At 44.2% G+C, this 72,089-nt stretch overlaps 1 protein-coding gene across 3 annotated transcripts; it reads right to left on the reverse strand.

Annotated features, from left to right (window-relative positions):
* Positions 1-15,571: 15,571 nt before the first annotated feature.
* Positions 15,572-56,791, reverse strand: Xrcc2 (X-ray repair cross complementing 2). Of its 3 annotated transcripts, XM_085836528.1 has the most exons (4): positions 56,655-56,791; positions 49,627-49,708; positions 43,623-44,279; positions 15,572-15,646 (listed from the first exon to the last, which is right to left on the reverse strand). In XM_085836528.1, exons 1-4 carry the CDS (start codon positions 56,691-56,693, stop codon positions 15,597-15,599), a joined length of 828 nt encoding a protein of 275 aa, XP_085692654.1. In that variant the 5' UTR covers positions 56,694-56,791; the 3' UTR covers positions 15,572-15,596. The 3 variants fall into 3 exon arrangements, with proteins under 3 accessions (XP_085692654.1, XP_021019334.1, XP_085692655.1); XM_021163675.3 differs by lacking the exon at positions 15,572-15,646 and having other exon boundaries at positions 40,878-44,279; XM_085836529.1 differs by lacking the exons at positions 15,572-15,646; positions 49,627-49,708 and having other exon boundaries at positions 40,878-44,279; positions 56,655-56,776.
* Between the last annotated feature and the right edge of the window lie 15,298 nt (positions 56,792-72,089).

A 72,089-nucleotide genomic window follows, 5' to 3' on the forward strand; every position in this document is an offset into this window, starting at 1 on the left:
AAAAAGCAAGATTAGGACTTGTGCTGTACTTTAGTTGGTAGAGTATTTGCCTAGGATGCATGAAGTCCTGGGTTCGATGCCCAGCACTGCTGTAACCACATGCCTGTAACCTCAGAATGTGGGAGGCAAGAAGAAGTTCCAGGTTGTTTGGGGCAGCCTGGGATACTTGAGACCCTGTTTCAAAAAAACGAAGCAAAACAAAACGAACACGATCCAGTCAATTCACTTCTCCCATGCTAATGCACACCACCAACTCCTTTCCAGCTACCAAAGGCTTGGCAGTCGAGAGGTCCCCTGAGCGTGACCCCTGGGCCTCATTCATGCATCTCCAGTCAGCCACAAGCCTCCAACACTCTCCTGTGACAGTTCTAACTGTGGCCTTCAAGAGCTTGTTCAAACAAAGTTGTGCAAACGCTTAGCCTCTGCACATCCTCTGTTTATAAGGAAGATGGTTCTCTGTGGATTTGTGGGGCTGGAGAGATGGCTCAGTGGCTAAGAGCACTTGCTACTCTTGCAGAAGACCAAAGTTTGGTTCTTGGCACCCATGCCAGGTGGCTCAAAACTACTTGTAACTCTAGCTCCAGGGGATTCAATGTCCTTGTCTAGTTTCTAGAGGCACCCACACATACTAGCACATGCACCCTCTTGCAATGCATATAAATTAAAAAAAAAACATTCTAAAGAAATTAACTCATTCACTCCCTAAATTCCTTCATGACTTTTTTCTTGTTTATTTTTTATTTTGAAAATTATATTTACATATTTGTGTGGAGAGCCGTGCCGCGAGCAATCGCCATTATAAGATGGTGCCGGCCTCCGCTGTGCCTAACTAGTAAACAAACCTTGTACGCAGGTGCAAGAGTGAACTCACGCCTAGTCACTGCCCATCTCGGGGGCGTAGTAATGGGGTGATGGGCGAGCAACGAATCAGGAGCTGACATGCCACATCAGGTGCTGAAACGCCATGGCTGAGGGCTATATAAGCAACGCCATTTTCCGGGGTTGGGGTCTTCCCTCCTGAAGAAGCAATAAAGCTTTTTGCTGCAGAAGAATCCGTTTGTCCGAGTGTGTTCTTGCCAGCAAGAACGATAGCTCGGGACAAATTTGTGTGTAGTGACAATTTGGGAGTTTTGGTTTCTTTGAGAAACACAGAAATATTATGGGAATATGCTTTTATTTTAATCCCAGGTATGGGATATGGGACTGCTTCAAATTGTCCACAGTAGCTGACTATGATTTGCCTCGTGCTCTAGCAGGGGTGTGATTTTTGCCAATTGCAGATGGTTATTGTGATTGTGTGACATTTAAAATTCTGAGGACTTTCAGAGGTTCTATAAATGCTAGGGCCCCAAGAGGTGTGTGGGTTGTTGGTTGGTTGTTGTTGGTCAAAGTTTGTTAAGTAATTATGTGCAAAGAAGAAATTAGATATCTTGACAGCAAAGATCCTCTGATGAACTTGATGGCCCTAATCAGAAGGAAGTAGTCTGCTGATGACACCATCTCCTTTCCCTTTATCCCTCTTCCTCTCCGTGTGTGTGTGTGTGTGTGAGAGAGAGATTGTCTATGTGGTTATGGGCCATACAGTCTTAGTTTGGGTTTTATTGCTGTGGAGACACAACATGACCATAGCAGTTCTTATAAGGGAAAAGGCTTCATTGGGGCTGGCTCTCAGAGGTTTAGTCCTTTATCTTTGTGTCTGGAACCATGGTGGCATGCAGGCAGGCATAATGCTGTAGGAGCTGAGAGGTCTACATCTGGATCCGCAGGCAGCAGTGCCTCCAACTAGGCCACCCTCCTAATAGTGCCACTCCCTATGGGCCAAGCATTCACACATATGAGTCTAGGGGCCATTCCTACTCAAACCACCACACATGGTATAGATGAGGGGCTCAGAGGGCAACTCATAGGGGTTGTGTCTACTTCTGCCATGTGGGTTCTGGGGTTGTCGGGGAGCACCTCTATCCACTGAGCTGCCTCAGCAGCCTTGGATTTTTATTCTACTTTTTTTATTTTTTTGCTTTGATGAGGCAACCCTGTTTCATCTATAATAAGACTTGAGGAGGGGCTATAAAATTTCTCCAGTGTCTTTGAGTTGGGTCCAACCATTGAATTCTGTGTGGATCTTGACTGATAGGGTTGTGCTTATGTAATGGTAACAAGCAAACATCTCTGTTTGGTTAACTGGGTTTTCTACCTTTTCCTCACAGGATGTGCCGTGCTTACAGCCTACATCCTGTGCTGTAGTAGCTCACCTACGATTTCTCATGTCTTTTTATTTTTTTTAAAGATTTATTTTTATTTATTTTATGTATATGAGTACACTGTAGCTACTAGCTGTTTTCAGACACACCAGAAGAGGGCATCGGATCCCATTACCTATGGTTGTGAGCCACCATGGGAATTGAACTCAGGACCTTTGGAAAAGCAGTCAGTGCTCTTAACCACTGAGCCATCTTACCAGCCCAATTTCTCATGTCTTAATGTTACTTAACTTGATTTTTCAAGTCCCCGATTCCGAATCAATATATTGTACCATCCTGCTAACTCCAGTCGCCCTTACCTCCTTGTTTTATCTGCATGTAGTTTTTCTTTTTCCTGGGCCTTTACTTTTTCATTTATCCCTCAGGCTTTATTGCCCTGGTTGGAACATATCATACCTTGTTGAGTAGCAGCATTGATAGCACACAGCCTTGCCTTGATCCTAATCTCAGGGGAAGGAATTTCTGAGTTATGTCTGATGTTAACTTGTGCACAACACATGTTTGAGATGGTTTGTGTCGCCTAGGCTGGCCCTGAGTTCCTGATCCTTCTGTGTCTGTGTCTTACGGGTGTGTGCCCAATTCTATTCCATAGGCTTATTGCCTATGGCTCATGCAAAGCAAAAATATCAAGATACTACTCCTTTCTTCTCTTACTTTGGCTAATAGTCCAATGTGAATGTTCTGTGTCATTTTCTGGTAAAACTGAATGAGCTGGTTTGAATTTAAGTTTTCTTCCCCACTGACAAAGAGATAATCAGCATCATAAATTAAGATCATGGGCTCTAGGTGAGACTGAGATACTATGTTCTATATAGGGACTGTGAAATGGACCACAGAGACAGGTGTGTGGACAGCCCCAAGCTAGGACCATGGACATGTTGCTCTGTGCTACTTGGAGAGGGTTTTAGAATGCTTCTGAAAGTCCCAGGTCAGGCTGAAGACAGTGCTGCTGGTAGAGGAGAGCAGCATACCTGTGCTCCATCACTCAGGAGACAGAGATGGGATGTGAAGTTGACCCATGCTCCATCACTCAGGAGACAGAGATGGGATGTGAAGTTGACCCATGCTCCATCACTCAGGAGACAGAGATGGGATGTGAAGTTGAAAGTCATTTTTGGCTACACAGGGCGTTTGAGGTCAGCCTGAGCTAGAGAACCTGTTCCCACAAAGTGTGAGGCTCACATTTCCTTGCAGTCATGCTTTCCCGGGCCAGATGACTCTGCACAATCCTCCATCTACACTCTTATACTATCTGGGTTCTCATAACATCTCACGCAGGCCCAAGCTCCAGGGTAGCCCTCAGCTTCTGGAAGTGGGGCTGGGCTCTATGCTTGCTGAAGGATTCTCATGAGTGCATTCCATAGTATGGCAAGTTATTGTTCAGTGGACAAACAGGTGTGTGTGGGTAGATGGCAGTAGGCATCACTTTTTTTATACTGAAATCAAAGACTGAATTTATGGTATAGTCTCTGGGTTTTTAAAATCATATTGATTTGTGTAGGGAGGGAAGATGTGCCGTAGAGCATGTGGGGAAATCAGGGGACAATCTGCAGGAATCCGTTCTTTACTTGTCTGTGTGTGCTCCAGGGACTGAACTCAGATAGCCAGGCTTGTCAGCAAGTACCCTTTCCTGCTGAGCCATCTTGCCAGCCTACAATCTGTTCTTTCAATGGCTGACATCACATAGACATTCTCTTAATCTTCACGAGCTAGTTTTTTTTAGATTTAAAGTCACAGTATATTCTCTTTTAATCTAATGTTTAACAAATACTATATCATGGAAGAAAGTTATTGGTATATAATGCATTTCACTTTGTCTGTGAATCAATCAATTGATGCAGTCATCCGTGCATACAAATTTTCTGTGTAGGATAAACTACCCAAGTTACTGAAATGAGGTCTAAGATACAGTCATGTCCCTAAGGACACTATGGAGATACTTCTGCTAGGGTCGGGGGTGTTGCGGGAAAACACTTTGAATAGTCTTTGTTAGCCATTGCTGGAGGAACTGCTAATTAATTAATTAATTAATTAGCAATGAGCAAATGGCACCCAGTGAGGAAGTGTGGCTTAGCTTCCAAATGCTAATTATTGGTCCCTTTATGGAACTGAGACATGTAGGGCAGACTGTGGCAGGATCCCAGATGAGCTGGCACCCAGACATGAAGAGAAGGCTGCAGTTCTCATTTGTACCAGCTCGAATGCCAGCTTTTATCTAGTGAGATTAATTAGAACTTTGAGAAGTACAAGTACGAGCCATAAAATATTAACATTCATGTCACTGGTAATGCGTAAGTGTCCTGAAATAGCTCAGGGCCATTTTAGGGTATGGCTACTTTGACTGGTAGGAAAGGTTTGGTTTTCTGCTCTTTCAAGGGAAAGTTCTCCTGTGGCCTGCTCACTGGCTTGGAGATTCATCAGTTGCTGCCACCTTTCAGCTGGCCTTGCCTAAGTGGAACCACAGCCATGACTCTGCAGAGGCAAGATGCTGCTGGTTGGTCCTCCCTTCACGTCACTTTACTTCAATGAACCTGAGAGCTGAGCGCTTCCTGGACTGGTTCACTGCCTTGTGACTCTGCACGTGTTTTTTCCAGACATTCCTTGCTGTTCCATGCACTCGCGCGCGCGCGCGCGCGCGCGCGCGCACACACACAGGAAAATGCAAACCCAGTGAAGGATACACCGAAGAGCGATAGCATAGGATAGGACAGAAATAAAAAGCTCAAACTATAGAGGTTTATGGGCACTTTTAAACACATGGGCAGGGCAGGGAGGTCACAGCATTTTTAAGGCACCAGAGATGCCAAAGCCAGACCAGCTCCTGTTGTAAGGATCCATGATTCGCAGAAGAATGACACCCCAGACTCACATAGGATATAAATGCAGAGTGATTTATTCTGCAGAAGTCCAGCATGCTGGGGTCTCCCATTACCAAGATAGAGAGACCCTGAAGTTCACAGGTTCAATTTAAAGCTCCTTAGGGGAATCCCGAGGTAGGTGGGCTTTGTCTTACTCTATCACAAAGGACATTCCGTTACTGGGGCATGGGGGCCAGCAGGAAACTGCTGACCCATTGTCCTTGCTTCAGGCCAGGTGGTAGGGCATTTTCTGACTGGCTGCTCAAAGCCAAGCCTGTATTTTTAGGTCTAGTCTCCTTAACTGTTAATTTGAAGCCTGTCATGGAATCAGCCTAGCCTTCTCACTATGTTTGCTGTGGATGCAGGACAGCCCAGTCCTAGGTCAGGTTAGCAGAGGGATGAAAAGGCAGAAACTCACAGCTGCTTGAAATGAAGTTAGTGATCTCACAAACATGTGCCAAATGTTTATGACAAACAGTTTTCAGTTGTTTATTTGAGATGGGGGTCTCATACAACCCAGGATAGCTTCAAATTTGCTACTACCCCAAATTAGCCAGCAGCCCGAACCTCCTCCTCTATCTCCTGAGTTCTAGGCATAGAGGCAGATTAGCATTTTATATAGATTATCTTCCAGCCGTTGATCATTAAATATGGAGCTTGGACACCTCCATTAGCCCAAAGGACTGCTATTACTTCTGCTCAGTAACTGGACTGCTGAACACTGGGGTGCCTGGGTCCAGCCAGCCCTTCCCACGAGCCAACCCAGCTAGCAGGAGTCTATGTGGGGTCTGAAGCTGTGGAGCACTGGGTTTCTTTTAGGACTGAGGATATCAAGTTTCCTGCGTGCGGCCCATGCTTTTGAGCATGCGCAGAGTCCCTACTTGTTTTTTTTTTTTTTGTTTGTTTGTTTGTTTTTTTTTTTAAATGTGTTATAGTCTCAGAGATGAGCAGGAGGGAACTGCAGTAAGGAAAAGTACTTAAGTATGCTCAAAGAACCTAAGTGTAAAACAAACAAACAAAAACAAACGTAGTCTAATTTCAGAGATAGGCAGGTGGGAACAGCAGTAAAGTGCTGAAGCTTTGCTCAGCCCCGAATGTAGTTCAGATGCGGAAGATCTATCTCGGGATGATCTCTCAGCAAATGGGGTCCCTTTCTTCTTACACTAATTTGGATAGGCTCCCCGAGTGTCCTGCTGATGGTCAGAGAACATTCTCAGCAAGCAGATCCACTCACTAACGAAGGAGAGAGGATGAATCAATGCAGTCTCACGGACAAAGCCTGGGCCTGGAACTCAGTGCAGAGCGCCAGTCACTCTCCAGCCGTACTGCTAGGACAGCCGAGCCGGGGGCCCCACAGCTGTGTGGTCATGTGGACCGTCTGCCTGAGCTGGACTGCGTTTCGCTGCGCTGCTTTCCTTCCTCAGCTCCTTCCTGGAGATCAGATACACCTGAGAAGGAGCAGCTCAGGGGAGGAACGGCTTATTTTGGCTCAGGGTCAGAGGATGCAGACCCCTGTGGTGGGCAGGACAAAGGGAAGAGTGGCCTCCAGCTGCTGCCCCAGAGCGAGGCAGCTGGCCACAACGCTTCTGTAGGCAGGAGGGGGAGGGGGGCTACTTACTAGTGCTCTGCTCGTTGTTTTTCCTGCTCTTTTGTATTTACCCTGAGACCCCAGCCTACAGGAAGATGCTGCACACTTTGGAGGTGGGTCTTCTTCATTAACCCTCTCTGGAAGCCCTCTCCCAGAAGTGTGCCTCCTATGTGATTCCAGTCAGGTTGACAGCGAAGGTGAGCCATCACCACTGTCTTTCTTGGTTCTCTCATTTAAGTAATTCCTTAGGCAAGAAGATGGGAAATAAACGGACCGCTGTTCCGGAAACGTGAAGGACTGGGGGAAACATTTTCCTAGTGGCTTGGCTCCCTGCAAGCCCCACACGGGTGGGTGTGGGGTCCTTAAGGGTGCACGTAAGACGTTTGGGCCATTACCTGGCTCCTTCTCGGGTCTCCTTTCTCTCCCACAGCTTGCCGCAGAGCTATAATGAAGTGGCCAGGGTCCTTGAGGCACAGGCATCTCCTCACTGCATGGCTTCCTTAGAACAGAGTCAATTACTGGCCTTTATTCCATTCTGTCTTTACAAATTAGCTGTGAGGTAATGCGTCTTTGGGGTGGGGGAGAGAGTCCCCACACGGGGAGACTGATGGAGAGCAGAAAACATAAGTCAACACCTAGTTATGGCACAGATGGAAACTTGAAGACTTACTGTGTGCTCAGCAGCTCGGAGGATTCAGGTGCTGTCTTAGTTAGGGTTTCTATTCCTGCACAAACATCATGACCAAGAAGCAGTTGGGGAGGAAAGGGTTTATTCGGCTTACACTTCCATACTGCTGTTCATCACCAAGGAAGCCAGGACTGGAACTCAAGCAGGTCAAAAAGCAGGAGCTGATGCAGAGGCCATGGAGGGATGTTCCTTACTGGCTTGCTTCCCCTGGCTTGCTCAGCCTGCTTTCTTATAGAACCCAAGACTCCAGCCCAGAGATGGTACCACTCACAAGAGGCCCTCCTCCTTGATCACTAATTGAAAAAAATGCTTTACAGATGGATCTCATGGAGGCATTTCCCCAACTGAAGCCTCCTTTCTCTGTGATAACTCCAGCCTGTGCCAAGTTGACACTCAAAACCAGCCAGTACAGGTGCATACTTTTTTGTTTAAGATTTATTAATTTTATATATATGAGTGCACTGTTGTGTCTTCAGACACACCAGAAGAGGGCATCAGATCTCATTACAGATGGTTTTGAGCCACCATGTGGTTGCTGGGAATTGAACTCAGGACCTCTGGAAGAGCAGACGGTGCTCTTAACCACTGAGCCATCTCTCCAGCCCCAGGTGCATACTTCTAATCCCAGGATTTGGGCTGTGGAGGCAAAGAAGATCAAGAGCATCCCTTCACTACACAATGAACTTGAGGACAGCCTGGGTTCCAGAAGACCATGGCACAAAGGTAAACTAAACAAACATGAGGCTAAGGAGTGGCTTTGGATAGGAGCACATGTTCTTGCAGAGGAGACTCAGGGTTTGACTTCTATGGGCACCAAATGCATGTGATAAAAAATTCATACCCCACACACAGGGCAAAGAGCATACACTAGGTATGATGACATACATCTGTAATCCCAGCACTTGAGAAGGATCAGACATTTGGGGTATGAGGCTGGAGAGATGGCTCAGTGGTTAAGAGCACTGGTTGCTCTTCCCAAGGACTGGAGTTCAATTCCCAGCAGCTACAGAACAGCTCAGAACTGTTTGCAACTTCAGCTCCTGGGGATCTAACACCCTCACACACAGAGACATACACATAAAACACCGATGCATATAAAATAAATAAATCATTTTTAAAAAAAGAAGTTCAAGGTCAACATTGACTATATAACAACCTGCAGGCTAGCCTGGGCTACTTGAGACCTTGCTTTAAAAAAACAAACTAACTAAAAGTATTCTTTCTACTCCCATAAAGTTTTCATAGGAGTTTTAGAGGTAAGGCAGGGGCAGGGAAGCAATGGTGGCCATTGGCAGAGGGGAGTGAAGGCTAAGAAGTGGCTCTGGGTAGACAAAGACCTGTGCCCTTGAGACAGGAAATGAAAAGCTGGGGGTGTGTGTGTCTGAGTCTGCAGGTACTATACCCACAAACACTCAGAAAATGAGCTCAGGCCTGTAGTTCCAGCCACAAGGGAGGCAGAAGCGGGAGGACCTGTGCTAAGGTTGTCTGACCTACACAGTGAGCTCTATACATAGCTATATAGCAAGTCCCAGTCTCAAAAAACGTGCAAACACCAGCCAAAAAAACCTCAACCCAGAAAAAGAAAACTATAGACCTCCCTCTTCTTATTTTTCCTGAACAAGGCTGCACAGCAACTACTTATGTATTTGCCATATGAAGTTGAGTATTGCCCTTGCATGATCTGTAAAGAATTGTGTATGGGTTCTTTGAATCTGTAAATTGCCTTTGGTAAGATGGCCATTTTTACTGTTAGTCCTACTGATACATGAGCATAGGAGATCTTTCCATCTTCTGATATCTTCTTCAATTTCTTTTTTCAGAGACTTGAAGTTTTTAATCATACAAGTTTTTTACTTGCTTAGAGTTAGTTACCCCAAAATATTTAAGGCTATTGTGAGGGGTGCTTTTTTTAATCCTTCTCAGCCTGTTTGTCATTTGTGTATAGGAGGGCTACAGATTTTTTTTTGAGGTAATCTTGTATCCAAACACTTCAAATAAGTGTTTATCAGCTGTAGGAGTTCTCTGGTAGAATTTTGGGGATCATTTATGTATACCATCATATCATCTACAAATAATGATACATTGACTTCTTCCTTCCCAATCTGTGGCTCCTTGATCCCCTTTAGTTGTGCTATTGCTCTGGCTAGGACTTCAAGTACTATGTTGAGTAGACATGGAGAGGGTGGACAGTCTTATCTTGTTCTCAATTTTAGTGAAATTACTTTGAGTTTCTTTCCATTTAATTTGATGTTGGCTATGGGCTTGCTGTAAACTGCCTCCTACTGTAAATTGCCATGTCCAGCCTTGCAGGCTATGAGGGTCAGCACCAGTCTTATTTTATCTTGTAATAACATGGACATCCCTGGGAGGCCTGCTCTTCGTTTGTTTACTTGGTTTTGAAGGGAAGAGGAGGAGGACGGGGAGGAGTGGAGGGGAGGGAAACTGAGGTTGGGATGTAATGTATGAGTGAAGAATAAAAGTTAAAAAAATTTACTTAGCTAGGCAGTAGTGGCGCATGCCTTTAATCCCGGCACTAAGGAGCCAGAGGCAGGCAGATCTCTGACCTCAGGCCAGCCTGTTTTATAGAGTGAGTTCCAGGACAGCCAGAAATACATAGAGAAACTATCTCAAACAAACAAACAAACAAACAAAATTATTTATGTAATGTTTATATTCTGTTAACCATTTTCTGTATTCTAGGGATGATTTAAAGCATACAGGAGTGGGGCGGTAAGATGGCTCAGTAAGTAAAGATGCTTGTCACCAAGCCTGGCATCCGGAGCTCAGTCCCCAGGTCCCACATGGAGGAAGGAGAGAAGTCACTCCTAAAAGCTGTCTATGACTACTGTGTTACCAGCCCCCACACCATAAATAAAGGAATAGAATACATTTACGTATACAGGAAGATGAGCATGAGTGACTTACAGACTCTCAGGATCTGTGTGAGGGACATGAGATCCTAGATTCTGATAACCTGGTGTGTGTGTGTGTATTGGGGGTTGTCCTAGAACAACAACCTGATGAAGCAACTGAGGGACCGTGACCCCTTGTGGGATGCTGATCCCCACTTGAATGTAATACAAATTCATGGTCTCTTTAAGCTCCCATGGGACTGAGAACTGTGTGACAGCCCCAGGGAACTGCTGTTATGCTAGCAGAGCCAAGTGAAAAAGGCTCCAAAGCTTCAAAGGCTGCTGTGGAGTGGGGTCAACACTGAAGGTGCAGGTCTTCTCTAGGCCCAACAATTCAGCTTCAGAGAAACAGCTCTGCTGAGACACTCATTCCAGACACAAGCCCATAGGGCTCAGCGTGGGGCTGTGGGCATCTGTTGGTTGCTTGTTTAGCTTTCTGTTAAACAGGGTCTCACTATGTATGTGGCCTAGGCTGTCCTGAAATTCCCTTTGTAGATCAGGCGGTCCTAAAACTCAGAGCTCCATTTGCTTGTGTCTCCTGAGTGCTGGGATTAAAAGTGTTCAACACTTGGCTTGTTTGATTTGGGGGGGGGGCGTGCAGATTCCCACTGTAGACCTGAGACCAGCCTACAATGCTTTATGTAGATACCTCCGGCCTCAAACCCATGATCCTCCTGTCTCAGTTTCCTGAGTGCTGGGATTGCTTGTCCCTTGTTCGGAGGTCGTCAGGGGACCCCTGATCCTATAGAACAGAAAGGAGAGGGCATTTGTTTTGCCTTTCCAAACATGAAGTGTAGATAATTATTTACTGGAGAATCATAGCCAATGCACCACTATCAGATAATTAAGAAGTCAGTTCAGCACCTTTGGAGAATCCCACCAGACCCCCCCCCCCCCACCCCCCAAGAGAAAGGTCATGGAGCACACAGGCGCCCTCCCCTCCTGAAGGGAGAGGCAGATTACATTGGGGGGGGCATCAACCATAGGCCACCTGTGGGTGGGGGAGGTCCTCGACACATTCCACAGGGCGGGCCTACTGACAAGGGAAGTCCTTGCCACCTCATTCCCTAAAGACCAATCAGTTTAAAAGTCACACTGTTCTCTAAGGGTCCACTGGAGACCTCATACAGTTGTGATTGTCATTTTTGGTTTATCTCATCAAACATACTTAAGATGGCAAGACCAGAGCAGAAGAACAGACAGACAGACCAACCCATTCCTTAGTATAACCATTTATTTAAAAGCAATAATTCAGATTGCATATGAGCTAACAACTGGGCTTTTAATAGCTGACTTATCTTCAAATTAATGTAATTTTGGTGGTTTGTTCTTTCTGAACATCTTTGTTTCAGCAGCCTTCAGTTTTGTGCATTAACTTTTTAAAAAGTTTGGTAAAGATCTTTGTTTCTCAAACATCTTTGTAAAACGGAACTTTCTGTAACTTCAGAGGTTTTCCAGTTCCTTCCCATTGTCTTCAGAGGAAAGTATCTTTTGAGCTTCATTAAATGTACTGCTTATATTCTGGATAATTCCATATTTGATCTTGTCTAGGATGCACAAGAATTCTTCCTGTCAATGTACTCATAGAAAGTGATCATATTTATGTGAGTAAATTCAGGGGATTTAGGGAACAGCTTACATGAGCTTTAGTGAAAAATCATTATGTATGTTTTCTTTATATCATAAGATTCTAAGAAAAATTACCAAGTGAAAGGAAAAGCACAATAGTGAATTTGCATAAAACATCCAAATAAAAGGTTAAAAATATGTTAATGATGAAAAAAAAAAGTCACACTGTTCTGCCAATCACATTGAGCTTAATGGCTGCTGCTCTGAAAACTGTATAAAAACTCACTGAACAGGGGTTGCTGCCTCTCCTTCTGGTGCAGGGCAGTCTCAGCATGTTGGAGCAATAAATTCCTCTTGCTTTTGCATTGGTTCCCAGTTCCGAGTTGTTCACTTGGGGGTCCCCGGTAAGATAAGGCTCATTAGAGTCCTACAATACCACAGCTCCAAGCAAAGCTACCACTCTTGCGGTGACTCTTGGTATCTGCTCAAACCATGTGGTGAAATGCCAGAGGGAACCTTACAGCAGACACACCAGGATCAGTGTTAACATCACTAAGTCAGGCACTGATTTATTTTGTGCCTCTAAAGAGCCCAAAGCAGCTCACAGCACCACATACAAAGTATCTCCCAGAACAGAGCCCCAGACCCTGCTCTTGAGTGGTGCTTCAGCTTATTTATCCCTTGCTGTGGTTCCCTGTTTGCTACCTCCCAGACTGGTGGTGGAAGCCACTGAAGGCCACTGGGAAGATGGGTTCAAGAGAGGTGGCTGGATTAAAGTTATTAGAAAGGGACTTCCATGAATGAACCCCAGGGGCTTATAGAAGACAGACCAGAGGGCACACATACAAACACACACACACACACACACACACACACATACACACATATGCACAAAATGTGTGCACATGCAACAGACACATACTTGTCGTACATACACATTCACACACACACACACACACACACACACACACACACACACACATCCTTTAATGCCCTAGGTCACTCTGGTACTGACAGCCACAAGGCTATCAATTGTGAGCTCTGAACCTTTGAGTAGAACCATAAGCGTAAACAAACCTCTCTCTTTAATAATGTACCCAGCCAGCGGCACTATTTTATTAGTGACAGCAAATTAAGTAAGAGAGAAAATTCGTGCCAAGGAGTGGGGCTGCCACTCTAACAGTACCTGCAAACCTGAAGTGGCTGTCCTCCCCACTCGGTCTGTGGGAAGGCTCCTCTGTACATGGCACAGGCTCTTTACCTAAGCCCATCTAGGGCTGGAGCCCCTTGTTCTCTGATGCAGTTCCAACCCACAGTGCTGGTGGGGGAGGGCAGTGGGGTCTGCAGGAATCTGGTCTTGCAGGGGAGCACAGGAAAGAAAGAGCTCGAGGCTGTGGTGGCTCCCACCATGGTTTTACGAGGACATCTTACTGTGGTGTTGGAGCCTGTAAGGAGCCGAGAGACAGAGAGAGAGAGAGAGAGAGAGAGAGAGAGAGAGAGAGAGAGAGAGAGAGAGAGAGAGAGAGAGAGAGAGAGAGAGAGAACATTGGCATAACAGCCATGAGGACCCACAGAGCTGCAGGAGCCAGGCTTCATGATATCATACCTATCCACTGCTTCAGAGAATGTAGGGCTGGGGACTTTTAAGATTTCCAGTTGGAGGGGCTGGAGAGATGGTTCAGAGGTTAAGAGCATTGATTGCTCTTCCAGAGGTTCTGAGTTCAATTCCTAGCAACCACATGGTGGCTCACAACCATCTGTAATGAGATCTGATGCCCTCTTCTGGTGTGTCCGAAAACAGCAACAGTGCACTCATCATATATATCAAATAAATAAATGAAATCTTCTTTAAAAAGTAAAGAAAAAAAAAAATTCCAGTCTGTCACGCTGGGTTTTAGTCTTGCTTAGGACTGATTGCTTCTGCCTGCTTTAGCTTTCTCTCTGCCACGGGAATGCTTGCCCTGTCTCGGTCCCACCACTGCTCTATGGAAGAAGAGAACTTGGTTTCAATTTTGTGAGAAGTCTCAGCTGGGAAGACCCTATCTTAACGCTCAGAGGACACTTTGGACTTGGATTTTGAGTGACATGGAAGGAGTTGGGACTTGGTGACCATGGAATGCTTCCTGTTCTGTGAGGTGAGCATGAGCCTTGTGGGAGGAAGAGGCTGTGATTTCATTTTGTCGGTGAAGAGCTCAAGTTTGGGGAGCTCGGTCCTCAGCGAGGGGAACTGGGAGAGGGTGGGACCCTTTAAGAGGTGAGGCCCCGTGGACTGCTTTCAGGTGGTTGGGATGTTGTCCTTGGAAATGATTAAGTAGTTCCCTTGCAATCTGTAACTTACAAATGGATTCCTAGTTCTTATGAGAGTTGTCCTAGGAAGAGCAAGACTGGCCCTGGCCCTTCTTCACTGTGGCTTTCTGTCTGGCCATAGGATCACTTCCTCTTGTATGTGCTTTCTTGCAATGTCATCTCCCATGGGGTGACACAGCTGGGGGGGGGGGTCCCTGTCAAAGCTAGTGTTCAGCACTTGTCTTAGTCAGGGTTTCTATTCCTACACACACACACACACACACACACACGCCCCCCCACCCAAAAAAAAAAACCCCACAAAAACCAATCAGGACCAAGAAACAAGTTGTGGAGGAAAGGGTTTATTCAGCTTACACTTCCACACTGCTGTTCATCACCAAGGAAGCCAGGACTGGAACTCAAGCAGGTCAGGAAGCAGGAGCTGACGCAGAGGCCATGGAGGGATGTTCTTTACTGTGCCTCCACTGGCTTGCTCAGCCTGCTCTCTTATAGAACCTAGGACTACCAGCCAAGGGATGGCCTCACCCACAAGAGGACCTTCCCCTTTGATCGCTAATTGAGAAAATGCCTTACAGCTGGATCTCGTGGAGGCACTTCCCCAACTGAAGCTTCTTTCTCTGTGAAAACTCCAGCCTGTGTCAAGTTGACACAAAATCAGCCAGTACAGCACTGTTAGGCCCCAAGACCAGAAGCTAAACAAACACAAACCTGTGTTTTTTTAATAAGTTGCCCAGCCTCAGGTACTTCAGTGTGGTGACAGTCCGTCTTATTCAAATATGAAGATGAAGGAACACACAAAGGAAGACTGTGAAGCTAGACTTCAATAGAATGAGCACTTTTCCACACAGACTAAAACTAGCAGGAGCTTGGTTAGATCCTGATGCAAACCAACAAAAATAAAAATGAGTGTAGCACAAGCATTGCGGTTATACTTTTAAAAATATCGTGAACCATATGCACTAAAAAGAACTTCTAAGTAAAATAGCATTGTCTAGGATTTGCGTGGACACTTTCAAGGCAGAGGTGTGTGCAGTGGCTCTGAGAGCAAAGACATCCGCTGCCCGACGGCTTGAGACTGACTCCCAAACACCACAGAGTAGAAAGACACCCGGCCTTCAAGTTGTTCTCTGACCTCCATAAGCATATACCTCTCACCACACATGTGCTGGGGCATGTACACCCCTCATACATGCCAAAATAAACAAGAACATATATGCTGGAGATCTGTAAAGCTCAGTGGGCAGTGCTTGCCATGTCTGTGTGTGACTACTGGTTTTCACCCCCCACCCCAGAACCCACAGAAGTGCCAGGTTGGCATGGCATGGCAGCCTGCCTGTGACTCCATCGATGGTTCAGAAGATGGACACGGGATCCCAGGAGCAAGGTGGCTGGCTAGAGTAAGAGCCATTGAGCTTAGTAGGGTTCAAGTGAGAGACGCTGCCTCCAGAAGTGACACGAAAGAGCTACTGAAATAAAAAAAAAATGTTAAGATCTTTCACTAAAACAACAACAACAACAAAACCTACAACAGATAAGTTGGAGGTGTCAGCAGTAGAATGGCTGTCGGGTATTTACAAGGTCCTGGGTTTACTCTTTGGCTGAGGGGGTGGGGAAAGGAATACAGGGGCTGCTTTTTCAGGAGTGAATAGCTTAGTTCATAAGATTGAGGACCTGAGTTCAAATCCCCAACATTCATATAAAAGCCAGGCATGGGGCTAGGTAAGGTGGTGAACTCTTTTAGTCCAGTGCTGTGGAGGAAGAGGCAGGTGATCTGAGTTCAAGGCCTACATAGAGAGTTCCAGGCCAGCCAGGGACACAGTGAGAGAGACCTTGTCTCAAACAAACAAACAAAACAACAAATCAAAATCCAAAACCTAGCCAGGCAGTGGTAGCACACACTTGTAATCCCAGCACTTGGGAGGCAGAGGCAGGGATTTCTGTGAGTTCGCAGGTCAGCCTGGTCTACAGAGCGAGTTCCAGGGCAGCCAGAGTTACACGGAGAAACCCTGTCTTAAAAATTCAACAACAACAGCAACAACAACACAAAACCTAAACGAGTAGGCATAGAAGTAAGCGCCTGTTACCCCAGCACACAGGTAGCGACAGGGGCACCAGGGCTCGCTGGCCTGGCAGCTCTGGTTCATTAGGAGACCCTGTCGCAAAAAGAAAAAAAGAAGAAAAGGAGGTGCAGGAGATTGGAGGAAAGGCTTGTACGTGCACAGCACCCACACAAACACACACGGCTCTCTCTCTCTCTCTCTCTCTCTCTCTCTCTCTCTCTCACACACACACACACACACACACATGGCTCTCTCTCTCTCTCTCACACACACACACACTCACACACGGCTCTCTCTCTCACACACACACACACACACTCACACACACACACACTCACACACACTCACACACACACACTCACACACACAAACACACACACTCACACACACACGGCTCTCTCACACACACACACTCACACACACACACACACACTCACACACACACGGCTCTCTCTCTCACACACACACACTCACACACACACACACACTCACACACACACACGGCTCTCTCTCTCTCACACACACACTCACACACACTCACACACACACACACACACACACACACACACACACACACACACGGAGATGGGAAGAAGAGTGTGTGGAGAATGAGATCAATAACTCATTGTAACTATTGCAGTTATTTGAAGTTTTGAGAATCTCCGTCATGTAACTTTTCCCTAATCTTGTTTTGGTTTTCTGTGAAGTGTTCCCGATCTCAGGGGGGCAGGGTGGTGTATGTCTCTTTTCATCATGGAGAGTCACACACTTGGAGGAATTCTGTTAGGTCAAGTCTAGGCGAGGCCTGGGAAGCTGGGGGTTAACATTTTGTCCCTGGGAGCTGGGCTTTCCCACAGCTGCCAGCAATTAGGCTAGCTGGCAGCCTCCTAGGAAAATCCTGCTGCCTGATTAGGACTAATTGCTAGCCAGCATCTAAGTCCCCAATCGATAGAGATGGAAATCCATTAGGGAAAGCCTGGGCAGGCAGTGAGGCTGCCTCCTGAGAGTGTGTGGAGGATTCATGCACCAGTTAACTAGGCTCCTACATGGCACGATTCCAGCTGCACCCACCCTGCCAGCTTTGCTGGAAACCAAACTGTGTAACACTCTCGAGGTTCCCCTTTCGTCTCCCCGATTAGGGCTTGAATAAAGAAGCCTGTTTTTGCCCCCAAATGACACAGTGACCTGCCTTCCCTTAGCCCACTTAGTTTAACATTTTATGTGTTTATTTTTGGTATTTTTGTCATATGTCTGTGCAGAGGCCAAAAGAGGGCATCAGATTCCCTGGGACTGGAGTTATAGACAGTTGTGAGCCATCATGTGGGTGCTGGAAACGACCTGGGTCCTCTGGAAGAGTAGCCAGTGCTCTTAACTGCTGAGCCATCTCTCCAGCTCCTGTTCCTTTACAGAGTTTTTGTCCTTAAACTTGCAGTAATCCTTTTGCCTCAGCTCCTGAGTGCTGGAATGTGGCAGGGAGAAAGATGGCACAGCAGTACCATACCCCTCCCCCTCCTGAGACAGGGCCTTGTGGAGCCCAGGCTGGCCTTGAACTCTTGATCTTCCTGTCCCAGCCTATATACTAGAGTTACAGGTGTGTACCACCATACCCAGCCTCATTAAACGTAATTTTTGCCAGCACTCGGGAGGCAGAGGCAGGCGGATTTCTGAGTTCGAGGACAACCTGGCCTACAGAGTGAGTTCCCAGACAGCCAGGGCGACACAGAGAAACCCTGTCTCAAAACAAACAAACAAACAAACAAACAAACAAACAAAACCAAAAACATGTAATTTTTGTTAAAATGTTTGTTAATGTGTACTTACCCCAAGTTAGTACTGTCCAATTTGGACTTGTAATGCCCTGAAGGTGTTGCAGGGACCTCCCTGGACTCCCTGGAGGGCTGTCCCTGGTTGTGACTGGAAGGTGTGTGGGAGAGAGCTCCTACCCATCCTACCACCTTCTGGCTGAGCTGGACTGAGGATGTGCAAGTGGAAGCAAAGTGACAAACCTCAGGAAGCCCTCAGGAGAAAAACTTGCCAGCAACTCAATTCCTCCCTCCTTCTAGCTGTAGTTTGAATATTAAAGGTTCCCCATGGACCAGTGTGTTTGAAATGCCTGTTTCCAGTCTGTGCCACTGTTTTTTTGTTTTTTTTTTTTTTGGGGGGGTGCTTTTAGAACTTTGAGAAGGTAGAGCCTGTCACATATAACAACAGCAACAACAACAATACAAAACCTAAACAAGTAGGCATAGAAGTAAGCGCTGTAACCCCAGCACACAGGTAGCGACAGGGGCTAAGTGCTAGCCAGATTTCCAGGCTGCTTCGCCAGTGCTGCGTGGTGCCTGCACTGTGCCTTCCTCATTGTGGTGGATGGGACCCCCTTTAACCACGAGCCACAGTCCGCTTTCCTCTTGTCAGCTACTTCTTCATGTCATTGGCCAAGTCTAGAAACCAGCACTGCTCTTTTCACCCTGCCACTTCCTACATTTTCCTTCTCATCTGCTTCCAACGTGAATTTCCTGCAAACAAGGTGTAACTCTTTTATTTCCCCAGCGGAACCCTGGGACTGGCGGAGCAGCAACAGCAAAGGTGCCCGGTACCTGAAAGGTAATTGTTCCATCTTTATCTGTGCTCTTTATCTGAGACTCAAAGCTGACAGTTTATAGTCCATCCTGGAGGGAAGTCAAGGCAGGAGCTCATGGACAGGCCATAGAGGAGGACCGGCTTGCCTTCTATGGCTTGCTCAGCCTGCGTTCATACACAAACCAAGGCCACCGAGTTCTCCACACCAATCATGAAAATGCCATGCACACTTGCCCACAGGCCAGTGTGGTAGAGACATTTCCTCAACTGAGGCTCCCTCTTCTCAGATGACCCCAGCTTGTGTCAAGGTGACAGACAACCATCCAGGACAGAAGCCAAGGCAGGAACCTGGAGGCAGAGAGCACAGAGGACTCTGCTTACTGGCTTGCTCTCCCTGCTTGCTCAGCTACTGTTCTCATCCAGAGCCGGCCCACCAAGCCCACCCCCCCCCTCAGATAGCAATTAAGAAAATGCCCTACAGACATGCACACAGGCCTTATGGAAGTGCACCTCTGCTAGGCCTTCCCTGACATGGGCACAGGCCTTCCCTTCCTGGGAGGATCTAGGCTTGAGTGGTGAAGGAAAATCAAGTGGGTGGCACAGGATGGACTGCTTAGACTTACTATGTCTACTCTTGTGCTTTAGTTTCACACAGTTAGTGTGGGCGAATCCTGAACACCCAGAACCTCAGAGTTCAGAAACCATGGACCTCGCTTTACAGGAAGCCCCTGCATCTCAGAGCTCTGGCAGTGCGGCAGGGTGACTCAGGGGGCTGAAGGGCTCCTAGCCTTTCACTTTCCTTGGGGAGCACAATTCCCTGACTATTTTTCACTCTCCATGGTGGGGCACACTCCCCAACTATTTTTTTGCTCAGCACTGATTCCAGTTTCCTTATCAAGTCTTGTAGATTTATCTAATGAACACAGAATCTTAAAAGCCATAGTTTCAGACTAGAGTGATGGCTTGGTGGTTAGGAGCACTTGTCGCTGGGGCAGAGGGCCAAAGTTCCATTGCTAGCATCTACATTGTGTCTCGCAGCCATCCTTAACTCCAGTTCCAGGGAATCTGACAACCTCTTCTCTCACCAGGCACAAACATGGCACCTATATGCATACAAACACACACACACATGCATATATATGCATATACACACATGCAGGTAGAACACTCATGCACATACAAAAAGAAATGAAAACAACAACCAAAAGCCATGCTTTCTTTTGCAGTAAATAGGATTCTAGATTTGAAAATGCTCCACCCACCCTGTGAGGACAAGTGACACCAGACTGAAGTACTGATGGTAAACAATATTACAAGAGGGACCAGCAGGGGACAGCTCAGTGAATAAAGGCTCTTGCTGTGCAAGTGTGGGACCTGAGTTCTAATCTCGGAGCCCACAGAGAAGCTGAGGGAAGAGCATTTGCAATCCCAGTGCTGCTGTGGGGAGATGGGAGTCTGGAGAAGGAGGTTCCTCAGAAGATCTGGGGCCAGCTTGAAAACGACCTATCTCAAACAAGATGGAGGGTGGTCCTTGGATCTGCACACAAGTGCTATGGCATGTATGTTGCCACATGCACACAGGAATGCACACATACAGACACACACACATCATGTACACATGCTTCTCTCTTTCTCACCATGTATACACATGTACACACACCATTTATATACATGTACACACATACACACCATGTACACACATACACAGATCCTTGAGAGGCTGAGGCAGGATGATCTCCACAAATCTGAGGCAAGACTGGGCCACACAGTAAGTTTCAGGCCAGCTTGGACTACAGTGTAATACCTTGTATAAAAAATTGGTTGGGGCCAAGGATGAAGAGGACCTGAATTCAGATCCTAGAACTCTTATTAAAAAGCTGGGCAAGGTAGTGTGTGATTATAATTCCAGCATTGGAGGCAGAGATAGAGGATGCCTCTCTAGCCAGGCAGCCCAGGCTAAATAGTGAGTCCAAGGGAGAGACCCTGCTTTTCTCTTAGGGAAAACATATAAACAAATGAGTTCTTGCCTCCACCACACACAGGTGCACCTCACCACAGGAACACACACACACACACACACACACACACACACACACACATATACAGAGAGAGAGAGAGAGAGAGAGAGAGGAGAGGAGAGGGGAGGGGAGGGGGGGAGTGTGGGAGGGGGGAGGGGGGAGGGGGGAGGGGAGGGGATGGGAGGGGGGAGGGGGGAAGGAGAGGAGAGGGGAGGGGAGGGGAGGGGAGGGGAGGGGAGGGGAGGGGAGGGGAGGAGTGCTGGACATGCTTAAAGGGTTTCATTCTTCCTACCTAGAGGGCAACTTCAAAACTCAACATTTTAAAACCTGGCACAGCACTCCTCGACATTTAACTGAAGACAAGTGTTAAAAAAATTCCTTCCCAGGTCCCCCATACCTCCCAAAAATTCATTCTGGGCAACCAATGAATTCACTGGGCTTCCTAATGAAGCATAGGTGAAGGGTTATTTCTGGGTGTCTGTGAGTCACACTGCAGTCTTTACCCAGCAGGGATGAGGGCTTCCCCATAGCACATAGACAGAGCCCCTGTGCTGGTCTTTCTAACCTATATACTCTAGCCCTTTCCTGAGGTCAATTTGTGTTTTCTTGATTGAGACAGGGTCTTATCATGTAGTAGTGCGTGATGGCTTGGAACTAACTATGTAGACCAGGCTTGCCTCAAGCTCAGAGATCTGCCTGCTTCTGTCTCCGGAACACTGTGATTAAAGGTGCACACCACCCTACCAAGCCTTATGATGTGGCTTTTCAACATCTGAGAGAACACTGCCTACTTCATGTGGCCAAGTGTTCTCCCTAACATGGTGTGCTTAGGTTTAGCTCTCACCTGTAGGCTCTGAATTAAATTCACACTTGCAAACTTCAGAAAGGAGAATGTTTCTTGCTGCAGAAATGCAGTGAAGTCTCCCAGAGGCCCTGGAAACCCTTGTCTGTGAAGTGAGGATGAAAAACCGATGCTTACTGGTTTGACTAGTTTTTTTTTTATTTTTAATTATGGATGAGCACGTGTTTCTTTTTTATTTTTAATTATGGATGAGCACGTGTGGTATGTATGCATGTGTGCAGGTGCTGGCAGAGGCCAGAAGAGGGCGCTGGAGCTCCTGGAGCTGGAGTTAGCGGGTGGCCATGATGAGCCTTCCCACGTGAGTACTCCTTGCCAACTTGGGTCTTCTGCAAGAGCAGAGTCTCCAGCCCCTTGTTTGATCATTTCAAATGAGGTGAATTTGTTTCTGCAGAGAACCTAAGAATCCCCTTTCTAATGGCGATCTGCTTGTCCATTACAATACCTCATTTGTTCTAAAGGAAGGTGGCTGAGTCCTATTTTGTGTGGTAAAATAGCAGCTCTGTGGGCTAGTACAGAAATAAAGAGGCATCTCTAGAATAGATCACAGAGCAGCCTCAGAGTCTGGGGCACCACATTCCCCGTGGGATCTTTAGGAGCCATCAGACTAATTCCAGAGCACCGTTCAGGAGCCTGGAAGAAAGGCATAGTCCCAGGTCCTGGGTGTGAAGCTAAGCCGTGTGCATTTGAGCAGGAACCCGGGCTCATTTGCACGGCCACTGAGCTTAGAACTATTGCTGCAAAACAGCAAGACCTGAACCCCAAGTGCCCACGTGGTCATGAGTACTTTGTCCTAGGAAGTATCTGGATCGGGATTTATGGTCACGTAGCAAAGCAATCCCTTCTGGTCTGTGTTAGGTCACAACGACTTTAACTACTCAGTCAAGGGCTATTTATTATATTCTTCTGAGCCAGGTTCCAAGACACGTGTTACATAAACGAAGATGTGTATTTTACCCTTAGTTTCTATAACTGGGAGACAGGCTAGCCTGGAGAGAGGAAGTGGTCCCAGATATCGTGTTGGACTTGTCCTTCAGTGCTGAAGTTCCACGGTGTGCCGCCCACCACGCACCGCCTTGCCAGCTTCCCTGGAGGATAGAACCCAGGGCCCCCAGCACGCCGGGCAAGTGCTCCAGCACTGAGTCATAGCCCTGGCCTCTAATACTTTAATTTAATAGGCCTTATTAGATTTTAGCATGAAGAGTAGGACATGTTGCTTTAATAAGCCTCTCACTCACCCAAATGTGAAATGCATGTTTTCATACGAAACCAGGTTTGTTCTTTCTCTCCGCACCCTGCTCTTCATTAGATGAGTCCAATTTAAATGGCACATTGAACATTTAGAATAGTTCCAGAAGCGCTCTGCTAAACACATGCAGCTACAAAGCTGAGCACAACATTGAGCACGGGGAAAACAACAATTGTGGGCGTGGACGGCTGAAAACTGCGGCTTGCACACACGCAGGCACGTACACAGAGAACCCCACCCTCGTGATCTCAGGGCAATCGAACAGTGTCGCTGGCCAGAAACAATCTGCTTCCTAACTCTCCAGCCAACAGCCACGAATGACTGAGAGCCTCCTATGCAACAAAGCAACAAACTCAGTGCAAGCTATAAAAGTATAGGATTGAAAACTAGTTCTCTGGGAACTAACTGGGAGGTTAGCCAAGTGAGTACACAAGTCTCAAATGGAGGATGCTGTTAAGTTTGCAGGGGTTAGCTCTGTCAAGGAGGATCAGAGAGGCCTCAAAGGACATGAAGGATTTGAGCCAGGCCATTTATTTAGTTTTGTTTATTGAGTAGGGTCTCAGATAGCTGAGGCTGGCCTTGAACTTGCTCTGTACCTGGGGATGAGCCTGAGTACCAGGGCCTCATGCCTCTACCTCTCAAGTGCCCGGATTCAGCCTTGAACAGCTCAGTAGACTAAGTTAAATACAATCATAGAACCCATGATTTTCAGTCCTGAGGGAGATAGTCGCTCTCATGGTCGCTCCCTTAGAAATGTTTTCTCGTGAGTTTGGGGTATCTGGGATTTGGGTCTGAGGTCTAGATCCGTCACTGTCCCACTCAGGCATTAGCCACCACATAAAGAAAGCCATGCACACTTGGACGCTGCTAAGCTGATCAAGGCATGGGAGCTTTCTCTGCTTACCTGGGGAGATGCTAGTGAATTAGTCTCATTGCCTCACCGGGGGTCCTTCCCTCACGGCTTTGGCCAGGAAATGACATGGAGGTGTGCTCCCCACTCCCCATATTGTCCTGGTTCATTATGCCCTCTGGGGTGTGCTCTTCCTATAGAGGGAAGGCCTAATCAACACTGCTGGCAGATGGATTATCTAAAACTATCAAGCAAAGCTCTCTGGCCCAACCTTTTCTAGATTGCCAACAGAATAAATACCCGGTAGTGAAAGAGGGAAAATAAAGAAGTGGAGATTTAGAAACAGCTAGGCTAGGCACATTGTAACAGTAGCATGTTTTGCTACTGTTTAGCAGCAACCTGGCTTGGAAGCAAAAGTCGAAGTAAGGGTAAAAGAATAATTTTGTGGGGATTTTCCTTTTTCTTTCTTTCTTTCTTTCTTTCTTTCTTTCTTTCTTTCTTTCTTTCTTTCTTTCTTTCTTTCTTTCTTTCTTTCTTTCTTTCTTTCTTTCTTTGAGATAGGGTCTTATTATGAAGCCTTGGCTGTCTTGGAACTGGTCTATACCATGGCTGACCTCAAATTAATAGGGATCTGGCTTCCTCAGCCTCCTGAGTGCTGGGATTAAAAGCATGTGTCACCATGCCCAGCTAATTATTTATATTCAGTCTTATGTGTATGGGTGTTTTGCCTGCATGCATATCTGTCATCACATGAATGCAGTGCCCAGAGGCCAGAAGAGAGTTTTGGATCCCTAGAACTGGAGTTATAGATGGCATCTGTGGTTTTGAGAATTGAATCCAGGTCTTTTGCAAGAGCAAGTACTATTAACCACTAAGCCAACTCTCCAACCTGTGAACATTAAGATTTTTTTCATATTATATAGTTAGTTTGTGTGTGTGTAGGTGTGACCTACCATCCATGTATGGAAGTCAGAGTGACGGAGTTGGGCCCTGAGGATCGAACTCAGGGAATCAGGCTTGGCTGTTAAACCATCTTGCAGGCCCAACATTTAATACAAGAAAATTTGTATGCAAACCCAAGTGCTCACAGGGGACACAGGAAAGATGACTGGGCCAGGCTTGAGTTAGGGGAAGCCAGCAACAGCTCTTTGGAGAAAGGGACATGCCAATTGGGTCTAGGACTATATACAGGTCTGACTGGAAATCACCCTTAAGAGAATGACTGCAAATAGATGAAGAACATCATGATGTCAGATATTTTTCTCAAAATGATTCCATTGAGGTAGAAAAATGCATGCTAAATTATAAGATGTGACAGACTGAGGTGTTCCGTTTGTTTTTTAATACTTTATTTTTTATTTACCACTGAGATTCACATAACCTAGGTTGGCTTGGCTTGTTCTCCTCACTTCTGCCTCCGGAGTGTGGGGTTGCAGGTGTGTGGGGTTGCAGGAGTGTGGGGCTGCAGGAGTGTGGGGTTGCAGGTGTGTGGGGTTGCAGGAGTGTGGGGCTGCAGGAGTGTGGGGTTGCAGGAGTGTGGGGTTGCAGGTGTGTGGGGTTGCAGGAGTGTGGGGTTGCAGGAGTGTGGGGTTGCAGGTGTGTGGGGTTGCAGGAGTGTGGGGTTGCAGGAGTGTGGGGTTGCAGGTGTGTGGGGTTGCAGGAGTGTGGGGTTGCAGGAGTGTGGGGTTGCAGGAGTGTGCTGCTTGCTGAACTTGCTTTATGCTGTGTTGGAGATTGAATTCAAGGCCTGGGGCAAGCTAGGTATGATGTATACCAACTCAGCAGCTTTGTCTTAGTCAGAATTTTATTGCTGTAAGGAAATACCATGACCAAGGCAACTCTTATAAAGGAAAACATTTAATTGGGGCGGACTTACAGTTTCAGGGATTCAGTCCATTATCATGGTAGGAAGCATGGCAGCCTGCAGGCAGACATGGTACTGGAGACATGGTACATGGTATTGAGAGTTCTACATCCTGATCTGCAGGCAGCAAGAAGGGAGGAACTAGACACTGGGACCAGCTTAAGCATCTGAGACCTCCAAGCCCACCCTAAGTGACATACTTCCTCCATAAGGCCACACCCACTCCAACAAGGCCACACCCACTCCAACAAGGCCACACCTCCTAATAGTGCCACTCTCTACTAGTTTATGGGGGCCATTTTCTTTCAAGCTACCACAAACGATATAATATTTCAGAAATTACTTACTATCATCTGTGGTGTGTGTGTGTGTGTGTGTGTGTGTGTGAGTCCATCCGTGTGTGAGTACTTTCAGGCTGCTTTCATATTTAACATTGATATAATTCCAGGCTAGTACAAAGCTTCCTGAAACATTGAGTAAATTAGCACAGAGAAGTTAGCATTCCTACACCAAACAGCTAATGTCCTGTCAGAATATGACAGAACTACACTTGACCTATTGTTTTGTCCTCTTATGAGAAATTCTGGAAACAGTCAGTGGAATAATTGTTTTTAATGAGTCTAAAGGAGTTATTTTTAATTCTGTGGCTGTGTGTGGATTGGTGTGGGGGGGGTCGCTGTGGAGGGCAGAGGCATGAAACCCCCTAGGGCTGGAGTATCAGGTAGTTGTGAGCTGCCTGTGTGGGTGCTGATGACTGAGCGTGGGTATGAGAGCATGTTCGCTCTCTCTAACACTCTCGAAATGGCTTAAACCATTATAATGCTTAAGAAAACCTGAAAGAAGAATTTATGAAATTCTTGGGCAAATGGATGTATCTGGAGAATATCATCCTGAGTGAGGTAACCCAATCACAAAAGAAGTCACTTGATATGCACTCACTGATAAGTGGATATTAGCTCAGAAACCTAGAAAAGCCAAGGTACAACTTCCAAAACACAAGAAAATCAAGAAGGAAGATCAACTCATGGCTACTTCATTCCTCCCTAAAATAGGGAATAAAATATCCATGGAAGGAGTTGCAGAGACAAAGTGTGGAGCTAAGATGAAAGGTTGAACCATCCAGAGACTGCCCCACTCAGGGGTCCATCCCATAATCAGCCACCAACAGACACTACTGCATACTCCAGCAAGATTTTGCTGAAATGACCCTGATATAGCCTGTGAGGCTTTGCCAGTGCCTGGCAAATACAGAAGTGGATGCTCACAGTCATCTATAGGATGGAACACAGGGCCCCCAATGTAGGAGCTAGAGAAAATACCCAAGAGCTGAAGGGGTCTGCAACCCTATAGGTGGAACAACAATATGAACTAACCAGTACCCCCAGGGCTCATGTCTCTAGCTGCATATATATCAGAAGATGGCCTAGTCGGCCATCATTGGGAAGAGAGGCCCCTTGGTCTAGCAAACTTTATATGCCCCAGTACAGGGCCAAGAAGTGGGAGTGAGTAGGTAGGGTAGCAGGGCAGGGGGGAAGGTATAGGGGACTTTGAGGATAGCATTTGAAATGTAAAGGAAGAAAATATCTAATAAAAAGAAAACCTGAAAGAAGATGTAACAATAGAGTTAATATCATTTAAATTTTTCTTTAAAATGCCTGCAGTTAACATGCATTAACAGAATATAATACATAATTATTTACAAGTTGGAAAAAGATGGTCTTGGTTTGTTTATTTAAGACAGGGTGTCATTGTGTAGCCCGGTCTAGGCTGGACTTTGTATCACCTCCTTATCTTCCCTCCCAAGTATTGAGATTACAGACATGTGAGGCTGTGCCTGACTAAAATGAGCTTAAGTAGCAGTAACAGTTCTGGGAATTTAATCTAAGGAGTTAAACATAGCTGTATGAAGAAATGTTTACATATGAGTTGTCCTGATCCATGTCATCCAGAAAAATAACACATGACCCTTCCATGTGAGCAATGTGTGAAGTGTGAAGTGGGGGTGCAAGAGAGAAGGGAGACAGCTCTTCTGAGCCTCAGCTAGGCGCAACCCCTTCAGCAGATGGCAAAGTAGCCCTGCTGGATCTGTCCCAGCCGCAAAGGCTTTCTAGAAGCTTGCAAACCTCATGACTCCCTAACTTGCAAACCCAGCACCGTGTGGATGGGGCTGGGACGTCCCGTTGCCAGCTTCAGATGTGTTCTAACTCTCACCCACCATGGCTAGAAAGGCCTTAGTGTGCTTTGGTGGCTGAACCTGGGGACACATCCAGAAGCAGTTGCTTTTAAGCAGAGACAGCTTCAGTGGTTCTTTGAGCTGGATCTCTGCCCCGTTTGGATGAGTGTGCACACTTACATGGGTGGTGGCCTTTCCTAGGCTCCCAGTACTTGGTCTGCCTCTGCCCTGTCTCCCACTCGAAGCTTACTCTCCTTTCCTGGGCATTACAGATTTCCCTCCTCTTTTTGCTCCACCTGCTGCTCTCTGTAGACCTGGAAAGCTCAAGCAGGGACCATACCACCACCTCCATACTGTGCTGTCATGGAATTTCCTCCCCCAAACAAATTCATCCCTCATCTTTGAATATGGCCTCACTTGAGTGCTCACGTTCTGGCAGAGTGCAACACCTGTGGCCTCTGGTCCAGTTCCTGGGGGAGCTCACGGACTCCTTGGCCTCCTCCTGAGCTGGGAATTCACCGGCTGCATTTCTCCTGGCATCCTGGGCGTTTGTTCCCCATCAGAACAGCCTGTTAATCTAGACTGATGGTATTCTATTTCCTAGCCCTTGGTAAGAATCTGTCAAAATGCCCCTAAAAAACAAGCTCAGAGGCCACAGCCAGGCAGTCACACCAGTGGCCGCATGTTTTGGTCCAATGTGTAGGAGTTACTGTCTCACCTTTGTGACCAAAGCCCAACAAAAATCAACACAAGGGAAGAAAGGTTTGTTTGGGTTTACGGTTTGAAGGACTAGTCCTTCATGAAGAGCGTCAGCCAGGGGCTGGTGAGGAATGGATGCTCCTGGAACCAGCCCTCTCTCTCTTTTTGTTTTTTTTTTTGTTTTTGTTTTTTTTCAATCTAGTCTGGCACATCGGTCCATGCGTTGCCCACATCTGGGGGGAGTTCACCCCTTTCAGTTAAAACTCTCTGGAAACATCCTGATAGATACATCCAAGGTATAGCTCTGAGGTGATTCTAAATTCTTCCAAATTCTAGGATTCCAAATCTTACCAAGTTAGCAATCAAAACCAACCATCACATCTATTTTCATCAACAACCCAAACCTTTAGGTTGCATTCAGCAGTCGTGATGCAATCACAATGTTTCTGCACTGGAGACAGGGGCTCACGCATCCCAAGCTGCTCCTGAACGTCTTATAGAACCCAGGATGACACTGAGCTCCTGATGTCCCCGTGTCCCACCTCCAGTGTGTAACACATGCTTATGGAAGACTAGAACCCAGGGCTTAATGCATGCTAGGCAGATGCTCTACCAACTGAGCTACATCCACCACTCAACCTCAGAGCTTTTTAAATTAATTATTAACTACTTGGTGCTGTGAGATCACAGGGGAAAACTGTCTCAAATTTAAACTTATATGTACACATTTGTTGCAAATATGTGATTTGGCAAAAGCCAATAAAACATGATCAAAGTAGTAGTATAGTAAATTAGATTAAAATTTCATGGGGAGGAATAGAAATAAAAACTAGGACTAATATAAAATTCTGACTGTTAAACACAAGCTTTACCTTCAAAATTTACTTTGAATTTTTTAATGTGGCAATATACATGTGTGTTTACTGTGTTAATCATATTAAATGTGGTAAGCACACATACATCATTGTACAGACAACTTAAGAATCTCTTCATCTTGTAAAGCAGGAAATACACACCCATCAAACACTTCCTCGTTTGCCCTTCCTCCAGTCTGTGGCAATCACCCTTCTTGCCCACTTCTGAAAGGTAGGTCTTGTAGGGTATATTTCATAAATATTTTATTTTAAAATGTTAGTATGGGGGCTGCGGGGATGGCTCTGCGGCTAACAGTGCTTGCTTCATAACCACTCCATAGACCTGGAATGTGGGTGGGTCCTAGCACCCACATCACAAGCCTGGTCTCCCTCACACCTATAACTGCAGCTCCAGAGAGAGGCAAAACAGGAGGATTGCTGGCCATGCTGGCTCCCAGCCTGGCACAGAAAATGCGAGCTCCAGATTCAGGGAGAGACCTTGCTCAAAGCACAGGTGGAGAGTGGTAGCAGAGGACGATGGTGCCTTCTGGCTTCCAGGTGCACAGAGGCACAGATATACACACACGTGTGAGTGCAGAGACACAGTCACACAACAAACAAATATGCTAATATGCCAGGAATTAAATAACTTGGCATAGAGTAAACTAATAATGATACATTTAAAAAAGTCAAAGGTTTGAGTGAATGTATAATTTTTCAAATTTCTTTTAGGGAGAGTGGGTGTATGGTGGTTAGAATATGCTTGTCCTGGGGAGTAGCACTATTAGGAGGTGTGGTCTTGTTGGAGAAGTATGTCATTATTGGGGTGGGCTTTGAAAGAGCTTCCTCCTAGGTGACTAGAAGGCAGTTTTCTTCTGTTTGTCTTTGGAACAAGATGTAGAACTCTCAGCTCCTCCTGAGCCACGTCTGCCTGGACACTGCCATGCTTCCTGTCATGACGCTAATGGAATACTCTGAACCTGTAAGCCAGGCCCAATTAAATGCTGTCCATAATAAGAGTTGCCTTGGTCATAGTGTCTCTTCACAACAATGGAAGCCCCAATTAAGACAGGGAGGAATAAAAAACCTCAAGAGCTTACCTCGGTTTCTGCTTCACACATGGGATTAAATGATGCTCACTGCAGTGCATCAGCAAGAATCAAAGGTCTTGGTATCAGACCTGGTTGGCTGGCCTCCAACTCAAGGCAATCCTCCTACCTTAGCCTCCCACATGCGGGGATCTCAGGCACCCATCACAGTGTCCAGCTCAAGAACGGCAACTACTAATACCCAAGTGTCCATCCCAACCATACCCTCCCTTGCCTACAAACTTTATACATGAGTCTTAGTGTTCTAATAGAGACACCATGACCATGGCAACTCTTACAAAGGGAAACGCTTGACGCTTGCTTACAGTTTTAGGAGTTTAGTTTACCATTGTCAGGATGAGGAGCAGACAGGCAGACATAGTGCTGGAGAAGTAGCTGAGAGTGCTACATGGGGATCTGCAGGCAGCAGGAAGAGAGTTATATTGGGCCTGGCTTAGGCTATTGAAACCTCAAAGTCCACCCTCCAATGACACACTTCTTCCACATGGCCATAGCTACTCCAAGGCCACACCTCCTAATCCTTTTCAAGAAGTGCCACTCTCTGAAGACAATGCATGCAAATACATGAGCCTATGGGGGCCACTGTTTTTCAAACCACTCCTACCTATATTTAGATTTTCTTTTTTTTTTTTTTTACAAAAAAATTTACTTAACATTTTATTTTGAACTTATTTTTAGACTTACTGTGCATGTGGGACTATGCAAGTATATGTGGATGTAAGCCACAGGTAACACTGAGTATCTTCCTACATTATTTTCCCCTTTATTTTTAATCAATAATCAATTAATCAATAAATTAAATTTATGTGTATAAATATTTTGCCTAAATATTTGTCTGGATGGCACTGGATCTCTGGAACTGGGGTTATAGATGGTTATGAGCTGCCATATGTATGCTAGCAGTTGAACCCTGGTCCTCTGTAAGGACAACTATTGAGCCATCTCTCTAGCCCCTCCACTTTACTTTCAAGACAAAGTCTCTCTCACTAAAGCTGATCTCAACATTTTGGCTAGACTGGCTGGCCGGCAAGCTGCCAGGATCTATCTCCCTTTACTTCCACAGCTGGGGATACAGAGGTGTGTCACTGTGCCCAGCTTTTAAGTGGGTGCTGGGCACCAAACTCAGGTCCTTTGCTTGCATGGCAAGCACTTTACCCACTGAGCCTCCTCTCCCAACTTTACTCATTTTGATTTTCAACACTGCATTTATAACCTTATCAGGCATACCATGTATACTATAATTTATCTATTGTATGTTAGATTTTTGTATAAGCTTTACTCGATAATATAACTGCTGTTTTAAGTAAGATAAACTATATCACCCATAAGTGACACTAATAAGGACTTACAGAGGAAAGGAGACTTTAGAGGTCACTTAGTCAGAAGAATGGAGAAGAATAAATCAGGGCACGGTGATGACCATCTAATAATGCCCCAGGAATTAGAAATTGTATTGTAGATGTTAAAGACTAAATAGCCATCCACAAACATTCCTTCAGCTTTCACAAGGATCCCTTAAGAATTTCTGAAATAAATGAATAGAACCCAGTGATATAAAACTCAAATACTGTTATTTCTACATCGTCCTGGATTACACGCTCATTTGCTCCTCAGAAGAAAAATCACATTTTAATTTCTTATATTTTATTTATATTAGAGTGGGCACTTTGATATTAATTCAAATATCTACCCACTAAATACAAAATGTTAATGTAATATTAAAATCAAAATTTAAATGAAAGCAAGGGAATATTACATTAAGGTTTCCATGGAAACACTTATTACACTTGCCAGCTTCTGAACTGCAATAAGGTAGTTTAGTATCAAGCTCATATCAAGTACAATTTTGAAAAGGTTTGAAGATGTATAGGTTAATGTGTATCAATTTGAGACTTCAGATGAAACATGATATAAAGCTCCAGGCTGAAGATACACAAAACATTATCCTGTATTCTTAATTTAGACAAACCTACCTGGGTCAGAGCCACACTGCCCAAATTCTAAATGATTCACTGGCTCCACAAAACCCAAAGCAGTCCCCACCACAGCTGAAACCCGGCCCTCTCATCTGGAAACATTCAGAGGCAAGCGACTTGCTTCAAGGAGAATTTCAAATCACAAATAACAAATTTTGTTACACTAGGCAAAAATATAAATTTGCCAGTTCATATAAATGAAATGTCCACAAGTTGAATACTTCAAATCTATGGATGTTCCCCAAACTCTACCTTTATGATGGCTCGGCCTGTTTGTCTGACAACCTTTAATTGTAGAGATTACTGTACTGAAACCCCCCTTTTTAAATTTAAAAGATATAATTGGATTATCACTAAGCCATAAGTGGGGACTTAGGGAAAATATAAACAAGTTAAGAGTCCATTAGTAGGAGTTGAGTAGGGAAAACAATGAGCATTGTACATGATTAGACTGATACTGGATAAAAGGCAGTGTGGTAGTGCACTCTTGTGATCCCAGCACACAGGAAGCGAGGCAGGAGGATCAGAAGTTCCAGGTCATCCTAGTGACGCAAGGACAACCTGGACTACAAAACAAAACCCCAAAACTCCGGAGATGGCAGTGCAGACAGAGCGGGATTTGTGAGTGGGTACCTAGGGCTGGGTAAAGAAGGGCTTGGGGTGACAACTAACAGGTGTGGGGTTACTTTAGGAACGGGTTGGCTCAGTGGTTAAGCCTGCCTGCTGCTCTTGCAGAGTTCATTTCTCAGCAGCCACAGGTTGATTCAAACACATTGTAGCTGCAGTTCTAGAGCACCTACCCCCACTTCTGGCCTCCATGAGCACTGCATGCACACAAATGAACACACCCCCCCCCACACACACACACCCACACACACATGAACATTAAAAACTTTCTAAAAGAAAATACTCTAAAATGAAATGTTGTATAACTTAGAACACTAAAGCCATCACAGAGTATACTTGCTTTGTTAGTGCCAGGGACTGAGGCCAGGGCCATATACATGTTAAGTGTGCCCTACCACTGAGCTACGCTGTGATTAGTGTATTTCAAATGCATGAACTTTATGTAGGGGAAATGCATCTATACAAGGCTGTCAAAAAGCATTTTAGCCAGCATGGCAGCAGTCCCACTTATGGTTTGTTAGCATTAGATTTAGGTGTTAAATAAAGATAACTTTCAGCCGGGTCTGGTGGCGCACGCCTTTAATCCCAGCACTCGGGAGGCAGAGGCAGGCGGATTTCTGAGTTCGAGGCCAGCCTGGTCTACAAAGTGAGTGCCAGGACAGCCAGGGCTACACAGAGAAACCCTGTCTCGAAAAACCAACCAAAACAAAACAAAATAAAGATAACTTTCATGTTTGAAAACACCTTTCTAGAAGCTAAAACTTTATGGAAAACTTGCCAAGTTTTGTTCAGATATTAATTTATGTTAACAAACTCCAAGTTACATTTTTATTTTTTTTTTTTTAGTATTTACTTTTTTAAAATTTAAATTTGTTGTTTTCGAGACAAGGTTTCTCTGTGTAGCCCTGGCTATCCTGGAATTTGCTCTGTAGACCAGGCTGGCCTTGGGCTCAGAGATCCACACAGCCCCTGCGTTCTGAGTGTTGGGATTAAAGGCATGTGCCACCACTACCCAACTGTATTTTCTTCTTTAAAAAGGAAACTTTTCTTTTCAGATTGTAATTACATTATTTCCACATTTCCTTTTGCTCCTCTAAATCCTACCATATACTCACCCTTGCTCTCTTTCAGATTCATGACCTCTTTTTTCATTGTTGTTCCTTACACATATGTATATACAAAACCTGCTCGTATGTACGATGTTACTTGTGTGTGTGTGCTTCAGGGATGAGCGTTTGGTATTGGGTAAACAATTGGTGTGCTCTTCCCTGGGGAAGGCTATGCCTGCTCTAGGCGTTCCTTAGTTGTCTACAGGGTTGAGGACTCAGGGGTCTTCCCCATCCTCTTTAGCATGTCTATGTTGTTCTTGTTCAGTTTAAGCAGTCATGTTGGTAATACTTCATAGGTGTAGCTTCTGACATTACACAATCTCTCAGTAACTCCCCAATCTTCTTATTCTTTCTACCCTTCTGAATGACCCCCAAGCCTTGGGGGTCATCGGGACTGGGCTCTACAACTCAACGTTTTGATTGGTTGTAGTTTTCTGTAATGGTGTCTGTCCATCGCAAAGAGAAGTTTCCTTGATAAGAACTGCACTTATCTGCTTGCATAAGGACACACATAAGTACTTAGGAATCATGCTAGTTTAATAAAGAGGTATTGTAGGTTCTCCTCCAAGATCCAAGATCACTAGCCCTGGGAAGTTTGCTAGATTTCCAGGCAGTTTCTCAGTTGTTGAGTGGGTCTTCAATTCAACTAGAAAGTTGTCTGTGGTTACCACCAAGGTATGTGGCGACACACCCCATTAATCCCAGCACTCAAGAGGCAGAGGCAAATGGGTCTCCCTGAGTTCCAGGCCAGCCAGCTTCACTATACTGACGGCATTCTCCTACAATATCCTATACAAACGTTCTGAGGTTTATCCAGTGTTTGAGCAACCTGCAGCTGTGCTTCATCATGGGAGCACTAACATGTCTATCACTCTACTGCCATGGTTTTGATTCATTTTTCCTTGCTGTTATTAATAGTGCTAATCAGCATATTGCTGCCTTTCCCAGTGCACAGCATCCATTTCTCAAAGATAGACGGTTAAAGGGTCCATGGATTTAACTTCCATTGCTGTGGTTCTCCATCCCACCAGCCATCAATCGGGGTTATTATTTCTGTCATCAGTGTATGTGATGACATCTTACTGAGATCTTGAGATCTTTTTATTTATTTATTTATTATTCTTTTTATTTATGCTGTATGGGGAGGGGCAGTGAGCATACCACAGTGAGTGTATGGAGGTTGACTAGTTCTCTCCTTCCACCGCGTAGGTCCTAGAGATGGAACAGGCTGGTGGTTAGTGCTTTAACTGCTGTGCTGTCTTCTGAACTCTTCATTTGTATTATTAATTACTGATGACATCGAACCTTATTTTCATTTTTTTTAATTAATTTTTATTTTATGTATGAGTATTTGCCTGCATGTATGTGTGTGTACACACATGTCTGATACCCACAGAGGCCAGAGGATCCCTGGGAACTGGAGTTAGATGGTTGGAAGCTGCCATGTTGGAGCTGGGAATCAAACTTGGGTCATCTGCAAGAGCTGCTGATGCTCTTAAATCCCTGAGCTATGTATCCAGCCAGAACATTTCATGTCACTCTTTTAGCTAGCAAGTTTGTTAAATTGCCAATTCTAATCATCTCTGTACAGATAATTTTGGGTTTCCACTTATACAATCATACAATCTTTAAGTAACAGCTTATTTCTTAAAGATGAGGTCTAACACACTTCACACACTCTAGACAACCTGTTCTTCGAGCTAAGCCTCTCAGCCCAGTGATGACCATTTGTCCCTCCTCAGGCCTTGTAAAATGTATTTGTGGCATCTGTTAATTATACATAATTATTTTATAATTTTAATGGTTATTTTTATTTTATGGGCTTTGTCTTGCTTGCATGCGTGTCTGTGTGAGGGTGTTGGGTCCTCTGGAACTGGAGTTATAGACAGCTATGAGTTGCCATGTGGTTGCTGGGAATTGAACCTGGGTCCTCTGGAAGAGCAGCCAGAGCTCTTAACCACTGAGCCATCTCTCCAGTCCAATTATATATACACAGTTAATGACATTTCCTGTTGGGAGTGGAGGAAGCTGCGGGAACAACGTCCTTAGTGAGTGTGCACTGTTGACAGGAGCACGGCCACATTGAGGACTCCTAGGTCGCAATCCCATAAAATTGCAAAGCCATTACCTGCATGGCCTAGGCTCAGCAGAGACGACAAAGCTCTCCTTGGGGATGGCAATGGATGATTGCCTAGTATGTGCAAGGACTAGTCCGCCTACAGAGATTTTTCCCAACATATAGCTCCTTGCGCTGTATCTAGTAAGAAGAATGCTGCTGCGCCCAGCGTCACAGGATCTGTCCTTTCTTCATTCCCTTGCCATAGTCAGGGTTCCAGGATTCAAGCTGCGTGGGGTGGTGGCGATTTCCAGTCACATATATAATGTGTTTTGTTGGGCCAATTGTATTTGATTTTGATTTTTGAGACAGGGTCTCTTTACATAGCACTTACTGTCTTGGAACTTACTATCCAATCACACAAATAATGAGTTTTGATCCGCCACCATTGCCCTCCCTTAGCCCTTCCCACACCTTCTGAACCCCGTTCTTTCCTACTGTTTCCACATCCGGCTTTTATTCATTTTCAAAATTAATTGAACAATCTGTCTCTTCTCTTAGCTGTACCCAGTTGAAGAACTGACAGGGAGTCCTGGATGCAGTAGGATAATGGAAGCATTATTTCCAAATTCTTTAGCCCGTACCACACCAATCCAGATATTAGTCTGTTTTTGTGGTCTTGCATTCTGCATTTGTCCCAACAGGACTGAGATTTGGGGTGTGCATGTAGATCCAAGTTATCGTTGTGGCTAGCCTCGACAAGCTGGAAATTGAATCGACATACACTGTACATAGCACAGGGGTGATTTCCAAATTACTACACAGGAACCAATTCCCAATAACACACAGCCAATGGCAAGTATCTACCATGTTAAAAGCCTACCTTTCAGTGAGTAGGGTACAGCACACCTGTAATCGTAGTACTCAGGAGAGTGATGCAGGGATACTATAAATTCTAAGCAAGCCTGGTCCAGTCTCAGCTACATAATGAGACTCTGTTTTAAAACAACAGAATCAGGGCTGGAGAGATGGCTCAGGGTAGATACACACTGCTCTCGTAAAGGACCTGAGTTCAGTTCCCAGCATGCACACCAGGCAGATCACAGCTACCTGCAACTTCTGTTCCAGGGGATCCAACCTCTTCTGGACCTTGCAGGCGCATACACTCACCTGGGCATAGACCCCTACACTGACACATATACACACGTAATTTAAATATAAACATATATTAAAAAAAAAGCAATAAAACATGTTTCCTACTCTGGAGATTAATTTGGTCTTCAGGGACAGTATTAAGTTGGGCCAGTTTTATTTGTTTTTGATTTTTGAGACAGGGTCTCTCTACATAGCATTGCTGTCTTGGAACTTACTGTGCAGACCAGGCTTGCCTAAAACTCAGAGATCCACCTGCTCCTGCCTCTCAAGTGCTGGATTTAATGCCTGGCAAGCTGAGGCAAGTCTAAAAGGGGCATGTCCATCAACATTTCACTCCAAAATGATGTTTTTACTGTAGGATTATATATATAATGTTTGATCAGTTCTAGAAATTATCTTCAATTCCATGGCACGTTACCATTTCCTGTCAGTGAGCTAAAACTAAAACTCACCTGAGAAAAATTTAAATATTCCCCACATCCACTGTGCAAGCACACACAAGCTCACGCTGTGTACAGGTGACGTCAGAGGACAACTTTCCTTTTCTCCGGCGGTTCCAGCTCTGGCTGTCAGGCTTGGCAGCTGAGCCACCTCAGCAGCTCGTCAGTCACCTGTAGGCAGAGGTTTGTTCTGCTCAGGCTTTCACGGGTTTTTGGTCCATGGCCTATCGGCACCATCGCTGTTTACTTCTCTATTTCTCTCTGTGTGTGATGTTTGCATGTGTGCACGTGATGTGTGGAGGTGTGTGGAGGTGTGTGGTGCAGGAGCTGTTTCTTCAGTTCAGTTTCTGTGTCATTTGACTGTACATCAGCGATCCTCAACCTGTGGGGTCACACAACCCTTTCACAGGGGTCCTGTGATATCAGTTATCCTGTATATCAGTTATTTACATTATGTCTCATAACAGTAGCAAAATTAGTTTATGAAGTAGAAACAAAATAATTTTATAGTTTTGGGGGGGGGGGTCACCACAGCATGAGGTACTGTATTAAAGGGTCACAGCATTTGTGAGGGTGAGAACCACTGGTCTAGATCATTTCACACTGTGTTTACACCTTTTTCTCATTTATTTGAGCAAGGGTCTCAAGAAGTTATTCTGAACTGGCCTCTAGCTCTTGATTTTCCTGAGTGCAGGGATTACAGGTACGCACCAGGACAACCAGATCTTTTCTTGTAAGGGGAAAGCTAACAATCTGAGGTCACCTTTATATTAACTAGACTTAAGTTAGCAATATTTGTTATTCCTAGTTCATCTATCTGTCCCAAACTTTAAATTAAAAGAAAAAAGTATAATAATAATAATAATTTTCAAGGTGACTCTTCCATCCAACTAGAGCAGTCTGAGTTTATCCTTGACCCCTAGGGCATCACAGTTCAGGGTTCAAAAACAGTGAGTGAGCTGTACCCTCCAGAGTGACCACACTCATCCTTGTCAAGGGACATCAGACACCTGCCCTCTCCCAGAATATAGTGACCCACTAGCTTCACAGCTCTCTGACACTTTAAATGTGTCCCAATTTTACCCCCTCTCCATTTTAGTGAGGTTATCAAAAACTATGTAGTCAAAGCTAGACATGGTGGCACATGCTTGTTACCCAGCATTTGTACAGCATGCACAAGGCCTTTTGTTCCATTAGAAAACAAACAAACAAACAAACAAACAAACAAGCAACCCCCTCTCTGCTCCCACCAAAAAAACACCACCAAACCAAATCGAACAAAACAACCCCAAAAAACTACATATTCTCTGGGTATGGGTGTGGTAGCTTACACCTTTAATCCTAATACTTGAACGCAGAGGCAGGTAGATCTCCATCTACAAGGTTCCAGGCCAGCTAAGGCTACTTAGTGAGACCCTGTCTCAAAAAAACAAAAGAAAACAAACAAATAAGTCTACACGTACATATTCAGCTATTGCAGGAAGTGCAATTCTCCCTAAACACACATGGGGAAGAATTTAAATAAGCAACATAAGCCTTATAATAATAGCATTAATGGCTGTCAGCGGGTATTCTGGGCTAATAGTGGCTGTTTTGTCATTAATTTCTTAGTAATGATGTGCTTTCCATTGGCTTTACGCACTATTCAACACCTCAGGGTTTTGTTCGTATTTAAGTGTACATCTGTGCAGGCAGGCACGTGATTAGAGGTCAAAGGTCAACCTCAGATATCATCCCCCCCAAGCACCGTCACTCGTGGTTTGAGGCAGGATCTTTCTCATGAGTCTGAGGCGAAGCCTGTCTCCACCTTCCCAGCACTGGGAATGGGTACCACCATACCTGGCTTTTTATATGGGTTCTAGGGATGACACTCAAGCTCTCAGGGCCACACGGCTTGCAATATACCAAGGCACAGCCTTGCCTTCTGGAATCATTTTTCTCCCTCTAACAAAGCTTGTCTACCAATGGGTGTGTGTGTGAATGTGGGCTTTACCGCTAAGGGCTGAAATCAAGACATAAAGAAGGAAGTGAAAGGGTAGAGCAACTACTCTAAGTGGGAGGCCAGCCTGGGCTACATGTCACCTGCCTCCCTCCACAAACAGGCTCTGTGCTAGCTCAGTTCTCTAAGTATCTTTCAAAAGGAATGTCTGGACTAAGCATGCCTTTTTATAATAAGGTTCTTACCATGGCCCTTAGGTCAGGTAAGGACTCCCCCATCCCCTAGTAAATAGGATCAATATTTTAAGACCTGTAGCCACTCACTTAATATTATTCTTTTGGTCCTATCTAGCACCCTGCATCTGCTATCTATATAATTTATAACACACCTCTTCCTTCTCTTTAAGCCCCCTTCTCCCCACAGGCATTGGAATTTCCATGTTGCTCATGAAGTTCCATTAGCATAACCGTTAGTTTAAAAGAATTTTTTTTTTTAATCAATCAGTATTCTTAATTTCATCCATCAGGCCAGACAGCAATCTTTCCAAGTTAAGTAAGTCTTTGGTCTGGCACATTACTATGCAATTGATAATTTAGGTTATAATAGAAACTTGTTATTTTTTAGTCATGGTCCTGAATAATCCAGTCCATTAAAGGAAAGGGAAATCACATCCTATCAAGGGTAGAGCTCTGCTAAGCCCTGCAAAGCTGCTCATCACACACTTTACCAGACTATAGGGCTGAGAGGGAAGAGACTGCGTTTGCATGTCTTGTATGGGCGAATAGCACTGTAAAAGTGATAGATTCCATAGGTCATTTAACCTGTCCACAAGGGATAATTACGAATAATTAATAAATTATTCCTGTGTGACATGTAGAGGTGCATATGTGTAGTTCTGAGTTTGACCTCTGAACCCCACAAGATGGCAGGGGAGAACCAATTCTGAGAGCTGTCCTCTGAACTCCACACCCTTGCTGGCACACACAACAATTTTTAAAATTAAAACAATGAAAATATGAAATATAGAAATGTTTAAAATTGTATTAATAAACCACTTTATTAAAGCAGCATAATTCCTCTGTGCATTGTAAATATACAAAGATTAAGTATAACTCTCACCCCTCAACAAAGAAATGTCTCTTTGCAACAGAAAGCATTACAGAAAACCACAGGGATCAAGATGAAGGGAACAAGCGAGCATGTGATGCCCGGCCCGTCATCTGTCTACAGTACATCCTACATCAAGGCTCAGGGCTATAGCATCTCAGAAGGGGAGGAAAGACTGTAAGAGCCAGAGAATGGGATGTCTGCTGTAAGACTGGCTCCTAGAAATGCCACGAGAAAGTTCAACAACATGGCTGCCTAAACAGGACCTGAGCGATGACAGCACCAACAGACATGCTAACACAGAAGGGAGAGCTCCGGGGCCCAGCCCGAGACAAAAATCTACAGGCAACTAAGGACTGAATGCTGAGAGCAGGTGAAACAGTCTTCCCCGGGGAAGAACACTCCACCTGGTTATCCAAGAGCAGTCAGCCCTAAGAACATACAGACAAGTAACATTATAAGGACTGAGAAGGTTGTATATTTAGGAATATTAGGAATATATCTGTGTATTAATATACAATCAAATTATATGTATATTTATATACAATTAGAAAAACAAGGCCAGAAACATCAGTGAATTTGAGAGAGTGAGGTGGATGGTGTACATGGTAGGGATTGGGGGTAGGAAAGAGAATATGGAAATTATGTAATTGCATTTTAGTTTCAAACTATTTTTTAAATTATATGAATGAGCCAGGCAGACCAGTACTCATGTTTAATACCTGCAACTAGGAGGGCAGCCGGAGCTACACAGTGAGACCCTGGGTTAAAAAGTCTTCCTTCTCACTGACTAGTCTTTGCGAAGAGCATGATACCCCGAGGGAAGCATTACTGAAGCAACTGGCTGTCCACCTTGCAGTGGCTGAGGAAGTCAGGAAGTCAGCTTCTACCTTCTCCGCTTAAGGTAGACCAGGCTGGGTGGTGGTGGCTCACGCCTTTAATCCCAGCACTTGGGAGGCAGAGGCAGGCGGATTTCTGAGTTTGAGGCCAGCCTGGTCTACAGAGTGAGTTTCAGGACAGCCAGGGCTACACAGAAAAACCCTGTCTCAAAAAAAAAAAAAACCAACAACAAAAGGACTGTCCAGCCCAGCTCACACAGGCAGGCCAGCAGGCTCTAGGCACAGAACACAGCCTCAGAAGCCCTGGGGTGAGTACAAGCAGGCCCAGGGACACAGGCAGGGCACAGACAGCAACTTACATGGCTGTGCCTTCATAATGAAGAACTTTAGTCTCGGCTTCTCTACAGGACACTTTTTAACTCATAAACCTGTGGTAATATGAGTGAACAAAGCCACAAGAACAAAGGGAAACAAGATCTCTTGTGACATAGACATTAACAGGTTTGAGAATAGCAGTTAGTCTGAACGTCACATGTGGGCCTTTCCCTGGGTCAGAAGATGTAAAGGGATTTTCTAAAGCCTTCTTCCTACAGGTACTCTGTGCCGGCTGGTTTTATGTCAATTTGACACAAACTAGAGTCACCAGAGAGGAGGGAGCTTCAGTTGAGAAGATGTCTCCGTAAGATCAGGCAGTAGGCATTATGCTCAATTGTGGAGCAAACCAGGAAGCAGCACCCTCCATGGACTTGGCATTGACACCTGCCTCACACACAGTTCCAGCCCTTCATAAGTTCCTGTCCTGACTTCCTTCAAATATGGACCACAATATACAAGAGAAGAGTAAGCCAATAAACCCTTTCCTCTCCAACATTCTTTTGGTCACAGTGCTTGGTCATGGCAACAGTGATCCTCACTAGGACACCTTCTGAGCAGTGCCAAGTCTCCCTCAGCTCACAGCTGGAAATAACAGCCTAGAGGTTCCAAGGCATCTAATATAACTCTTCAGATCTATCAATCAGTGAGATGAACATTCCAAGATAAACTTCCGAATTCTAAAGTGAGTACATCATTTCCCTGTGTGTGTAAAATTACACAGAACCCCAAATCATAAGACATTCATCTTCAAGTGCAACTTATCAGAATTCTCAGCTCCAAGGAGCAACATTGTTTACCTGACTACCTCAGAGGCAGAAATGTGATGAAGACTTGCCTGAACTATAGGACATCCTTGGGACAAGGGGAGCAGGTAGAAAGAAGAAAAATGGGCGCGAGGAAGGAGGAAGACTCGAACATTCCAGTCTCATCTATTTACCTAGCTATCTGTTTCCTGATTAGCTCTTTGAAGCAGGATCTCATTATGTAGCTCTGGCTATCCTGGAATTTACTATCTAGACAAGACAAGCTTTGAGCTCACGGAGATCCACCTGTCACCACACCCAGCTCATTCCAGTTTCCTGAGGGAGGGAGATGAGCAGGCGGCCCTGCGCATCTTCCTTTGATTGGAGTAACAGCTCTGTGCACTCTCTCCAGCCACAGCCTCAAGGAGCCAAGGGACCAGCGGTGAACCCTTCCTAAAGTACGCAGAAAGTGACCTAGTCTGAAGTGTGTATCATGGTTTGAGCTTCAAAACAAGCTCGGTGGAGTTTAGTATGTTCTGACTGACCTTCCACACCCTGGAGGGGACAGAACCGCTTCGAGTTTTTCTGTACTGTTTTATTTCCCCAGAATTATAAACTTTAGAATCAAACTACTTTAGCCTATAAGGGACTTTTAAAGACTTGCCTTAGTGCACCTAAAAGCCTTTTTGATGATAGAGATCAACAAAACTCCACCCCACTTTCTCTGACCATAAAACTGTGTTTTTTAAAACTGTTACTTTTTAAATGACGTGAGACTAATGAGAACCGGCTGCTCTTGGCCTCGTCGTCCCTGGAGAAGATGACTCTGTGCTTCACGAGCCTCTGCCAGGCCTTGCAGAGATAGGCTCTGTAGTCCGTGTCTCCATCGCATGGGTGCTTGGAGGAAGAAGGCCCTTCTGCTGAGTCTGAGCCTCTCTGCATCAGACTCTGTGTTGTCGCAAAAAGCAGCAAGCGGTACTCAGTGACAAGCCGCTCTAGGAGCTGAGAGCACTTCTGCAGCGTTGACTCCTGCAGGGCCACACTCTCTCCTCCACTGACTCGGTCTATCCAGTAAAAAGATGACAGGCTGTCCACAATGAGAAGGCAGAGAGAGGGGCGACTGCAGAGCAGGGCTTCCAGGGAGTGCAGGGTAAGCAGTAACTGCATGCTGCTGCTGCAGTACGCCAGGAACAACCTGGCTAGGCACAGCTTCATGGCTTCCTCAGAGCTTTGCGAGAGTCTATGTTCAAGAACTGTCACAAGCCGTAGCATGTCAAAGTGGTAATCTGTATCAATAAATAAGACTTCTATTTGCAGTCCACCCTCTGATTTTGGAAGTATACATCGGGCTGTTAAATGATAAAGCATTTCTGTTTTCCCCGTTCCTTCTGGACCATGAAATTCAAGAATATCACCTGTGTAAAATTCAAAAATGTCAGTCAAGATGCAACAATGTAACAGTGGGCCACAGAACAAGCCTTAGAGAACTTTACAGAGAGGTTTATTGAAATATGAGCTAAAAATCTAATTCCCCTTGTTAAAATGGATCTAAATAGGCAAATGCAAATAAATAAGGAACTTCTATGGCACCTCTGAGAACAGACCAAGGTTTTGTTGTTGTTTGCTCTGGCTAGTGCGAACTCCCTGAGATGGGCCCCTATGACTCAGGGGCATCAGGACCTGTGTTGTAGTGGTTGAACCTGACGGAATTCAGGTCCCAGAGCCCATATAATGCCGATGCAGTAGCACTGTGGTAAAATGGGGGTGCAGACAGGAGAACCCCACTAGCCTGTTTTACATCTAGGATTGTCCTCTGACAATGTGTGTCGTGGTTAAGTGCACACATATACAGATTAATATAAAACTGGCTTGAAGGACATAGTTAAACACACAAAAGCACAAGATAGAACCTGTCAGCAGGCTTCCGTAGTCTCTCAGGAGCCTAACACTGGTAGGAAAAGCCACTTTAGCAGCTATGTAGCTGATGGCCAACCTTAAGCATCACTGACTGGATTAGAAAGTGCCTGGACAGTGAGTAATACCTTGGGGCATGTCTGGGAGACCTGCTATTGTGACAGGTCAATCCCCCCGATGACCTCATATGATGGCATTCTTGGGAAGTGGGAAAGTAGGTGAGAGCTAGCTGGAGGAAGCAAGTCACTGGAGCTGGCTCTCTGGAGAGTCTCTTGCTCTGGTTGCTTCCTGACCTCAAAAGTGAAGAACAGTCTTTCCTAATGTTCTTACTGTAATGGTAGTGCTGAGGCCAAGTGACCTCTGGAACCATGAACCAAAGAGGATGCTTTCTCTTTAGGTTGTTGTATCCTAGTGATGGGAAAGCGACTAACACACATGTGACTGCATTTCCTACTGCCATTTTAGAGGCTGGTACCGCGTAGTCTAGCCCCAGGACTACAAGCCTTCCTAACACACATCGGCATATTGCTCTCCTAAGATCAGGTGTCTCCCTGAAAAAGACAGATCACAACCGTCCTTTAGCATGTCCTCGGCACTGGACAGTACTTCTAAAAGTGGGTCCATAAGGTTCCCTAAGACCATACACTAAGAAACGCCCAGTGCTGGGGATGGAGTGATGGCTCAGGAGTTAAGAGCACTTCCTGTACTGGCAGAGGACCCAGGTTTGATTCCCAGGACCCACATGGCCACTTAAAACTGTAACTCCAGCCGGGCAGCGGTGGCGCACGCCTTTTAATCCCAGCACTTGAGAGGCTGGGGCAGGTGGATTTCTGAGTCCGAGGCCAGCCTGGTCTACAAAGTGAGTTCTAGGACAGCCAGGGCTACACAGAGAAACCCTATCTTGAAAAACCAAAAAAAAAAAAAAAAAAAAGAAAGAAAAAGAAAAAACCTGTAACTCCAGTCCTAGGTGATCCAACACAGGCTTCTGACTTCCATGAGTGTTACACATACATAAAGCAGACATGCACACAGGCAAAATATCCATACACATAAAATAAAAAGAGGAAGAAAAGGTATTAGAAAAGAGAAATGCAGCTGTGTATGGTGGTGCATGCTTTCAGTATTCCAGAGGTAGAGGCAAGCAGAACTCTGTGAGTTCAAGGCCACCCTGGTTTCAAGTCCAGAACAGCCAGAGCTACGAAACCCTCTGTCAAAAAAACCAAAGGAGTGGGGTGCTGATATAAGTAATGCATTGTAAGTATAAAGTAAGACTCTTGTTTTGGCATGAATTAAACTGAAAAAAAAAAAAAAAAGCTTAAAGTTAAATTCTTAATTGAGAGATCAAGTTCATGGTTAATGTCACTTCTCTGCTACAGATTAACAGTGAAGTAGGTAGGCACAGGTCAGCGGTTCCTAACAAATATCACATCTGAATGCTGTCACCAAGGTCTTCTAACTAAAGTCCCTGCTGATATGTCTTAAGATGAAATCAGAGCAGTTTTACTGATCTTATAAACATGTACCATTTGTTCCTTAATATTAAAAAATGTTCAAATGGAATCCTTTGAAGTGGGATAGTTCTTGTACATTTATATGAAGTTATGATCTCATGTTTGTGAGCTGTTACCAAGAAAGCTAGCACCCTTGTCCAGACAAAGTGCTGACCATAGCAATCTGAAGTTAAAAAGAAGAAAAAAAAAAAAAAAAAGAAAGAAAGAGAGAAGAGAAAAGTGAATAAAGAAAGAGAAGAGGAAGAGGAAGAGAAAACAAAAATTCCAGAATTTGGAAAGCTTAAACTGACTTGGCTGGGGAGATCTGGATGGCTTGGCCCTGACAGCTGCTCCTCTTGGATGCTGGGAAGAGCTGGAGTTAACAGACTGAGGTAAGAGCCTTTAGAATACTTAAGAAAAAACCCAAAGCAATCACCTTGGTATCAGCCTAACTGTGTAGCCAACACACTGAATTTACAGATCACAATTTCTAGTTCTGAGGACTTAGAAACTGGGCTCTGCAGTAAGCAGTCTCCATCTGTAAATGCATTAAAAATGATTCTACAGCCAAGGATCTTACTGCAACTTAAGCTTCCTATAGTAGATGCTGGAAGCGTTACTAACATAAAAACCCCAGTCTTGGGTCTGCCAACTGAGCTCTTGTTTAGTTTTATAGTAAATGTAAATAAATGTTAGCATGTGTTTTTGGTAGTAACTAAACGTGATGGTGTTTCTCAAAGCTTCTATAATATTTGAATGCAAAACCCCACTATAAACCCTTTCCCTAATTCACAGTCGGTTTCCTACGGCCCAGCTCATCAATACAAACACATATGAAATGGCATGCTCTCTTATAAAGTACAGGGGCAGCTGACCTGCTGTACCAGCAAGACCAGAGTCCTTCAGGCTGAAGGAAACGACAGCAGTTGATGACAAAAGGCAAACAACAGAAGCAGCACAGGAAATGTCAGTACGCAGGCAGCAGGAGGGGTGACAGCATGTCTACGTCCATGGTGACTGATGAGCAGCTGTGCCCATTGGAGCTGCTGAGCGTGACCTCCTCAGCTGTCAATGCTGAGATTACAGGTGACAGCCACTGCACTCTGCTTATCCCTCCAGTCACTGATGGACAATTGTTTGCTCCCACCTCACAGCTGTTCACATCATATGGCAGTTCTAGTTCCACTAACTTCTGCGGAAACTGCGCTGCTCTCAATGAGGACTGCACAATTTCCCTGTCTTAGCAGAGATGTGTGATAGCTCTAGTCTCCTCATAGCCTGTCAACACTTAGGATCTTGCTTTTGTTTTAAATAGTGTCATCCTATGAGTATGAGGGAAAAGAACATTTTATAACCATGAATGGGTCAGCCAGCAAGAAGGCATAACAATCATAAACTTCTATATGCATAATGCTCAAAGCCCTAAACATAGGAAACCAGATAGACAGAACTAAAGGGAAAAATAGAAGCAGGCAGAAATGTCAATAGCTTACTTACTCTAGAAAATGGGGTAACAGCTAGAACAGGCTGGCACGAGTACAGCAAGAGGGGCAGCAGTTACACCAATCATCAGCCAGAAAGCAAGAGCCATAAAGACAGCACTTGGCCCAGGGACAGGAGAATACAGCCTTCTATAGTGCAAACGGTGTGCTCGAGATTAAGAAACCACTGCTCAGGCTGCAGCCCAAGTCTCAGTAAATTTAAAAGGCCTGAAATCAAAGCATCATGCTTTTCCAATCAGAAAAGAACAGGGGGAAAAATGACAATCTATAGCTCTTTTTTATTAGTAGTATTTTTGAGACAGGATCTTGCTATATACAACAAACTGCCTTAAACTTTGTCCTTCCTGCTTCAGTCTCCTGAATGCTGGGACTACCAGAAGGTACCAGCATGTCTGGCTGTAAATCTTCCTGACCTTGGATTAGGGAATAAGAGTCTTGTGCATGATACTAAAACATGAGCAAAGAAGAGACATTAGGACCTCAACAAAGTTAACAATCTTCAGAGGAATCAACACAGCCCCCCGACAACAGTGGACAGGCGCACTGCAGCTTCATCTCTGGGAGAAACATTGTTTATCTAAAGCAAGGAAAGCCAAACAGGCAATAAAAAGGAAACTTGGTTTTAAAATCAGCAAATATGACATTTCCTCTAAAAACACAGGCAAACTGTGAGTGAGCTCAGGTAGAAACAGGCAATATCATCAGCCACCAGGGAAAGATAGAGCAGAGCCACAATAGGGTGTTACTACAGCAGGGTGCTGTAAGCAGAGACACTGACAACTAGTCCTAGCATGTGGGGAATTTGGAACCCACACTTCACTGATGGCTATGAGAAAAATGTGAAGCACCTTTAGAAATCACTTTGGTTGTCTACGAAGATGAACAGCACACAGCTACTTATAACCTAAAATCTCCCTCGTGGGTGTCACCCAAGGAACCCAAACCCCATCTATCCACAGAAAGACTTGTACTGTGCCCATGGCAGCACTGCGCACAGCTCCTGAGTCATGGTGATCTCACACAGTCAGACTATCCCCCATGACAGAATCAGTAGTTACTGGACTTGGTAGTTGAGAGCACTTGCTGCTCTTGCAAAGGATCCAGGTTCTATTCCTAGCACCCACATTACAGCTCACAGCCATCTGTAACTCCAGTCCCAAGGTTTCCAATGCCTTTTTCTGGCTATGACAGGTACCAGGCACCCAAATGGTTCATAGACACATACACTGGCAAAACACATGCATAAAATAAATAAATCTTAAGTGGGGAGGAGTGTACTACTGATACATGCTACAAAGACAGATATGAAAGTCTAACTTAATTATATAAGACCTCCAAAAAGGGCAAGTGCACAGAGACAGCTGGCTGTGGTTGCCCAGGGCTGACCACTAGGACAGATGGGTTTCTTCCTGGGATGACAGTTACACATCTGTGTGACTATACTAAAATCTCAATTATAGACCTTAAATTCTATATATTACACTGAAACTAAGCTTAAATAGTCAACCTTCCCTGTAAGTATTCCTAGTATCATACATAGTTAGTTAGTACCTATTTTTCCTGCTTGAGAAATACTAACAGAACAATTGGGAACCCAAGCCTTCCTTATAGCTCTGTAAACTTCTAAGGAAAAAGAATGAAAACTAAGCCAAGCTCATTTTCCCAATGAGCGCTGGGAAAGAGGCCAGCATATGCGCTGAAGATGCTGTCAGACTAGGGAGGCTTGGCGCCCCCTGTGCTAGTGTGCTTCACACACACTAGGGCTATGTGCGGCCATGGCTATGCAGGAGCACAAGTGACTGTGCGAGGAGGGTCTTACCGACCGCCCTGTCACACACAGGCTCTGCTTATTTTACCGTGCACTGGTGAATCTTCATCAGCAAACAGGTTGGGTTCTAGTTCTTTCAAGGAGCTTCTGCCTTCAAGTCGGGCAAGGAGCTTACAAAAGAAAGAGGGGGAAAATATTACTTAACTGGACACAATGTTCTAGAAATTATTTATGTAAATTCCCCAAACCTGAAGATTTAGAGGAAAATGTTTAAAAAGAAATACAACTTAGGAGAAATATTATATTTATGTTTAAAAGATGCTATTGTTTATGTGTATATGTGTGTATGTCATGTGTACAGAGGCGACTGAGGTCAGCAGAGGGTGTTGGATGCCCTGGACCTAGAGGTAACGGTGCTCTCTGCAGGAGCAGCACATACTTTTACCTGCTGAGCCATCTCTCCAGCCCCTGCTCTCAACCCCCTTCTGCACAGCATGCTGCTTGGCTCTAAGACTGCAGTCCTGCTAGCAGTAAGAATAAATTCATTTAATGTAAATTTGAATCAAGCCGGTCTTTGGTTTCTCCCAGAGAATCTGAGGCCACACCAGAGCCCCATTCCACCGAGAGTGCCAGGTGTTAGACATGGAGCTACAGGGTTTAACATTAATATGGTGCTGCTGGGTTTTGGTCTTGCTTTGATCTTTCCCTGTACTATGATTACAGACCACAAGAGAATGGATTATGGCTTCTACATGGTTTCTAGCATTAGCACAAACTGGGCTCCCCGTTGCAGTAGGGTCACAGATCCAGATGCAGCTGGGTTCATGGGCATAAACCAGGGACATCTGCCTGGCACTCGGTGACAAAGGGGGCCATGGACATCAACACAGATTCAGCTGCAGTAAAACCACAGAGCAAGTCATGGCCCTCTGCAGCAGCATGGACACAACATCACCATGACCTTGGGTGGAGTTCAGGCCACTCAGCTCAGTAATGCCCACGAGCAGCATGGCCCACGAACATCAACATGGCTCCAGGCTGCAGCACAGGCCATAGACATCTGAGTGGCCTTCAGCGGTAACACAGAACACGGACATCAACACAGATTCAGCCACAGTAAGACCACCAACCTAGGCATGGCTCTCAGCAGCAGTACAGGCCTGGGCATGACCATGGTAGCAGTGCAGGCCACTCACATTGGTGTGGCCCCTGGCAGCCAGTCAACATATCTTAATTGGCAAGCTCCAGGTCCCAGTGGCAGACCATGCCTCAAACAATGTGGACAGCTCCTGAGGAACAAGACCTGAAGCCAACCTCTTGCATAGACACGCATGCACACATTTGTGAAAAGAAAGGGAGGGAAGGAAGGTTTTAAAAGTAACTTTTATTTGCCTGAAGTAATTGTCCTCTCTGAGGCTTGCAGCCTCAATCTACTAACCTAGGCCTTGAAGCTTCTAGTCTTCATACATCTAGGCCTAGAATGTTTTCAGCTTCTGAGACATACTACAGAATACGCTCACTGTTTCTTTTTCTTTCTGAACTCTGGCTAGCTGGTTCAACTCAGCTGTTCTGGCTCAAATTCCTCTCCAAGCTGACTGATTCATTCTGGCTTCTCTTTCTCTGCCACTCCAGGATTGCTCTGCTTGACCTCAAACTAACTCTAGCAATTTGTTATAATCTTCTGACTCCTTCTCATTTTCTGGCTTATTCTGTCTTCATCTATGTCTAGCTTGTTCTCTCTCCATAACCTGTCTCTGTGTAACTGTCCTGGTAAAACTCCCTCCTTTCTCCCTTTTCCTCTCTCTGCATTGCCCCTTCAGTAGCTTCCCTTTCCTGTCTCTTCTCATGAGAGATGGGCATATCCTATTCTGACAAATCTTTCTCTGATTCATCACTTTGTCTACCACTCAATTAGACTTTCAAACACGGGTGTGTCTTTCTACAAACTAACTTTACCATATATGTTTGGGGAGTAAATATGTGTGCTACGGCTGAGCCACACCACAATTAGAAACAGCTTCTTTTCAGTAAATAACAAAATCTTGGGGTTCACAGTATGATCAAATATCCTGTAACAGAAGGCAGGCAGCTGGAGTGGACAGTGGGTAAGAGTAAGAAGCAGTTGCCTTGATGTGGATATGATCAATGTGGAAGTTTGGCTTTATCACAGATATTCTCTAAAATCGGAGGATGTGCTGGCTAGTTTTTACATCATCTTGACACAGGCTAGAATCATCTGGGAAAAGAGAACCTCAATTAAGAAATGTCACCACCAGACTGGAATGGAAGCAAGCCCATGAGGACATTTTCTTAATTAGCAACTGATATGAGAGGGCCCAGGCCTTTGTAGAGGGTGCCACTCCTGGGCTGGTGGTCTTGAGTGTTATAAGAAAGTGGGCTGAGAGCCAGAGAGATGGCTCAGTGGTTAAGAACACTGACTGCTCTTTTAGAAGTCCTGAGTTTAATTCCTAACAACCACATGGTGGCTCACAACCATCTCTAATGGGATCTGATGCCCTCTTCTGGTGTGTCTGAAGACAGCTACAGTGTACTCATATACATAAATAAATAAATCTTTTAAAAAAAGAAAAAAGGAAGAAAGAAGCAGGCTGCACAAGCCATGGGTAGGCAGCAAGCCAGTAGAAGCACCCTTCCTGACCTCTGCTTTCCCTGGGCATCACGGGCTAGATGATATAATACGAGCTATGTGAGTAAAGACGAAATAAATGTTTCTCCCCAAGTTGCTTTTGGTGAGAGTGTTTCATCACAGGACAAGAGACTAGAGTTAGGCATGGTGGCCCATGTCTACAGTTTCTGATGCTTGGGAGGTTTAGGCCGGGGATCTTAAGTTTCCAATGTTGCCTGGACAATACAGTGAAATTCCATCTAAAAATTTAAAATATAATGTAATAAAATCAGAAGACTAATTCTTTACACATGTGAAATTAGACTCCTCAGCCACTTCCAAAATTCAACTGCCCTTCAGGGCATAGACTCAGGCTTGGATCTTGAACAAAGCATTTGTCTATATTATACAGAAAGACAACTGTTACTCCAATACGACATGATTAAGTCCCAGAGTTCTAAATGTATTCCCAGAAGGACTGCTGCTTTATAATTACCTTTTTAAAGCAACCATTTCATAAGGCTAAAAAGAAAAATAAATGCATAAAAGTCAAGTGAAACTGTAAGATTTACCTATTTAAACATGACATTAAAAAGCAATTTATAGAGACTAAAATTTCAACTTAAGTTAGTATTTCATTGGATATATGATTAAGTTTTAAAGGGTACTTCAGTGATGGCTCAGCAGGTCATTTGAGGTTTAACTAGAATCTAATCTCTTTGACGAAGAATCCGAAAACAACCCAACTCTATTCGAGGAACCTAAGGTCAGGATGTCCTAGCTAACTTATCTTAGCTTTCCTTAAAACTGTCTGTTGTGCAGGAACTCTTCCCAGCTAACTGTTCATCTTAGCTGCTGGCTTGCATGGGACCCTGCCCTTCAGTGTCTCTAAAAACCACTTGCTTCAAAATGCTTACTCTTTGGAGCCCTCCTGAGCTGCTAAGGGAGGTGCCTGGATGAGGTCTCTGCCCTTCAAACCCCCGTGTTCTGGACACTCCTGGGGGGCTATAAACCAAGTGTTCATCTCTGGTGGGCAAAAGGAACTTGAACATTTTTTAAAATTACATTTACTGTGTGTCTATGTGTGCACATGCAGGTTATGTTATGGCACATGTGTTAAGGTCAGAAGGCAGTCTGCAGAAATCACTCTACTCTTCTACCACGTGGGTCCTGGGGCTCAAAGTTGGTTGTAAGGCTTCATGGCAAACCCTTTACCCACTAAGGGTCTTGCCAGCCTCTACCCTCCGTTTTTGAGACAGGGTCTCATGTAGCCTGTGCTGACCTCAAGCTCACTCTGTAACAGAGCAGCCTTGAACTCTTGCCACCATGCCTGGTTTTATGTGGTGCTGGAGATCAAACCCAGAGCCCTGAGCATACTAGGCTAGCACTCTGCCAAGTGACAGCACCAGCTTTGCAGGAACCTTGGATGGCAGAATGCTGACCGCTTTCATTGGAGAAAAAGTCTGGATACAACCTCCCATCCTCTCTGTATTACTTATCTCACTGCTGAGACAAGAACACCTGACAAAGCAAGTGTCAGGAAGGGAGGGAGGGAGGGAGAGGGTATTATTTTGTCTCAGTTCTGAGTCACAGATCACCATGTCAGAGGAGGTAGGCTGATCACATGGCATCCTTAGTCAGGAAGCAGAAGAGAATACTAAACACTTGTGCTCATTCTGTATGGGATCCCAGTCCATAGGATGGGCAGAGCCTGCATTTAGGATAAGTCTTCCCACCTCAATGAACCCAACCTAGGAAATCCTTTATACACAGGACCAGAGATTTGTTTTCACGGTGATTTTTAAATCCTATCAAGCTGATAATTCAGATAAACCATCATGATCTTCCGACTTTCCCTAAGGAAGCAACGTTCATTTGTACATGCTCCCCACTATCATAACGGTTTGTACTATAAACCTAAGGTGTCCTGGAGCTCAGTATGTAATATAGGCTGGCCTCCCATGCTGGGATTTCAGACATGTAGCACTGGCCTGGACAGAGGTCTTCTAATGGGTATTTTAAGAGCAAGAATAGTCTCCTGTGTTCAGCAGTATAAAGGTTGCTGGCAGTGCTGACGGCAGATTCCATGGCTGGAGCTAAGGAAGCAGAGGCAAAGGGCACAGACAGGCACTCCAACAGGCAAAGAAATGCAGGAGAGGGCGGGCACCACAGGGTAACATCTTGGTTTTGCTTTTATCTTGTTTTAAGCTGTGATTCTGGTGGAAAAGACCAGGAGAACGAAATGCAGAAACCAAAACGTGGTGGTTCTTCCTGTAACTCTAGTACTAAGGAGAAAGAGGCATCATGAGTTCAAGGCCAGCCTAGTCTATGAGACTCTGCCTCAATAAAATAAAAACAACAAAAAGAAGTGCAAAAGGAAATGGTCATGGGAGTAGCATAGCAAAATCCTTTCCTCTTCATTTAAAAAAAAAAAAAAGTGTTTTCAAGACAGGCAGTGGTAGTGCAAACCTTTAATCCCAGTACTCAAGAGGCAGAGGCAGGTGGATCTCTGTGAGTTTGAGGTCAGTCTGGTCTATGGAATGACTTTCAAGACAGCCAGGAGTATACAGGAAAAACCCTGCCTTGAAAACAAAAATAACAAAAACAAAATAATGTGTTTCAGGGGCTGGAACAATGGCTCTTGCAGAGGGTTAAGGTTCAAATCTTACTACTGACATGACAACTGAGAACTGTAACTCATTTCCAGGGAATCTGATGATCGTCTGGGTTCTATGGGCCCAGGCATGTATGAGGTACACACATATGTGCAAGGCAACAATTTATATAAATAAAAAAGTTTGTAAGTCTGTGATTACACAAAACTAATGATTTTTAAGTAAACGCTATTTTTGTCTTACTTAATATTTGTCTATGACAAAGAGGCAGCTCTGTAGCTTCCTTTTCCCAGTGAAAACCAGACTCCATTATCAATATTTATAGTGTATTATGAAGTTGCCATGGTCGGCGCATTGAGAGAAAAGCCTGGTGGGGGACCTGGGAGGGAAGTGGGAAACAGTATTGTGGTGTGTGTGTGTCTGTCAGGCTGCCTTTACACTGGGAGATGCATACTCCACCTATTTCTTAAAGCTCGCTTCCCAACATTCTCTTTGTGCCGACTCTACAGAACCACTGGCTGTTCCCCTAAATCACTGGCTCTCAACCTTCTTAATGCTTCAACCCTGTAGCACAGTTCCTCCTGCTGCGATGACTCCCAATCATACAATTATTTTTGTAGCTACTTCATAACTGTTATTTTATTACTGTTATGAATTGTAATGTAAATATTTTTTGAGACAGAGGACTGTGAAAGGGGCAGTGACCCACAGGTTGGAACTGCTGCTGCCCTTGCTAAGTTCAGACCATACCTGAGCTGCTCCCTCCTCAGCAGCAAACCACTGAGCAGAGAGAGTCCTTACAATGCCAGTTCAGGAGCTGGGAACGGTAGCTCTGGTGGCAGATCCTGTGTCTAGGAATCACGAAAGCCTGGATTCCATCCTTGGCAGTGGATAACAAACAGGGCACTGTAGCACACCCTTGTAATCCTAGCATTCCGGTGGCAGGACAGTCAGAAGTTGAAGGTTAGGGGCCAGAGAGTTGGATTTCAGTTAAGAATGGGTTTTGCTCTTACAGAGAACATGAGTTTGGCTCAGATAACTCAATTGCTAATAACTCCGGCTCCTGATCATCTGACACCTTTTCCTCTGGCCTCCAAATTCATCTACACACATGGGTACATACGAACCTACAGACACACATTCATTTACATAATTTCTATAAACAAACAAACAAACAAAAAAATAGGACAAGGTTATACTCAACTGCACGGCAAGTTCAAGGCCAGCATGAGCTGCCTGGATCCTCTCTGAACACATGTAAGTCAGCTCCTCCTACAATTTGTCTTACCCTCTTTTGGAAAGGCATGCTTTTACCATATGCTGTACATTTTACGGAAGCTTCGATTATTACATTTTGTTTTGTGAGAGAGGGTCTCACTGTACAGCCCTGACTGGCCTGGACCTACCTACATAAAGGCTAACTTCAAACGCATAGAGATCTGCCTGCCTCCGCCTCTTTAGTGCTAGGATTAAAGGCGTGCACCACCATGCCTGTTGATTATTTTTGTTGTTGTTGTTTCTTATTCCCAACTCTTGGCTGACAGTACTCGAACAAGTAACACACGTTAACGACTAACGGTTCCTGAGTGAAATGGCTTGCGTGGCTCTGGAGAGATAGACGACGGGGGTATTCTGGGATACAGAAGGCCGGATGCCACAAGCAGGTTAGTCAGAGGTGAAGCAAGCTACCTAAATTCAGAAAATGTCTACAGATGCCTCAACTGGTGGCCGGCCCTTCTCCAGCTCCTGCTGCACAGCTCGCCATCCCTGACCGGTTCACCGGCGGCTGTCGCGCCGCCCCACGGTGGCCCTGGGCGCCGCAAGGCGACCTCCCCCCTGTAGTGCGCGGCCCTCCCGTCGCCCCGCGGCTCTCACCTCCGTCCCGGATTCCGCCCTGCGAAAGTCGCTGCACATCGCCCGGCCAGCTCCGCGGGTTCAACCTACCCGCCAGCAACGCCATTTAGCAAAAGCGCGAAAGACGCAGCCAGTCAAAGCAATGACCCTGTGTGCGCGTGCGCACTGTGCGGGCTCGGGGCCAGAGAAGCCGAGGGCATGCGCAGTAAAGCTGCGGCGCCCTCTTGGTGACGCCAGTCTCCTGCGTTTCCTTTAGTCCTTATGGTCCTTGTTATCTTCTGTTACTCATCTCGACTTGTCTTTATCAGGCAAAATTAACATGTACGTGATTTCTATATTTTATTTAGGTTTTTTTAGAGACGAGTTTCCTATGTAGCGGTGGCTGTCCTGGAATTCACTATGTAGACCAGGCTGGCCTCGAACTCACAGAAGTCTGCCTGCCTCTGCCTCCTGAGTGCTGGGATTAAAGGCGATCACCACCACTGCCGGTGCTTACTTGTTCTAAAGAAACTTCCTGCCACGGTTGTGTATGCCTGTGATCCTAGCACTCGGGAGGCTGAGGCAGAGAATCACCAAGAGTCGGGTCAGGCTATAGTTTGGGCTGTAGTATGAGATTGTGTCTCAAAAATACTAGGACAAAAGTTTACTGATTTGGGCTTTTGGTGTGTCAGTGGTCCCAACAACTCCTGAGGCTGAAGCCAGATAATAGTTTGAGCCCAGGAGATACTCTGGGCAGAACAGCAGAACCGGATTAACAGGAGAATCAACACCGTTACTGAGCAAGCACGCTCATTTTGTCCTTTCTTGAGGCAAAAGCCTATGACTGGCTGTGGTATTTATAGATAACTGGGGTGGGAAGAGAAAAATGTATATTGAATTGAAATGAACTGTGGAAATACACTGAACCTGTGAATTTTTCAAGCTCTTGGTTTGGTTAGGTTTGTTGTTTGCCTTTTGTTCTTTCTTTCTTTCTTTTTTTTCTTTCTTTCTCCCTTAAATATTTTCTTCATTTACATTTCAAATGCTATCCTGAAAGTCCCCTATACCCTCCCCCACCCTGCTCCCCAACCCACCCACTCCTGTTGCCTGGCCCTGGCATTCCCCTGTACTGGGGCATATGATCTTTGCAAGACGATCATGGGCCTCTCCTCCCATTGATGGCCGACCAGGCCATCCTCTGCTACATATGCAACTAGAGACACAGCTCTGGGGGTACTGGTTAGTTCATATTGTTGTTCCTCCTATAGGGTTGCAGACCCCTTTAGCTCCTTGGGTACTTCCTCTAGCTCCTTCATTAGGGGCCCTGTGTTTCATCCAATAGCTGACTGTGAGCATCCACTTTTGTATTTGCCAGGCACTGGCATAGCCTCACAAGAGATAGTTATTTTCTTTTGTTTGTTTTTCTCAAGTTCTAGAAATACAGGCCAGCAGCACTCCTATGAGATTCTAGGCATTGGCACTTTAGTGCATGCTAGTTAAGCACTCTTGCAGATGAATTATATTCCCTGGCCCATTGTGTCAAGATCTTGAGTGGAGGAAGGAGTGGAGAGGAGAATAGTTTTCTTAACTATTGCCTGTCAAACGCCCACTGATTAGATAGATAGAATATTTATTCTCTGTACATCTATGAGTACAAATTTTATGTATCCAGTACACATGAATGTCTGTACAAGACATACTACCACGCATCAGATTTGAACTTTTCTAGGAGTATGTCACAGGAGACATGCCTGAATGGAGTTTACAACTTACTAGGTCAGTTGCTGGAACTTTCCTGAAAATTCCCTTTCCAACAGATTTGTAGGTTGTTTCCTTATGAAAAGGTGTGAGGTTGGCTCTGTGTCATTTCTCTGTCTCTTGTCATATTCTTGAAGAATTATCTGTGGTGGCTAGTTTATGTCATCTTGCCATAACTAGAATTTTTTGAAAGTTGGTGCCTCCATAAGATCTGGCTGCTCTCTCTCTCTCTCTCTCTCTCTCTCTCTCTCTCTCTCTCTCTCTCTCTCTCATATCCTGTTTTTTGTTTTTTTAAAGACAGGGTTTCTCTGTGTAGGCCTGTTGTCCTGAAACTCGTTGTGTAGACCAGGCTGACCTCAAACTCATAGATCTGCCTGTCTCTACCTCCCAACTGCTGTGATTAAACGTGTGTGCCACCACCACCCAGCAGCTAGGGAATTTCTTAATTAGTGATTGATGGAGGGGGGCTCAGCCCATCATAGGTGAGGCCATCCTTAGGTTAGTGGTTTTGAGTTCTATAAGAAAACAGGCTAAGCAAGCTATGTGGAACAAGCTGGTAAGCAGGCACCCCTCTATGGTCTCTGCATCAGCTCTGATGAATTTGAGTAAATTAATTTGGAATCATTTAATACTAAATATCTTTAGGAAAAAAAATATCTAAGGTTATCAGTGTATATATTTTTTTGAACCAAAGACTTCCTTCCATACTTTTTTCTTTCTTTTTTTCTTTTCTTTTCTTCTCTTTTCTTTTCTTTTCTTTTCTTTTCTTTTCTTTTCTTTTCTTTTCTTTTCTTTTCTTTTCTTTTCTTTTCTTTTCTTTTCTTTTTGGAGACAGGATTTCTCTGTGTAGCCCTATCTGTCCAGGAAATCAATCTGTAAATTGGGCTGGCCTGAATTCTTCTGTCTCCCAAGTTCTAGGACCAAAGGGGTGCACCACCACATTTGGTTTTTCCTCTCACAAAATTTAGAAAACACTGACAAAATATTTAAATTTCACACCTAGGCCTATTGAACTTAGGCCCTGGTTCTTCTTCCTAGCTTCATGCTCCCAGAAATAAGACTCAAACTCAAAATATATTTACAAAATGTCTTGGCCATATAGCTAGCCTCTTCTCTGACTAGATATAAGTTAAAATCTCTCATTTATTCTAGCCTACATTCTGCCATGTGGCTGGTTACCTGTGCTAAGTTACCAGGCATCAGTCTTATCATACCTTTCCAGCAAATGTCCTACCTGGCTCTATCCCAGAATTCCTTCTTCTCCTGGACATCCTACATCCCATTTCCTGCCTGAACCATAGGCCATAGGCTTTTAACTGACAGGCATTGCATCCATACAATACACAAGATACTCTCTGTACAACTCCCCTTTTGAGTCCAATAAAAAGCTCATTTTCTTTCAAATATAAATTGAATGAAATTATAACAATTATGAAATCGTTATGGAAATTAGAAGGTTTGATATACATTTACATTGTCCAGTCCATAGTATATGGCAACTCAAAGTGTTCTATCTTAGTGAGTTCAGAGTTCTGTATCTAAATAATTTTGTATCCTAACTTGTGTTATTAACCTAAAAACATCTTCTTAGACCTAAAACATCTTAAATCCAAACAATTTAAGCTTATAATAAGACTATGACTATCTTTTGTTTGTTTGTTTTGTTTGTTTTTGTTTTTCAAGACAGGGTTTCTCTGTGTAGCCCTGGCTATCCTGGAACTCACTCTGTAGACCAGGCTGGCCTCGAACTCAAAAATCTGCCTGCCTCTGCCTCCCAAGTGCTGGGATTAAAGGCATGTGCCACCACGCCCAGCTGACTAGTCTTAAACCCCTCAGAGACTTGAGAAGGAATAAATATTACCCGACTCTGCAGGAAATGCAGGGACACAGCTTCCAGAAATTATAGAAATGACAGAAACAACTGATTGCCAAGACAGTCCCCAGTATTGTCTCTGTAATATTGGGACATCTATCTTCGTTCAGCCCTCTTGCCCAGAATATCTGACAGATCTTATGTAAAGCAGGATTTATGAAGGACTTGCTTACCCTGTCATGGTGGAGATTGGCAATTGACTTCCCTGTGTCCCTTTGTCCTTCCTGGACAGATTTCTCTGTAGTTGAATCGTGGACATTTTCTTTGCCCAGTGCCTAGCTTATCACAATTGAAGCAATTGCAACCGGAAGTTATTGATGTTCATCATCTTCTTTGAAGTGGAATGGGGATACTGTGAGGCACTGACTTGTCTCATAGTCAGAAGGCAAAAATTATTTTGTCTTTAGTAATAAAAATAATTTCAAATGCCATATTCTGTGATCTTTGAAGTTTTTAAAGACCAACTATATATCTATGGTATATCTGAAGTTTCAAACATTATATATTCTTAGCTGTTTACTATGTGAATAATCTTGAAAAATTTTTAATATAGTTAACAAAATTAGTGTCATGTGGTGGTTGGAATATGCTTGGCCCATAGGGAGTAATACTCTTAGGCAGTGTGGCCTTGTTGGAGGAAGTGTGCCACTGTCAGGGTAGACTTTGAAGCTCCACCCAGTGCAGAAGAATTGGTTTTCTTTTGGCTGAAGTCAGATGAAGATGCGGAATTCTCAGGTCCTCTTGCACCATGCCTTCCTGGAAGTTGACATGATCCTGTCCTGATGATAATGGATGATACAGGACCTCTGAACCTGTAATCCAGCCCCAATTAAATGTTGTCTTTTATAAGACTTGCATTGGTCATGGTGTTTCTTCACAGGAATATAAACCCTAGTTAAGATATATCTATCTGGCCTTTCCAAATTGGGCCCTGCAGAATGGCTCCCACAAAGAAGGGTGGTAAGAAGAAGGGCCATCAATGAGGTGGTGACCCAAGAATACACCATCAACATTCACAAGCGCATCCATGGAGTGGGCTTCAAGAAGTGTGCTCCTTGGGCACTCAAAGAAATTCGGAAGTTTGCTATGAAGGAAATGCTGACACCAGATGTGCATATTGACACCAGGTTCAATAAAGCCATCTGGGTCAAGGGAATAAGGAATGCTCCATCGCATCTGAGTATGTTCATCCAGAAAACATAATAAGGAGGAGGATTCACCAAACAAGCTCTACACATTGATAACTTACTGCCTGTTGCCACATTCAAACTCTACAGATGGTCAATGTGGATAAGAACTAACCTGCTGAATGTCAAATAAAGTTGCAGAACTGCCAAAAAAAAAAAAAGGGTATATCTATTATGAACATGAGTTTGATTGTCTAATTAGTAATTTGTATTTCTTAAATATTCACAATAATTTGTAATAACAGCTGTCAAAAGAACTAGAACTTTATATTTCATCTTTAAGGATTATATAAGTAAAATACTTTACATACACATTATATGCATGAAAAATAATCTTAAATTTGTATCAATATACAAAAGTCTTTAGCAATGTAAGCTTATGGCTATAAAATGTTTTCTTATTTAAGAGTAGATTCAATAACCTACCCCTATTTGTACAATGTCTTATTATATTTGTATATCCCCCCTTTTTCTTTTCAACTTTCCCTTACCTAAGAAAAGAAGAAGGGTAGAGAAGAGGAAAGGAAAGAGAGAGATCTCTGAGTCTAAGGAAAGAGAGAGATCTCTGAGTCTAAGGGAAGAGAGAGATCTCTGAGTCTAATCTCCCTATTTAGTTTCCTCCCTGTCCAACACCAGAATTATTTGTAATCATCCCCTAAAATGACAACGTACTTATAATTTATAAAATAATCAAAACCATCGGTCCCAACTTAAGGGACTGTGACAACAATCTTCTTAGTTTGACCATATAAACAAACTGCAATATAAATTTCCATTCGTGCCATATGAAAAGATGGTATGTAATAATAAGTCATGAGAATTCTGTAGCCAACAAGATGTATTGGCCATGAAAGCTAAAGTTATGGCTGGAGATTATCTATGTATCTATGTATGTATGTATGCATGTATCTATCTATCTATCTATCTATCTATCTATCTATCTATCTATCTATCTATCTATCTATCTATCTATATCTGTGTGTGTACCAGTCACTTTCAGAGTTGTTTTAATCGAGAGTTTAGTAATATACATTACCAGTGCATTTGGTCCTTTTGATTTTTTCCTGCCTGCAGCTGAGATCTTAAGGAGTTCTCTCTCCATCAAATCTGATCCTTATTACTTTGGGAGGCCTTTTCCTCTTTCCTATTAACACAAACCTAGAATTTTTCTCCCAAAATAGCGATGTCCTTGGTCCAGCAGCTCAAAGTCATCAAAAGTATAGGATGGTTCAGTCTAGCAGTCTCTTTTTTATTTAGCTCTGTTCTATTTTGACCTCTCTCATAGAGGATTTGTAATACCATTATAACCATAGAACTTATAGTAATCTTCATTTTGAGAATTAAAACAATTTAAAACTAATTCAATTTTATTAAATTAAGTTTATTAAATTGAATAAATTAAACTTAATAAAATTTATTAAATTATTAAGCTCAATAAATACATTATTATTTATTGAGACCAGGTATCTCTGTGTAGCCCAGGCTGATTTTGATTTGTTCTGGCCTTGAACTCACAAGGAACCTATCTGTTCCTGCCTTTGTCTACCAAGTATTGAGATCAAAGGACTGGATTTATTTATTTATTATCTATGTATCTTTGGAATAATTTATATCAATTCCCACTTCTTTTCCACTTCTTTGGATATTAACTTCTATGTGGATAAATATACCTCTATTCCTTTTTCTCTTTATATAAATCTGTGTGTGTGTGTATGTGTGTGTATGTGTGTGTGTATGTGGTACATGCACGTGCATGTGCATGTTATGCTTGTGAGTGTGGACTTGTCTGCACAGCCCATGCATCTTTGCCTTCCACTTTGTTTGAAACGTCTCTCTTTGTTACCTACTGCTGTGTATACCCAGCTAAGTGGTCCACAGCTTCCAGAGGTTCTTCTAGCCCCAACCGTAGCTCACTGTAGGAGAACTGAGACTGCATCAGGCTTTTACCCACTAAGCATCTCTCCAGCCTCATTAGCTCAGAATCAGTTTGAGGATCCTGCATTCTCCCTATGTGTCACACCTCTTCAGTCACTTTCCATCTGACAGGCCTCTCATGACAAACACTGGTGAGTGGTATTTTAGGACATACCTCCTTTCCGGTTAGCCTGACAGTATCCCAGTGCTGTGAAAAGACAGGACATCCAAGGCACCTCTTACAAAAGAAAGCATATAATTGGGGCTTGCTTATGGTTTCATCATCACCGTGGCAGGCAGAATGGTGACTCACTGACATGCATAGTGCTGAAGAAGTAGCTGAGAGTTCTATGTCAAGATCTCAGGCAGCAGGAAGAAAGAGATTGTGGGCTGGGCATGGGCATTTAAAACCTCAAAGCCCACACCCAGTGACACACTTCCTCCAACAAGGCCGCACCCGTAATCCTTCTCAAGTAGTGCCACTCACTGATGACTAAGCATTCAAATATGCACCTAAGGGGCCATTTCTGGTCAGACTCCACAGTGACAGACTTAGTGATGCATCTGTGGAGGAAAGCCACACCTCCACACTGACAGACTTAGTGATGCGTCTGTGGAGGAAAGCCACGTGGGGATGGTTTTTTTTCTAATCCTGACGTTGACTTGGATGACTCTAAGGTAGTTCATATTTTTCTGTCTATGCTCCACATAACATTCTGCCGCTCTGACCCCACTCACTGTAGCATCTGTGGGTGATGGCTGTCCCAAAGAATTATCCTGGGGTCCCCAATTATTTGTTCTCTGACCCAACTTTCTTTCAATGTTTCCAGCTAAAGTTTCACGTAAGCCACACTTTCCTCTGCTTCCTTACTTTATCTTCAGACAAGGTCCTGCTATGCAGCCTGTACCGACCAGGACTTTACATCCCTTCTGTCCCTTTTGTCTAGCTTTGTAACCCAACCTTGTACTTGTTAAACAGGGCTTTACTGCACAGCTCAGATTGCCTGTAGTCTATCATGGAGCTGAGGCTGATCTCAAATTCATGGCAATCCTCCTGTCTCAACCCCAAAGTACTACTAATGATAACACATACTGTATTTAAAGACTCATCACCTAAGTTACACGAGAAACTTGTACTCCAATGTCTAGGAATGCATTGAAGGATAGACTAGGCAATAAAAAATATATCAAAATTAAAATTTCATTTTTATACTTTGTAAATATAAAATTTATTTTAATAAAAGAAGAAAGGCCAGCAGACAAGAAATAACCCTTCCAGATGATCCAATGGGCTTGAAAGCTGTGAGTGTAGTACACATTCATTGTAAACTTCTCCTAGGAGGGGCAGGTCAGGTCACAGTGACTGGGAGACTTTGAAGAAGATGGGTTCTGGATGGCTTTGAAGCCTTGTGAGTGAGAAACTCCAAGGCTGGAAGAAAGAGGCAGCTTTCAGGCTAGTCCACAGGTTCTGGTGCAGAAAGGCAGGAGCAACCCTGTAAATGACCATTCTGTCCAACGGGTCTCAATGGATCCACCTTGCTGCTCAATGGATATGGCCAAGTCCATACACTGGGCCCTTAACAAAATGATCTTTGAACATGTGGCTTTGGAATATATGCTCTTGCAAAGGCCACTGAGAATCGGGGATATAGAATTCTTGGGGGTGAATTAAAAAACCACAGAATATCCTTTGTTCTATAAAGCTGCATGAAATTAGAGATGATTAGTGCCAGTGAATGGCTCAGCAGATAATGGCGCCTAAGTCCATATCTAAAACCCATTGTGGAAAGAGAGGCTTGACTCTCAAAAGGTGTCCTCTGACACATAAGCCCCATGTCCTCTCTCAACCTTCTCTCTCCATCTTCTCTATGCTTATGACAAGATGGAATGACCAAGATGACTTGTAAAAGAAAACATTTATTGGGCATACAAAGTAAGAGGGTTAGAGTCCATGATGGCAGAGCAAAGATATGGTGGCAGGAACAGATGAGAGCTCACATCCCAATCCTCAAGCCAGAGCAGGGAGCACACTGGGGATGACCTGGGTCTTCTGAAACCTCAAAAACCTATCCCCAGTGACACATCTCCAACTCAGCCACATCTAATCTCTCCAACATTTATACCAACTGGGGACCAAGTATTCCAAAAATGATCTCATGGAGACCATTCTCATTCTAACCACCTCTCTCTCTTTCTCTGTCTCTGTCTCTGTCTCTGTCTCTGTCTCCCTCTGTCTCTGTCTCTGTCTCTCCCTCTCCCTATCTCTCCCTCTGTCTGTCTGTCTGTCTGTCTGTCTTTCACACATACACACACACACACACACACACACACACACACACACACGATATGTATTGGACCTTTTATGTGACCAAAAACAAGTTTAAAAAAATATAAAAGTGTGACAAGATGGCTCAGCTGGTAAAGACACCTGCTGTCCAGGTAGCCTGAAGACCTAAGTTTAATCCATTAAACCCACACGGCGGAAGGAGAGGAGTCCTCTAACCTCCATATGCTTGCTGCAACACGCATATACTAACAAACAAACAATAAATGTAATTTAAAAATTTAAAGCCAAATACCCATAAGTTGCTGACTGGCTTGCTTACTGTTGTGTGGTGACTGTGCAGCTAGGATTCACTGTAGAAGGCAGGTCAGTGGAGCTGAGAAGGAAAAGCAGCACTGTTCAGTAAAACAAATACCCATCAGAGCATGGTGCGTCAAGAAGACAGAGAGCTGGGAGGGAGCTGCAGCTGGGACCACACCCTTACAACACCTCAGAGGTGTGGTTTTGCCAGAGGAGTCTGGTATCTGAGGCGGAGGTCAGCACCACAAAGGCCCAGAGGCAATCTGGCAACCTCTGAGACTGATGGACAGATGCAGCAGTGCCTGAACCTCAGCTCTTACACAAGCTCTGCTTTTAATTGTAAGCCAAAATTAAAAGAAAAACTTAGGCTAGGTATGGTAATGCACCCCTCTAGAGTCCCAGACTTGGAAGGTAAAGGCAGAAGGGTACAGGAGTTCATCCTTGGCTATACACTGTGTTTGAAGTAAGACCCTGTCTACAAAGAACAAAAAACAAAAACCACAACCAAACAATACATAAGGGTTAGCAGGCTGATCTATCGGGTAGGCCTTTGCTCCTGAAGAACCAAATTTGATCTCTGAAGCCCACTCCCACACCCACACATTTACATAAACACACACTTACATAAACAAATCAATTGATGCATATAATTTTAAAACATACAATACATATTCACATATATATGTTTTGTTTTCAATTTATAGATAATGACTATGCATGTTATAGATGCCAATAGATGTATACAATATGAAAAAACTCAGGCTGGGCACTCAGTACTCATGAAGCAAAGGCAGGTGGATCTCTGTGAGTGCCAGATAATTCAGGGCTACTTTGTAAGAGCCTGTCTCAAAAGCAAAACAAACCCCTCAATACACACATGAACATACCATATGGTCATTGTCCTTGCCTGCCTGCTTGCATATGCTATAACTGGGCCTGAAGGTCAATAAAGGACCCAGCTCCTCCTGAGCTAAAGTCTCATTTCCTCTTTAATAATTTACTGGCAGGCCCTCAGAACTGTGATTCAGGGAGTTTTTTTTGTTTTTGTTTTACATCATGATGTATGTATATAATAAAGATAAAACCAGTCTTGTGTGATTTATAGACTATGCTAGGAAATACAAAAGGAGCTCACAGCATCTTCTGGTGATAAAATGCAATGAAGTGCTTAAAACAAAACAAGTCAACAGCCAAAGCTTCACATGATTGGAGGTACAATATCAGCACACAGGAGCCAATTGACATGGCCCCAAGTGCCAGAGCCTGGATGATTTGATCAGCACAAGTGTGCTGGATCATGGCCCAAAGGGTAAAATAAATATACATGATATCATACTGATCCATGGAAATGACTGACTAAATGAGTAATTGGGGGTGATAGAGAAATCTTCATACAAGGCTTTCAAGACAGTTCATGTAGATTCTCGCCATGGAGAGTAGCTCCCTTCTCCTTCTGTATGAGGTACACATCATGACTTCCTTTCACAGAATTCAGTGCAGAATGAATGAAGAAGAAAACTCAGCATTACCGAGGAAACCTGGTGTGTTAGTTACTATTCTGTTGCTAAAAACAAAACACCAAAACAAAACAAAAAGCCCACATTGACCAAAGGCATTTTATAGAAGACAGAGATTATCTTGACTTAAGTAATAGACAGAGACCTCTTTCTGGGGAAGACACTGCATGGTAGGAGGAGGCTGAATGATCACATTTTCATCCTTACAGGAAGCAGAGAGCACAGGAAGTGGACAGAACAAGGCCGTGATCCTTCAAAGCCGGTTTTACTGTTATATTTCCTCCAGCAAATCACAACATGAACTAAAGGTTCCACAATGCCCTCAAACAGCACCACCAATGGGGGACAGAGTGTTTAAATATATGAGTCCTTGGGGGACTTGTCTCACTGAAACCACCACACCTGAAAAGCTTATCACGAGGTTTATCATAAGGTGGCACAACGGTAAACCATGCTGATGTGTGGATCCTGGGTAAGATGGGATGGGGCTTCCACCTAACCTCTGTGGGCTCCTTTTCCATACCCATGACCCCAATCTAATCATGAGAAAAAACTTCAGGCAAATCCCAAGGAAGGGCCATCCTACAAAACACCTGACAGTGTTGTACAACTCCCCATAACAGGAAATCTAGTCAGGAATAGTGTACCCCTGTAACCCCAGGATTCGCCACTTGACTCTTGAACCCACTCTAGTTGGCTACATTGCAAATACCAGATCAGTCTGAACAAAACCTATCTCAAAACAAACAAAACCAATCAATCAAGGAAGGTCTTTGCATGCATCACAGCAAGAGAAGACCAAGAAAACCAAGACCATGTGGGTGCTTGGAATAGAACCTGGGTCTTCTGCAAGAGCAGACGATACTTTTAAGTACTAAGCCATCTCTGCAGCCCCATAAAATTCCTCTCTAAGTGAAGTCTACCAGAAATTTTTGGGTCTGATTGAGATCCTAGCTCAATAAAGAAGGTAGAAGGACACTGAAGGGTTGTTCTCAGCAACAATCTTCAGCCTACAAGTGCACTTGCTCCCCCATGTGTCTGCGCCCTCACACATTCGAACATCACACACACATGAACAATAAAGTCTGTTAGGATGTATACACATAAGCAACACTAATCCAGCCCTAGGGATACAGAGGTAAGAGGAGGTAGATTCTTCACAGCTGCAGAACAAGGTAGAGCCTTTGCTATAGATGCCCTGCCTTGAAAAGCCGAGAATCAAAACAAAGTTTCTGGATGCAGTGAAGCCCACCTGTGACCCCAGAATTTGAGCATACTGACAAGAGGATCAGTAGTTCAAGGTTATTCTTGGATTCATAGTGATTTCATGGCCAGCCTGAGCAACGGGAAATGCTGTCGGAAAAAAAAAAAAAAAGGAAGATGACTCAGTGCTTAACATTGAGTATTGCTTTTGCAGAGGACCTGAGTTCAGTTCCCAGCACCCACACTGGGGAAGCTCATAACTGCCTGTAACTCCAGCCTATTTTTTTTAAATAAGAAAATAAACAAAGCTTTAAAGGCACCCAGTGAAGCAAAAATAATAATCTGTCCAATAGTGTATATACGATATAGGAAATTTAAGGATATAAAGATACCATGTATAGTGGTAATTTAGTGTTTCCATCCTTTGTATTAGACAGGAGTTGCGCACATGTGTGACAGAGACCCTAGTATGTTTATGGCTGTGTTGGAGACTCCTGTTCCTGTTAAATGACTAAAGTGTTCCATATGAATTATAAAATCCTTATACATTACACATTTTTATCCACTGGTGGCAAAGGACTCATTTTTACCCATTTAACTCACTTTAGACTTGAAACTTTGTAGTTGCTGCTAGTCCTCCCTGATTGCTTGTCAAGTTGAAATAGGTAAGTTCTCCCCCTGTTTGATCTTCGCATTTGAGATGGATAAATAATTGATCAACATAGAAATTGTGGCAATATATTTAGCTTCTGCTCAGCACTATACTATTTTTAAATGTCCTCAGGCATCAACCCAGAATGTTCATCCAAAGGCTGTCAGCTACAAACTGAGAAATGAAGAGACAGGCTTGCATTGGGATTGTGAGACTCGAAACACCAGGAGAGCAATGACAGTCAGACTCACTACCACTTAAAGAGGCAGTCTGTAACTTTAATTTTTTTCAGACACCTATTTTTAGATGGTTAATTGCTTTAATCTCCCTTTTAACACACCACTCACCAGAGGTAGTGGGAAAGAAAGGATGTGGGAAAAGTGGACCTGTTTAGAAAGGTCCTTTGTAACAACTCCATCTGTGCTGTCTGGAAATCAGCAGTTCAGTTCACAGGTCAGCAGCAGCAGCAGCTCGATCCACCCGCAAACATTTCATGAATACATCAGCAGTCCAGTTTGGTAGAGTCGGGATAGTAAACATGAATCAGCAGTGGTGGCACTACCTAGCAGAGACAGCCAGGCAGCTGGAGGGAATGGAGGGACGCCAGGAGAAGTTCTCAGCCATGCCTCTCTCAGGGAAATGAAGGTCAGTGAAGACTCCAAACATCTCGCCCCAAACATCACGGGCAGTCCACAGGTCTTGCCTCAGCACGTGTATCTGTCTCAGCTGCTGCACTTTGCCAATCAGTCCAAGCCTGAGGAAGCTGCAAAAAACTACAAGAAGCCACAGCACACCATTGGAAGTTTTTGGTGATTTTCTTTCTACGGAGTCCCAACAAATGTAGCTCAACTATGCAATGTAAGGTAGACCAATACATGTGTGTTGTTAGCAAAGAATCCTTCATCACGTGTCCCTTCACTTGCTTGCTTTAGCAGAACAACATCTCTCCTGTGTTTGCTTCAGCAAAATGTTTCTTCACGAGTCTGCCTTACCCTCTCATCTGTGTCCATTTCAGGAAAACACTCCTTCACGTTTGCCCCAGCAAAACACCATCCAACTGACTTTTCAAAGAATCATTAAGTTTCCACTTCATATCCCCTTTTCCGTTTAAGAATTATCCTTTTCTCTAACATTAACAATATATACACAATAGAAATAATTATAAGAGCCATCATATTTTCAATAAATGACTTATGTACAATATAGTCAAACAATAGTCTAACATAATGACCTTAAATTTCTATCAATATACAATAATTAAAGAAAAACCTTAAATTTCTATCAATATATAATGATTAAATAAAAAACTTACATTTCTATCAATGTGGAATATAATAATTAAACAAAATTTATATTTATAATAATATACAATAACTAAGCAAAGCATCCTATCCCTAGATGATAACAATTATAACATATCAAGTGACCCCCCCTCACCACCACCCCCCCCCCCCCCGCAACACACACACAACTTACAGGATTAGAATGATGGTCTTCTTATATATATTTGTTTCCTGATGAGTTGGGGTGAAGAATTCCTGTTTTGGGCTCCAATGAAAAAAGATGGTTAGTCTGAAAAAAGCTAGCTATAGCATGTATTGCCCAGTCTCTGGGTTTATCAGGGGATAAAGGTTAGTATGAGAAACACACTAGCTGTGGCATTTATTCCCAGTCTCTGTATTTATCCAGTCTCTGTATTGTCTGTCTCTTTGAGACTGACCACGTGGGCTAGCCCTTTTGAAGTTGATTTGCATGCAGTCTTTTGAGGAAATCAGTAACTGAGACAGTCTGTGGATCACTTGGGCTATTTGCGTTGTGAAGACACCCATGTCTCAAGTGATAAGAGGTTTGCCTTGGTCAGATCTGATTTTTTGTTTGTTTGTTTGTTTTTGTTTTTGTTTTTCGAGACAGGGTTTCTCTGTGAAGCTCTGGCTGTCCTGGAACTCACTTTGTAGACCAGGCTGGCCTCGAACTCAGAAATCCACCTGCCTCTGCCTCCCAAGTGCTGGGATTAAAGTCGTGTGTGCCACCACGCCCGGCAGATCTGATTTTTCTAAGTTTTGTTCCTAGCCATATTATCTCATTGCCTGTAGATACATAAGTATAACCACATCCCCATTTTAACACTATTGCAGGTTTCCATTCTAATGTCAATGCATTGGTTGGCCTAGTTCCTCAGGGTTGGTTTTTTTTGTTGTTGTTGTTTTTTTTTTTTTTTTTTTTTTTTGATAACACAATGTCTCTCAGCTGCTGTTCCTTTTTCACCAACATTAAGAAAACTGAGAGTTAACAAAGCATTGTTTACACTGCCCCTGGGGGTTTTCATGGTTTACTTTGTTTTGTTTTTTTGTTTTTTAAATCGTAAATGTGTCTCTCATAAAACCATAATCTCTTTCAGGAAAGAATCTTCCCAATTTCAACAAAATCCAACTAAGAACAGAAACTTCAAAATTAAGATGATGAAGAAATATAATTGAAATGTTTGAAGTGGGGGTCAAATGCATGGCGGACAAGCAGCCACATAACGAGGGAGCTATAGAGAGAAAGTAAGGAAGCCCGGAATGTAAGGGTGTGTGTGTGTGTGTGTGTGTGTGTGTGTTAAGGAAAACACACTTGTAAAAGAGATAGAAAAAAAAAAAAAAAGGAAAACTGTTTTTCTGAGCAACCAGGGCTGGCTTGGGACTCCCTGGGTAGAGTATGAATGGCCAATGGAAGTGGATTACCACCACAGGAGGCTTTGGGAGGTGGGCCTTTACAAGGTGATTGGCTTGTGGGGAGGGATCAGTGCC

The sequence above is a fragment of the Mus caroli genome, unplaced genomic scaffold (assembly GCF_978045245.1).
Source record: "Mus caroli unplaced genomic scaffold, Mus_caroli_1 scaffold_4, whole genome shotgun sequence".
NCBI classification, from domain to species: Eukaryota; Metazoa; Chordata; class Mammalia; order Rodentia; family Muridae; genus Mus; species Mus caroli.

Coding starts and splice junctions, on each gene's coding strand:
- Xrcc2 (XM_021163675.3), bottom strand. CDS start 56,693: ATGTGCAGCGACTTTCGCAGGGCGGAATCCGGGACGGAG. Junction 49,709..56,654: donor GGGCGGAATCCGGGACGGAG/GTGAGAGCCGCG, acceptor TTCTTTTGTAAG/CTCCTTGCCCGACTTGAAGG. Junction 44,280..49,626: donor TGAAGATTCACCAGTGCACG/GTAAAATAAGCA, acceptor AATTTTACACAG/GTGATATTCTTGAATTTCAT.